General features: G+C 36.4%; 5 protein-coding genes and 1 non-coding gene across 11 annotated transcripts; 2 read left to right on the top strand and 4 right to left on the bottom strand.

Moving 5' to 3' along the window:
• Positions 1–13,929: 13,929 nt before the first annotated feature.
• Positions 13,930–16,307, bottom strand: LOC131607081 (uncharacterized). The gene is made up of 4 exons (XM_058879123.1): positions 16,172–16,307; positions 16,037–16,096; positions 15,335–15,874; positions 13,930–15,100 (listed from the first exon to the last, which is right to left on the bottom strand). The coding sequence occupies exons 1-4, from the start codon at positions 16,235–16,237 to the stop codon at positions 14,078–14,080; spliced, it is 1,689 nt and encodes a 562-aa protein (XP_058735106.1). The 5' UTR covers positions 16,238–16,307; the 3' UTR covers positions 13,930–14,077.
• A 2,463-nt stretch (positions 16,308–18,770) lies between these two features.
• On the bottom strand, positions 18,771–18,877 carry LOC131608337 (small nucleolar RNA R71). The gene has a single exon (XR_009285603.1). It is a non-coding gene; the product is annotated as a small nucleolar RNA R71 (small nucleolar RNA).
• A 12,877-nt stretch (positions 18,878–31,754) lies between these two features.
• On the top strand, positions 31,755–33,410 carry LOC131602081 (uncharacterized protein At5g64816-like). Of its 3 annotated transcripts, none has more exons than XM_058874086.1 (2): positions 31,755–31,909; positions 32,877–33,410. In XM_058874086.1, exon 2 carries the CDS (start codon positions 32,891–32,893, stop codon positions 33,266–33,268), a length of 378 nt encoding a protein of 125 aa, XP_058730069.1. In that variant the 5' UTR covers positions 31,755–31,909; positions 32,877–32,890; the 3' UTR covers positions 33,269–33,410. The 3 variants fall into 3 exon arrangements, with proteins under 3 accessions (XP_058730069.1, XP_058730067.1, XP_058730068.1); XM_058874084.1 differs by having other exon boundaries at positions 32,837–33,410; XM_058874085.1 differs by having other exon boundaries at positions 31,757–31,909; positions 32,828–33,410.
• Positions 33,411–43,364: 9,954 nt separating this feature from the next.
• On the bottom strand, positions 43,365–51,567 carry LOC131602080 (membrane-associated 30 kDa protein, chloroplastic). 4 transcript variants are annotated; one of them, XR_009283920.1, is made up of 13 exons: positions 51,337–51,567; positions 51,128–51,234; positions 50,927–51,037; positions 50,042–50,106; positions 49,878–49,959; positions 49,171–49,245; positions 47,678–47,748; positions 47,498–47,580; positions 45,731–45,795; positions 44,558–44,632; positions 44,180–44,300; positions 43,844–43,894; positions 43,365–43,650 (listed from the first exon to the last, which is right to left on the bottom strand). XR_009283920.1 is itself a non-coding variant. In XM_058874081.1 (12 exons), exons 1-11 carry the CDS (start codon positions 51,443–51,445, stop codon positions 44,181–44,183), a joined length of 963 nt encoding a protein of 320 aa, XP_058730064.1. In that variant the 5' UTR covers positions 51,446–51,567; the 3' UTR covers positions 43,743–43,894; position 44,180. The 4 variants fall into 4 exon arrangements, 3 of the variants coding, with proteins under 3 accessions (XP_058730064.1, XP_058730066.1, XP_058730065.1); XM_058874081.1 differs by lacking the exon at positions 43,365–43,650 and having other exon boundaries at positions 43,743–43,894; XM_058874083.1 differs by lacking the exons at positions 43,365–43,650; positions 51,337–51,567 and having other exon boundaries at positions 43,743–43,894; positions 50,927–51,045.
• Positions 51,568–56,485: 4,918 nt separating this feature from the next.
• Positions 56,486–58,173, top strand: LOC131602079 (peptidyl-prolyl cis-trans isomerase FKBP16-3, chloroplastic). Its single transcript, XM_058874080.1, has 7 exons — positions 56,486–56,643; positions 56,727–57,010; positions 57,155–57,238; positions 57,379–57,428; positions 57,516–57,564; positions 57,664–57,738; positions 57,815–58,173. The coding sequence occupies exons 1-7, from the start codon at positions 56,607–56,609 to the stop codon at positions 57,932–57,934; spliced, it is 699 nt and encodes a 232-aa protein (XP_058730063.1). The 5' UTR covers positions 56,486–56,606; the 3' UTR covers positions 57,935–58,173.
• Positions 58,174–58,333: 160 nt separating this feature from the next.
• Positions 58,334–63,289, bottom strand: LOC131602078 (GTPase-activating protein GYP1-like). The gene is made up of 10 exons (XM_058874079.1): positions 63,042–63,289; positions 62,606–62,762; positions 62,315–62,504; positions 61,691–61,761; positions 61,167–61,304; positions 60,989–61,080; positions 60,557–60,828; positions 59,737–59,822; positions 59,211–59,312; positions 58,334–58,767 (listed from the first exon to the last, which is right to left on the bottom strand). Exons 1-10 carry the CDS (start codon positions 63,128–63,130, stop codon positions 58,606–58,608), a joined length of 1,359 nt encoding a protein of 452 aa, XP_058730062.1. The 5' UTR covers positions 63,131–63,289; the 3' UTR covers positions 58,334–58,605.
• Positions 63,290–71,543: the final 8,254 nt, after the last annotated feature.

Below are 71,543 nucleotides of genomic sequence, written 5' to 3'. Positions count from 1 at the left end.
GACCCCCTAGTCCTTGGATGTTCTCGTTGTGTTTGGGTAGTTGGGCCTCGGATTAGCCCCTCCATGCGCTTGTTCAACATGTAGTCTTCAATCTTATCGTCAAAGAGTCGGGTCCCCATGCCCTACAAGTTTTGTCGTGGTGGTGGGGTCGCCTCATATGGTTGGTAAAACCCATCGCTTGAGTTGCCTTGGAAAAAAGGCATTGTTTGTTGGGGTGTGGTGTAGCCATATTGTTGTTGTTGTGATTGTTGGGAGCTATGGTAAAGTGATGATTATGGGATCATTGGCTCGTTTGGGCTGTATTCGTCATCTAAGCCCATGTCGGGGTTGGGTTGCCTAGTGGAGGGACCCGCGTAGTGGTGCTGTTGGGTGAAGCCCCATGAGTGATATTGGCTAGGTTGCCTAGTGGAGGGGCCCGCGTCGTGGTGCTGTTGGGTGAAGCCCCAGGACTATTGTTGGCTGGATTGATTTTTGGTAGGGCGCTTGATACTTTTCATGGTAAGGGTGTTCGGAGGTCTGATGGTGTTGGTATTGTGTGTGGTGAAAGAAATGTTGGTTTGGTTGGCTTGGTTGACGTTGTTGGCGTTATTGGCATTGTTGACTCTGTTGGCGTTGATGGGGTGGTTGTTGGTTGTATTGTTGTTGGCGGGGTCGTGTAAGTAGTAAGTGTTACGCCCCAAATTTGATTAATTATTTAATTAAATTAATTAAGGATTTAATTTTTGGAATTTGTCTAAGTTGGGATTTATCGGAGAAATTGAAATTTTATTGTATTGGAGTAAGTTGCATTGTTAATTATGGATTTAAGTTGTGGAAATAATATAATAATAATAATAATATGGGAATAATATTGGAATATTATTATAATTATTATTATTATTATGAAATTATTAGAATAAGAATGAGTTTGTTGTTTGGGCTTGTTTTGTGATGGTGATAGTAATTGGGAGGTGTATGGACTTGAGCCCAATGAGAAAAGTTGTTATAATAATAATAATAATGATATTATTGTTATTACTATTATTATTTGGATATAAGAAATTATAAGGGAATTAGGTTTATGTGGAAACAGGGTTTGGAGGAGAGGTGAAGAAGAGAGTCATGGCGGAAGAGAAAAGCTAGAGGAAGTCCAATTTTCGCAGCAAGTTTCTGCATGGAGACACCTTAGCAAATCAGATGTTTCTCCCAATCCAACCGTTGGATCGTCGCGGTTCTTGGACACAATGTTCCAGACTCGTAGAGGTAACTTTTGACCGGAGCGATTTTCGTTTTGATGGTTTTAAGTCCGTCTGACAAAGCAATTTTCGAACAGGTTTTTGGTACGTCTCTGCACGTTGTTAGAAAAGATTTTCGGAGTAAACTTGGAAGCGGCGGCATAAGCTATGGCAACCAGGAGAGTAGAGCAATCTCATATCCAATGTAAGGGTGGGGTTCTAGCTCTATAAACGGGATTATGATGAATGGTATGTGGGGGTTATGATTATGTGAATTGCCTCTGTTTTGTGTGTTGTGATTGTATTGATGAAGTTGAAATTGATTGATGCCTATGAATAAGTTATAAAAGTTCAATCAATGCTAATGGTTGTGGGGAATTAACCAAGGGTTTATAATTATTATCGAGGAACTAAGTGCAAGAAATTGATATCTATTGATGTTAATTGTTAGATGTTGTTATTACTAAGTTGAGAGTTTCTGATGAGATCGCGGTGCCAAGGATGGTTCGCGACGCGTGTTGTACGAGTTTTCGAAATATATTTTGATTTTGGTTGTTTGTTGTGTTGCATAGTTGTTGGGACCAAACCTCATTAGGATTCCCTTGAGTAAGAATTATAATTATTATTGGTGTAGGAATTGGGTGGGTTTAATTAATTGAATTAGTATATCGTTGGAATTGATTAATTTAAGAGGTAGAAATTATAGTGATGATTATTGGTGAAGTGATACTATAATTTAGGGTGTTCAATTAAGTTGAATTGTTTCAGTTGGATTTATGTAGGTTATGTGTATAATGGCTGTAGTAGAACAGTAGCAATGATGATGGCTTATGTAGCAGTAACCCAAGTAATGAGGATATTGATATTTAACAAGAGTTGATAATAATTAGTAATAGAAGTTAACAAATAGTAGAGTTGGAATTAGAATGGTAGGCATTGTTTAATAGCGGATTAATTAATAAATTGCGGAATTAGTACCTAGAAGTTTAGGGGTTGTTTTGTGATGATTATCTATTGTTATTATGTTGTTGTTTCTACGTTGTTGTGGAATATGTTTTTGTTGTTGAACAAGTTATTATTACTATGTTGATGTTGATACATTGTTGTTAAATTGTGTTGATTAAGTTATAGGTTTTATGACCAACGTTGTTATGTTGTTGTCTATACGCTGTTGTTGGAATACCACGTCTAAGTTGTTGTTGACTAAGTTGTAGGTCGAACGACCAATGTTGGATTAAGTTGATGTTATTGATGCATGTTTGAGTTGTTGTTATCGCTGTTGTTGTTGTTGCGTTGATGTTGTTGTGACGTTGTAGTAGTTGTTGTTGTTGCATGCATACATTTGCATTGTTTAAGTCGGCCTTGATGGCATTGATTAAGTTGGCCTGAATGGCACCTGATTAAGTTGAAATGCCTCGATAACCTGTCATTGTTTAAGTTGGGAGCTATGCTCCAATGGTACCCCATGCATGTGCATAGTTGTGTCACATTTTGAGTCGATGTGAAGTTGTTGTTGTTATTGTGTCATTGTTGTTTTGAAGTTGTTGTTGTTGTGAAGTTACTGTTGTTATAAGTTGCTGCTATGTTGTTATAAGTGTTGCTGTGTTGTTATAAGTTGTTATTGTTATGAGTTATTATTGTTATAAATTATTATTGCTATAAGTTGCTGCTCGATACAAGTTGTTGTTATGAGTTGCTATTTGTTATAAGTGCGGTTGCTATTAAGTGGTTTATTAGTAGTTGTTGTATGACTATTGTCTGGAAGCGGTGGAATAGTTATTATAACTATTATTATAATTGTTGTTACTAATTGTTGTTATACTTGTTGTTGATAATTGCTGTTATAACTGTTGTTGATAAATTATTGTTATAACTGTTGTTTAAAAATTATGAAGTAGTGAAATTGTATGATATAATCCTAGTATATTATTTATCATACGTTTGTTTATATTGTTGGATATGTCACCCCTTCTGAATGATGTTTCCCTTACCGTAGGAAACGGACAGGTACTCAAGATAGCGGTGGAAGTTTTGAAGTGATTTTATGAAGTCTTTAGTTGCTGTTAGTCGAGTTGGTGTCTTGCTCTTATACGTAGCACTCAGGGGGATAAAATGATTGTTTTAATTATTATTTCTTTTGCTGAATTTTTATATGGTTTTGGTTTAAATTGTAACTTAAAGTTACCGTGCAATGATGCTATGACTTGAATTGAATATTTATGAAGTTTGTTGATTCTGTTGCGAGTTAATTATTGAATTTAAACAAAGTGATTTTTAGTAATGATTTGATTATCGTTTTAAATTTATGTGCTATGTATTTATGTGAAGGAAAATAAGCCATAACTGTTTTTGAAATGACGAATATGTGATACCTCAAATGAACTTGTTTGGAATTTATACTCTGATTTTCCGTATAATTTATCGGGTAGATTTGGGGTGTTACATTAGTGGTATCAGAGCCAGGTCGATCTGTCCGGCTACTGTTGTCTAATGTTGATTATTCCTTAGTACTCGGCATGTGTGTGAAACACTGACGGTACTTGTTTGTTAGTTTCTAGGCATTGTCTGTAGGTGTTGGTTTGAAATAAGTAGGGGAGAGGCTTGTCTCCCGAACGTATTGTTAGTATGTAGAAGTTGGTTCAAGGTGATGTTGATTGTGGGAGTGCAAATGTTATTGAAGCAATGTTGTTGCAAACTGGCGAGAGTATGTACTCATGAATTCGTATCAGTCGAGTTTGAGATGTGCGTAGATTATGGATGGTGAATTGATTGAGAATGAGTAATTATTCCAATGGAAATGATAGTTTATGGATTAATTAGGTAGATGGTATGTCTTGAGTATAGTTGGATTAAAGTCGGATGATTTACGTAGTTGGATAAAAAGAAAGGATGTTGGTAGATCTTGGAAGCAAGAGAGCGAGATGGAACTTATGTTCATCAATCTCAAATTCTGATTTTTGCAATTATGGAGCAGCTGTCAAAAAAAGGGGCATAACTTTTTACTCGTGACTATGATTGAAGCGATTCTGGACTTTTTGGAAAGATTACAAAATTCCCCTACAGTTTGCATATAATATTTGTCTTCAGGAAGTTTGTGAAGAGGGAGAAAAGTGCGTTTTAATATTCGGGTCTGATGCTGACTTTTTGGAAATTTTTGCATACGGAAATTCTGAACCAGTCTCATTGCAAGGATGATAACTTTTTACTCGTGACTCGGATTTGGGCGATTCTTGAAGTTCTAGAATCTACACGAAATTCCCTTCATTTTGGAATATATATTTGTGCTTGGGAGGTCTGTATTGGAAGAGATAATTGTGTTTGAAGTTGGGTGATTCTTGCTGAAAATTAAAAATGTGAAGAAGAATGTAAAATATTTGATAAGGAATGAAACGTTGGCATTTGTAAGAATGCGACGATATCGAAAAATGCATGGAGATGCAATTTATGTTGAATGAGAATGGTTATCGTGACGGTTTATGGTAGACTTCATTGTGGAATATTGGTGAGTAATTATAATGAGTTGCTGAAGTTGTTGGAAATGTGAAGAATGAGATTTCAGGGATAGGAAGTGTTGGTAATGACATAAATGAATTTGTTCTGATGTTATCACAAGGTGTGTAGTAGTATGTAGCTGCAAGACATCGATGTTAGCATGTTCAACTGACTTTGGGAATTGTTGAGGTATGGTGCTTTTGGTGGCGTAAGTATAAGTTGGAAAGGAACACTATTGTAGTTAGTAACGATGGTTTATGCTCCAATACGGTTGTCTGATATCTATTGACAAATTGAGGACTTTATCACCTTTAATCTATTGTTGATAATAGACGAAATCGTGTTGGATGTTATAGGCGTGTCTTGCTATCTTGATAGTGGGTAATGGGATGGATACTATATCGAGAATGTTGCTGAGACGAGGATCGGAAAGTTGGAAGCAAAGTTGAGGATGATGGTGTCAGATGAATTTTCGAGGACGAAAATATCCAAGTGGGGGAGAGTTGTAACGCCCCAAATTTGATTAATTATTTAATTAAATTAATTAAGGATTTAATTTTTGGAATTTGTCTAAGTTGGGATTCATCGGAGAAATTGGAATTTTATTGTATTGGAGTAAGTTGCATTGTTAATTATGGATTTAAGTTGTGGAAATAATATAATAATAATAATATGGGAATAATATTGGAATATTATTATAATTAATATTATTATGAAATTATTGGAATAAGAATGAGTTTGTTGTTTGGGCTTGTTTTGTGATGGTGATAGTAATTGGGAGGTGTATGGAGTTGAGCCCAATGAGAAAAGTTGTTATAATAATAATAATAATAATAATAATAATAATAATAATAATAATAATAATAATAATAATAATAATAATAATAATAATAATAATATTATTATTTGTTATTACTATTATTATTTGGATATAAGAAATTATAAGGGAATTAGGTTTATGTGGAAACAGGGTTTGGAGGAGAGGTGAAGAAGAGAGCCATGGCGGAACAGAAAAGCTAGAGGAAGTCCAATTTTTGCAGCAAGTTTCTGCATGGAGACACCTTAGCAAATCAGATGTTTCTCCCAATCCAACCGTTGGATCGTCGCGGTTCTTGGACACAATGTTCCAGACTCGTAGAGGTAACTTCTGACCGGAGCGATTTTCATTTTGATGGTTTTAAGTCCGTCTGACAAAGCAATTTCTGAACAGGTTTTTGGTGCGTCTTTGCACGTTGTTAGAAAAGACTTTCGGAGTAAAGTTGGAAGCGGCGGCATAAGCTATGGCAACCGGGAGAGTAGAGAAATCTCATATCCAATGTAAGGGTGGAGTTCTAGCTCTATAAACGGGATTATGATGAATGGTATGTGGGGGGTTATGATTATGTGAATTGCCTCTATTTTGTGTGTTGTGATTGTATTGATGAAGTTGAAATTGATTGATGCCTATGAATAAGTTATAAAAGTTCAATCAATGCTAATGGTTGTGGGGAATTAACCTAGGGTTTATAATTATTATTGAGGAACTAAGTGCAAGAAATTGATATCTATTGATGTTAATTATTAGATGTTGTTATTACTAAGTTGAGAGTTTCTGATGAGATTGTGGCGCCAAAGATGGTTCGCAACGCGTGTTGTACGAGTTTTCGAAATATATTCTGATTTTGGTTGTTGGTTGTGTTGCATAGATGTTGGGACCAAACCTCATTAGGATTCCCTTGAGTAAGAATTATAATTATTATTGGTGTAGAAATTGGGTTTAATTAATTGAATTAGTATATCGTTGGAATTGATTAATTTAAGAAGTAGAAATTATAGTGATGATTATTGGTGAAGTGATAGTATAATTTATGGTGTTCAATTAAGTTGAATTGTTTCAGTTGGATTTATGTAGGTTATGTGTATAATGGCTGTAGCATAACAGTAGCAATGATGATGGCTTATGTAGCAGTAACCCAAGTAATGAGGATGTTGATATTTAACAAGAGTTGATAATAATTAGTAATAGAAGTTAACAAATAGTAGAGTTGGAATTAGAACGGTAGGAATTGTTTAATAGTGGATTAATTAACAAATTGCGAAATTAGTACCTAGAAGTTTAGGGGCTGTTTTGTGATGATTATCTGTTGTTGTTATGTTGTTGTTTCTACGTTGTTGTGGAATATGTTGTTGTTGTTGTTGAACAAGTTATTATTACTATGTTGATATTGATACATTGTTGTTAAATTGCGTTGATTAAGTTATAGGTTTTATGACCAACGTTGTTATGTTGTTCTCTATACGTTGTTGTTGGAATACCACGTTTAAGTTGTTGTTGACTAAGTTGTAGGTCGAACGACCAATGTTGGATTAAGTTGATGCTATTGATGCATGTTTGAGTTGTTGTTATCGTTGTTGTTGTTGTTGCGTTGATATTGTTGTGACGTTGTAGTAGTTGTTGTTGTTGCATGCATACATTTGCATTGTTTAAGTTGGCCTTGATGGCATTGATTAAGTTGGCCTGAATGGCACCTGATTAAGTTGAAATGCCTCGATAACCTGGCATATGTTTAAGTTGGGAGCTCTGCTCCAATGGTACCACATGCATGTGCATAGTTGTGTCACATTTTGAGTCGATGTGAAGTTGTTGTTGTTATTGTGTCGTTGTTGTTGTGAAGTTATTGTTGTTGTGAAGTTGTTGTTGTTGTGAAGTTACTATTGTTATAAGTTGCTGCTATGTTGTTATAAGTGTTGCTGTGTTGTTATAAGTTGTTATTGTTATGAGTTATTGTTGTTATAAATTGTTATTGCTATAAGTTGTTGCTCGATATAAGTTGTTGTTATGAGTTGTTGTTTGCTATAAGTGTGGTTGCTATTAAACGGTTTATTAGTAGTTGTTGTATGACTATTGTCTGGAAGCGGTAGAATAGTTATTATAACTATTATTATAATTGTTGTTATACTTGTTGTTGATAATTGCCGTTATAACTGTTGTTGATAAATTATTGTCATAACAGTTGTTTAAAAATTATGAAGTAGTGAAATTGTATGATATAATCCTAGTATATTATTTCATACGTTTGTTTATATTGTTGGATATCTCACCCCTTCAAAATGATGTTTCCCTTACCGTGGGAAACGGACAGGTAGTCAAGATAGTGGTGGAAGTTTTGAAGTGATTTTATGAAGTCTTTAGTTGTTGTAAGTCGAGTTGGTGTCTTGCTCTGATACGTAGCACTCGGGGGATAAAATGATTGTTTTAATTATTATTTCTTTTGCTTAATTTTTATATGGTTTTGGTTTAAATTGTAACTTAAAGTTACCGTGCAATGATGCTACGACTTGAATTGAATATTTATGAAGTTTGTTGATTCCGCTGCGAGTTAATTATTGAATTTAAACAAAGTGATTTTTAGTAATGATTTGATTATCGTTTTAAATATATGTGCTATGTATTTATGTGAAGGCAAATAAGTCGTAACTATTTTTGAAATGACGAATATGTGATACCTCAAATGAACTTGTTTGGAATTTATACTCTGATTTTCCGTATAATTTATCGGGTAGATTTGGGGTTTTACAGTAAGGGTCGGACACATACATTTCAGGGGTTGTGACTGATCTATACCAATTCACGTATTCTTCAGTTGGATACATCGGGAGTTTGGCAACGGGGAATTATAGCAGAGAGCGGCGACGCTACTTCCATATCTCACAACATTCAAGTGCGAATGATTTCCAATCTTGGTGATCTCATTGGTGATTCACTCTTTTCAGATGCCAACAACCCAAATAAGTGGGGGGATTCGGGGTCGGTTGATGCATGCCAGATTGAAGTCTCACACGGTCAGCATGGTGCATCTCCACAACGTTGAATATTATGATAGGTGTCACCACAGTCCAAACTTCTTGGTTACGGGCGTTGGGTTCATGTTCGAGCCCCAAGTATGGTCTCCAATTAAACTGGATAGGAAAAAAGAATATAATATATTATTTGGAAGATGGTTTGTAATACATATATACGCATCATAAAAAAGTTTAGTGGTAATACATCTTGAGCTCGGAGGTGATCCAATAGTTGTCGATACAATATAATATTCCCCCTCGGATTCTTGTTGTAATTCAACCGAGGACCACAAAACCTAAAACAAAAAAGAGCAAACATGTTATTTCATATTTTTTTCTAAAAGAGAGTTAGCAAATTGAAAAAGACTTACCTTGTTGAATAAGGGAACGTGTAGTTGTCCCTGCCTGCAGGGGATAGTGTTGGCATTCTCCACCAACCACATACTTGTAGAAGGAACGCGCATCCATAGAATGTGCAAGTGTCGTCGTATGCATTCTTACAGAGAGATTGATATAACATGGCCAAAACAGCAGACCCCAACTATACTTTTTGATTTTACTGATGCTATCAAATAGACTTAAATAAAAAAAAAAGTTGACAGTGTTACCTGTCGACTCTGGAAATAAGAGGTTACCAAACATAAACATGATATAAACCTTAGTTTTAAGGAAAATTTGCTCCTCAGTAGAGTTGTCGTCCAACTTCAGTTCGCCATAATAATCTCTAAGGGAAGCTAGACTGATACCCTGGCCTCTTGAACCTTGATCCATCACAATCAGGTCCTTTCTCAACACCTTCTCACATAGTTCATTTGCATGTTGAACACTTCCATTAACAGCCTTCCCATCAATGGGCAGAACAAGCAACATATAGACATCCCCCAGAGTTATTGTACACTCACCTGTTGGAAGATGAAACGTGTGGGTTTCAGGCCTCCATCGCTCTTGTTACGCAAGTATGAATTTTTGGTTGATGGTGTTGTTGTCAATTTTGATAACATGTCCGAAGCCACATGCTTTTAGATACGGAACAATCCTCTCGTCAGGTTCAACATAGGTGTGAGAACGACAACGGAATCGCTGGACATCCTAAAAAGCACGTATAAATAGATTAATATGGAGATCATATAAGTATAGATGTTTAGAAGAAAATAAGTATGAACTTACAATTTTCTTCAGGTTCGCTCTAGTTCCTCTGTGCTTTTCACCCAAGGTTAGAAGTTGAGCCATTTTTAAGAACTCTGAAACTTGATGCGAAATTGAAAAATATAAGTGTTTGTGAAGATGATAGATGAAATGTTAATGAAAAATGAGTTTTCTATGAGAGTATTTATAGAGGGGATGGTTGATGCTGATGTCTATTGCATGACAACCAAGTGGCGAGCATGCATGTGATACATATACTAAAGTGATAAAATAGGGTTCACATGCATTCAGATGTATAAAGTTATAAAATAGGGGTCACATGCAATATACTAGGCGTGCATGCATACAGTGTTTTGTGCAGAGCTAAGTATAGTCTGCAGAATAGACTAGGCACATGCATAAAGTTATAAAATAGGGGTGCATGCGTGTCAGGATAATCTGCATGGTGCAGGTATAGGGTCGCATGCATGTATGATAGACTGCATGTTGCAGGTAGGTCACATGCATAAGAATAGGCCAAATTAGGGTTTTCACGTGGGGACCACATATTTGTACATATGCGCAGGTGGCGCCTTCCAGTAAAAATTAGGGCAAAGTTTGTCATATGCGCCACCCCAGGTGGCGCCTTCCTGTTAAATTCTAGGGCAAAATTACACTTATGCGCCACCCCAGGTGGCGCCTTCTTGGGGAGGTTTTTTTTTGTTTTTTCTCTCCTAGAGTTTGCTGTTTAAATACGTAACTCAGTATGACCCAAAATGCATGTGTGCAGTATACGCAACTCAGTATGGCTGTGTCTGGTCAAATCAACAGTACACGTCTGTGACGATACAGACATGCATCTAATCAACTTTTTCCACATGTGAGTGTACAGTAAGCAGATTTCAAAAATATTGTTTTAGGGTTCACCTCCTGTTCGTCTACAGAAGGAAACCACTTATGTGAAAATTTCACATCTCATTACACACTCAACAATGGTCTCTCCACAATACATTATCAACGCTCATGTTTTTGGTGAGACTCATGTTTGCGAAGATGTTGGTTTTCTGTTTAGAAACACTGAGGTTACACGGTTTTCTTTAAACAGAAAAGAAAATTTTAGTTACTTCAAAAAGAGATTAGAGACGAAGCTTGCACAGGGTGATGTTTTCATCGAGAGTGCGTACAACAATCCAGCAACGGTTGGCAAAACCCACCTTCAATGCATGTTTATTGTATTCGATATATCGCACAAAATTCATGCGAGAGATAAAGGATAAGGTTCTTCAGAAGACTCTTGTCAATTTTGGATATGCATTAACTCAACCGACGTTCCAATATTATCGACATGAAATCGTATTGTCAAATCTACATGCAGCCAGATGGATAGATAATCTAGCTAGAGCGAAATGGACCAGATCCTACGACAACGGGCAGCGATGGGGGCACATGACTACAAATCTTGTGGAGTCTATGAACGGAGTATTTAAGGGCATCAGACACCTTCTGATTACTCCCTTAGCACTTTTATCTCCTATTTACAAGGCGGAGACCTTTCTCAGAGTGTACAACAATGTATTTCAAGTGATGGCAAAGGAGGATTATTGGCCTGCGTATGAGGGGGGCGTGATTTGGCATAATGACAACATACGGCGAAAGAAAAGAGGTCGACCCAACAGCACACGCATCAGAACCGAAATGGATGATCAAGAGAAAATGGTAAGAAAGTGTGGCATATATCGTCAAGTCGGGCTCAATAAAAATACATGTCCTAATCATGGAGCAACCTCCACCAACAATTAATTGTATGTCATGTGTTTGTACTACTTATGTATTTGTAGTTGTATTTGTACTACTTATGTATTTATATTTGTATTTGTACTACTTATGTATTTATATTATCTTTTATTAAATCAACTAGTATTTCATGTATTTGTATTATCTTTTATTAAATCAACTAGTTATGTATTTGTACTATCTTTAATTAAATCAACCACTCATGTATTTGTCTTGTAGTGAAGCTTTCTTCATGTCCCGTATTATCAGTCTGTAGTTTGGACAGTCAAATACGCATGCTTTCGTCTAGTCCTATCAAGTCAGGCGTTGATCAGTGTGCTTGCATTTATCATACAAGTTAGGCGTGCTTGTAAACAGTACGCAACAGTACTCCTTTTCTACCCACTACTATTATAAATTAGGGATTCCTAGGGTTGAATGCATACACAGAAACACAAACACCAAACACCAAACACAGACACAACAATGAAAGTTCGCATTAGGCCAGACGAATCGTACCGAAAATCAGAGCCCCCGCCACCAAAGAAGCGTCTTGACTATGAACCAGAGTACCCCAGAAGGAACGGGCATGTCATATACTCTCCCGACAAACCTTCCATACCGGTAATATTTTGGAATATCAATTCTGTGGCCCAACTCAAGAGGACTCTTTTGAGGTTTTTGGAAGGGGTGTACCAACCCGCCGAAGAGATAAGAAGTATCAAGAGGCTTAGAACAAGGGGTGGTATTGTAATCGGAGAAAGGGAACGTTGGTGGGAGAATAAGGAATACGACGTGGATTGCACTCGAATGATGCATGGAACAGATGACATTGTTTTAACCGTTGTAATTTCTTAGATGTTTTAGTTTTCTTATTTTCTGTTAGTGACTTTCAATGTACCTTTTAATTAATAAATGAATGTTTTCTATCAATATCCTTTTTTCCGTGACAACAACCCGGTTAAGTTCATGGAGTGAATGTTCCAAAATTTCATTTTAATCGGTGGTTTCACTGCAGAGAAAAACACATGACCATCTCTCTTAAAAATCGGCAAGTCAGCCATGGCAGCAAAAATGAAAGAAAATGTGAGAAACGGCTAAGAAAATGTGTGGAAAAATACCCTAACACATAGGAGCCACCCCATATGGCTCCTACGTACAAAGTTTGTACATAGGCGCCACTCAAAGCAAACCCTAATTTCCTCATGCACTATGGTGCCACCTGGGGTGGCACATGCATGCAAGTTTTTGAACTATGGCGCCATGAGAGGTGGCTCCTATGTGTAGGACACCTCCCAAACCTGGTTACCCAGGTAATTTTTTCCAAAATCTGGTTTTTTTGGTTTTTTTTTAAGTTGGTTATTTCAATTTTTTTCCGGATTGTAGAGTTCCATCAATATAGATGTCCATCAGTCCATGAGTTACACTTAGCGATTGGTGATATATTTTACTTACTTAATTTCTTAAGATAGATATTATCAATATGGATGTCAATGAGTTACATATAACGAGAACTTTGAACCACAGTCGTAAATGTGATTGCTAGTGAATAATTTGACTTTTATAATACATATAACTCTATACTTTTCGAAAAACACTTTTGAAGTTTACACTTTACAGACTACAATGTTCTTTTATCGTTAGTTTCTTTTCCATCTCACAAGTTGTGTAACTGTAATTTTTATTTGACTTAAAACTTTTAGTTTTTAAATTATTTTAAAGTTTTATTTTAGTCTCTTAATTAATAACTGTATTGTCCCTTAACAACATTTTCGATAACCAACTTAATTATTGTGACAGTCCATATGATATTGTGATGTTTGGTTTATGAAAAGTATAATTGATTATGTCTCTAGAATTGATTCCACTTTAAGTTAAAATTTGTAGTTTTTCTGTCTACATAATAGATTTTGAGTAATTTTTACACTGAAATCTATTGTTCAACTCAATTTTACATAAATGTATTCAAATATAAATCAATTTTGCTAAACTCAATATCGTTACAATCAATTCTATCAAACTCAATTATGTTATAATCAATTTTGTCCACCGCCAATTCAAACATACCCGAAGAGAAACTCTACTCCAGAAACTCAATTATGCTACTTTGTTTGTAGTTGTATCTTCATTCTCTGTTCATGGTTTCCAAAAGCCTAAAGTGTATATTTTAGGTGATGGATTCAATGGTTTATATACTGCTTTAAGAATGGAATCACTCTAGAGTATTTTAGAGTTTAATGGTTACAGTAACTCAAATATCTATTTCTATTGCTTTTTATGATGGTAGCAATTTTTATATCAAGTGCTAATTTGTTATAATAATCTACTGACTACATGATTAATAGAAATATTCTACAATTGGATACCTTTACTCAATCTTAAGCTTAAGCTGTCATGCAGCAGTATCAAGTTTTCAGTTTCTACCTTATATGCTAGATTCACGTGAAATTCATATGGAATCTCAGGTTTTAGATTTTGAGGTGGATTTACCATTACTAAAACATACACGTAAAATTAGTAACGATTTGGAAAAATAGAAGTGAACGAATGTAACTACATGTACTAATGTTGAGTTGGTGTAAGATGCAGATACATGTGAAACACCAGACACAACTTCAATATGAGGTGGCGGTGCTTCTCACAAGCTGTTTTTACAGTACATCGCAGACAACTATAGAAGAGAGTAAGGGATCAGAAGCTCCACTAATATCAGCACCTTTACTTCTTACATGGAGTAGATAATCGACAGCTCTCTCTGTAATAACCTCACCAGGGATCAATACCGGTATACCTGGAGGGTATGGACATATAAGCTCACCCGAAACCTTACCAAGACTCTCCTTGACTGTTACTTTTCTTTTACTTGCGAAAAATGCATCTCTAGGGATCAACTTCATGATTATGTCATCAAAGGGTGCATGCTCAATAAGCAGTCTGTTTTTAGGTTGCTGATTGGAAGAACATGTTGAAGCTAGATGCTTTATTCCTGATAAAAGCCTCTGGACGTGATCCCTACAAGTTCCAAGATTAAGGGCACAAGTGATAGACTTATTCCCAACGAGTTCACAGACGATTCCAAAATCTTTGTATAAGATTTCATCTGCTTCGTAACCTGATAAACCAAGCTCCCAAAAACCTACAGTAAGCCTCAATGGATCAACAGCGGGAAAGTTAGGAAAGCTTGAATTCTCAAGCACTGAGATGCCAGGGATTCGTTTTAACAGGCATTTTGCTTCATTTGCTAATTCAATCGTTTTGTTGAATATAATATCAGGGCTTTCACTAAGTTGAGCTCTAGCAGCATCTAGGGATGCCAAAAGCAGGTAACTAGGACTAGTGGTTTGGAGAGCTTGGAGACACCTAGATATTCTATCTTTATCTACAATGTTACCTGACATGTGTAGCATTGAAGATTGAGTAAGAGAGCAAAGAACCTTGTGGGTAGACTGTACGGTTAGATCAGCACCTTGCTGGAGGGCTGACCTAGGCAGTTCAGAATGAAATCCTAGATGTGCACCGTGAGCTTCATCAACAATTAAAGGAATTTTCCGAGAATGACACAACTCGGAAATGTCACTCAAGTTACTGCAAATACCATGATAAGTAGGTGAAGTGATGAAAACTGCGGCTGCTTTTTTCCCTTCCAACTCTAGTTCCTGGATAGCATTCAAAACCTGCAACACCAACCAAAGAAGAACAGCATTAGATCGAATCTGAAAAGAATATATAATTCAATTTCGAGTGCAGTAAAAATTCATTTAATCAAGAAATCAGAAGAAAAAAAACTTATCTGTGTTAGAAAAATTAATTAAATTGGTTTTTTAATGAATAAGATACCAACTATATGCTAGCATGCCAATTTTTCGTGAATGTAGCCATGATGTGATAGTGTATAATATCTGAATTACCTGTAATGGAGTGACACCGCCTGCGATGTCCCAATCATTTTTATAATCAGGAACAATGTATTTAGGAACTGCACCAGATAAAACCATTCCAGATATAGCAGATAAATGACAATTTCTAGGAAGAATCAGAAATTCCCCTGGCGAACAGGTTGCCATAATCGCTGCCTGGATCCCACAAGTAGTACCTCCGACAAGAAACCATGTTTGTGATGATCCAAACAATTTGGCTGCTTCTGTTTGCGCTTCTAATATAGGTCCTTGAGGACAAAAGAGGTTATCAAGTTCTGGAAGCTCGGGCAAATCGTGAACATATGGTCTAATTCCAATGAGTTGAGTCAACGAAGCTGGAGCGGCATGGCCTCTATTATGTCCAGGAAAGTGAAAAGAAGCAGCGTTTTGTTCGGCCGAGGCTTTCAATGCACTCACTAGAGGAGGTAGACCTCTCTGCTGGAGCTCTGGTGAATTGCTGCATTCATTGGGGTTGCTTGCCATGCCAATGTTGTCATTTTGCCTGCATTCCGGAAATGCAATGCTTCTTTCCTGTAAAATAGTTTAAATTGCTTATCCAAACCTAATTGAAATACTACTGTATGATGGTAAAATAGAATAGTCCAATATGATTGAGAGATATAAAGACAGGATTAAATTGGAAAGATATGAAGCAAGAGTAAACAAATCATAAGAATGGAATATGAAGGGAACCTGAAAGCAATAAGATAGAATGGTTGGCGAAGGTCTGAAATTCAATTTGCTGGGAAATTCCTACAAACGGAAAAAGGAAAATTAAAATGAGAAGTGAAAAGTTAGAAGCAGAATAATAATGAGAAAAGCGCTTACGGAAAAATGGGAAGGTGATAAGCATTTTGTGGGCGAGAATGGAAGTGAGAGTGAAGCGTACACCATTTTCTTCCAATTTTCCCACTACGGCCTGTTACAGTTGCAGGTATTACCATTAGATTAGATTAGATAAAGGAAGGACAAATAATATAATTAAGGTTTGTTGCTACGATAAAATATTCATAATTGTGGTATTTTAAAGAAAACATTTATTGCTTTAATCAGATAAAATCAAAACCTCATTGTTATTACTTTAATTAATCTTACATAATTACTTTGTTAAATTATAATTTTTGTTTAGAGGATCGATTTAATTATTACTTTTACATTATCGGTACATTTGTCGGTACATTTGTCGAAAGGCCATTAAATTTTTGGCGTCGTTAAATTCAACAAGAAAATTTAATACGACACTTTTAGTTTTAATTTTTTGCAATTTATTTTATTTTTAATTTTAATTTTTTGCAATTTACTTTTAATTTAATACGACACTTTTAGTTTTAATTTTTTTAATTTTTGACGCACGTCTCTGCCACCTCAGCAAAGGGGAGACGCACGTCTCCACCTCCCTAAAGAATCTCCACTTGAGACGCACGTCTCAAGTCAGTCAGCTGCCTCCCTGAAGAATCGGAGACGCACGTCTCCAAGTCCCAGTCAGAAAAAGGTCCCTCAATTCACGGATTCCAACTGCAAATCCCCTCCTATAAATAGGACCTGCTATCTCACTTCAAGCTGTCTGATTTCCTGCCAACGAAGTGCTGCCGAAATTGTACCGCGAACCGCTTTTCATTATTCTGTTTTCATTCAACCGTTTATTTTCTCACAACGATTTCTACACTGGAAATTGTTGTGAACTTTTCGTAGATCTAGCCTTACGTTGGATTTATCGTTTTAATTCCTTGTTTTTATTTTCCGCCATTTAAATTCCGAAGAACGATCCAGCCAAGCTGTGGTGGAGGTTCGATACTTGAAGAATTATTTGCCATTTATTTAATTCAGGTTTTTATTTACCGCCTTTATTTATATTACTATTGCATGATATATTATATGCTATTTAATATGCTTATTATTATGAACAAAACTGATTTATGCATGTTTAACCATATTAATATGTCTGGCTAAATTACTAAAGGTGTCGGTATGTAAAGTAAGTTAACCGTAGGGATCCGAAATAAATTGGCTTAATTATGTTTTATTAATTATCACTTATTTTTGGTTTATATGTCTAGTTTAATTAGTAAGTCTTAAAACCAATAGAGCGAAAGTTTGAGGGCTTAAGACGGTCAAAGGTTAAAACCAATAGAGCGAAAGTTTGAGGTCTTTAACTGGATAGTAGACATAGGACATTAGTTTTAAGGATGGCGAAAGCGTATTAAAACTAATTGGGACTTATTTATTTCCAAAAATTGTTTTTACACTCGAGCGGGATGGCGAAAGCGTACGTTAGGGATATTAGCTTGCTCCGAGTCAACAGAGCGAAAGTTTGAGATTAGGAGATTTAAATAGATAACAACCTCATAAAATAGGCATTTTATTAATTACATTGTTTCCAAAAAGCTCTTCTAAAATCTAATGGGATGGCGAAAGCGTACATTAGGATTAGGATAGTAGTCTGACTCAACAGAGCGAAAGTTTGAGACGAGGATTTTTTAATCAATTGAATTAGTAAAGATTTTTAATTTGATTATGCAAAAGCCAATGGACCTTCGGATTTCCTGTAGTTAAACGAAATACATACTGATACCTGTCTTTTATTATTATTCTTTTTTATTCTCTCACAATCACTTTCCCTTAGGAACAATCGAAATTTTAGTACTCCTAGCTTTACATAGTAACCTTAGATAACGGTAGATCGATTCATAGTCCCTGTGGATTCGATATCTTTTAAAACTACACGACACGACTGTGCACTTGCAGTTATCAGATTTATAGACACGTAAAGTCGCGATCAAGTTTTTGGCGCCGTTGCCGGGGACTATTTAAGTCGATATCGTAACTCATTGTTACACCGTAGAGACTAGGACAATTCTTCCCTTTCTTTTTGAACGATTGTATGCCAAATACTCGTTCAGAAGGAGGAGACTTAATACAACGAATTAACGAGATCGAACGTTTCATTAACGTCAAACGTCGAGCTCGCAATCTTCCCAAAGTAGCAGAAATTCCGATTAATCAGGAATTGATTTTTACTGATCAAATCAATCAAATTACCCCGAAGTTAGAGATGGCTGCTATTCGTCCTCTTAGAGACTATGCCGCTCCTTCGCGCGCTGAACCGCATTCAAGCATCGCACCACCTACGATTGAAGCGAACAATTTCGAACTAAAACCTTCACTGGTCCAAGCTGTTCAACAGAATCAATTCTCTGGAAGCCCTGTAGACGACCCCAATCTCCATTTATCCGTGTTCGTGCAATACGCCGACACTATCAAAGCCAACAACGTTAGTTCCGAAGCTATTCGATTACGCCTTTTCCCTTTCTCCTTGAGAGATAGAGCGAGAGCGTGGCTTCAATCCCTGCCTTCCAATTCCATAACTACGTGGGACGAATTGAAGAGAGTATTCTTAGCGAGATATTTTTCGCCTAGCAAAACTGCTATGCTTAGAGGTCAAATCAACGGATTTACCCAGAAAGATAACGAATCACTCTTCGAAGCTTGGGAACGTTACAAGGACATGCTTAGAATATGCCCTCATCATGGACTCGAACCATGGCTGATCATCCATACTTTCTATGGTGGTCTCCTATATAACACTAAAATGACTATAGATGCCGCTGCTGGCGGAGCATTAATGGACAAACCCCATGATGAAGCATACAAACTCATAGAGAACATGGCACAAAACCATTACCAATGGGGTGGAGAACGAGCTGCTCTAGAGAAAGCACAAACCAAAGGAGGAATGTACGAAATAAGTGGTATAGACCGCGTTAACGCTAAAGTAGATGCTTTAACTCAAAAGATCGAGAATTTAACCATCACTCCTTCAGCCACCGCTGCCGCTGTAGCACCTAACTGCGAGATTTGTGGATTGACTGGGCATGTAGTTGCTGAATGCCAACTCTTGACTGGAGTCCCATCTGATCAAGTAAATTACGCTCAAGGAAACCCTTATTCTAACACGTACAACCCTGGATGGAAAAACCACCCGAACTTTTCTTATAAGAACAACAATGCGTTGTACGCGCCTGGACAAGCACCTTCTGTACCACCTGGCTACCAAAAAGCGCCTGTAGCTGCTCAAAACACCCCTAGGAAGTCGAACCTAGAAATCATGATGGAGAACTTCATAGCTTCCCAACAACAAACCAATAAAGACTTCCTGAATCAAAACATCCACAATAGCGAGCAACTAAAACAACTATCGAACAAAGTAGATGCTTTAGCTACGCATAACAAAATGTTAGAAACTCAAATCTCACAAGTGGCTCAACAACAAGCACCTACTGCTGCCCCTGCTGGCACGTTTCCTGCTCAACCACAACCTAATCCTAAAGGACATGCGAACGCGATAACACTACGAAGTGGAACGAATTACGATGGACCCATAGATCCTAGAACCCAAAACGTACCCATGTCACAACAAGAGCCAAAGGAAACCCAAAAGAAAACAACTGACGAACAAACTACTAAGACTGATGAGAACAATAACGAAGTGGAACCCGAAAAGGAGAAACCTTATGTTCCACCACCACCTTATAAGCCACCAATTCCTTACCCTCAGAGATTAGCTAAATCAAAAACCGAAGCGCAATTTAAAAGATTTGTAGAACTTCTGAAGCAATTAAACATAACCATACCATTCACAGAAGCCATAACTGAAATGCCTTCGTACGCTAAGTTCTTAAAAGAAATCTTATCAAACAAAAAGAAACTCGAGGATAACGAAACTATAACGCTTACCGCTGAATGTAGCGCTATCATCCAAAACAATATGCCTCCAAAGCTGAAAGACCCTGGTAGTTTCTCTATACCCTGCGTAATAGGTAAAACCATTATAGAGAAAGCCTTGTGCGATTTAGGAGCTAGTGTTAGTTTGATGCCTCTCTCAACCTGTAAGAAACTAAATCTAGGCGAGCTTAAAGCAACGAGAATGTCTCTTCAACTAGCAGACCGTTCAGTAAAATATCCTGTAGGAATGTTAGAGAATATCCCTGTTCGTGTAGGTCAATTCTACATCCCGACTGATTTCATCATTATGGATATCCAAGAAGATTCTAACATCCCAATCATATTAGGAAGACCATTCTTAGCAACCGCTGGTGCAATTATAGATGTAAAGCGAGGAAAGCTTACTTTTGAAGTAGGAGAAGAGAAAATAGAATTTATACTTTCCCAATTCCTAAAAGCACCTTCTATAATTGACACATGCTGTTCTGCTGACATAATCGACGAGTGTGTTCAGGAAATAAAATCCGAACCAAATAAGGAAACCGACATCCTAAGAATTCCTATGCCGCCAATTTTTGAAGATGACAACTGGCGTGAGGAATATCAAGATAACCACCTGAGTGAATGCTTAGCTTTAACTCCTGATCCTATACCTGGACCTAAGAAACCTGCTATAGAGCTGAAGACACTTCCTACCGATCTTAGATATGAGTTTCTAGACGAAGAACTAAACCGACCAGTTATAGTGAACGCCAACTTAGGACGAAGCGAGACTGAAAAATTACTTAATGTCCTAAGAAAATACCCTACCGCTTTAGGATACAACATATCAGATCTGAAAGGTATAAGCCCTTCTCTGTGTATGCACCGCATTATGCTCGAAGACGATAGTAAAACCTCTAGGGAACATCAAAGGCGAATAAATCCTATTATGAGCGATGTGGTTAAAAAGGAAATCCAAAAACTGCTAGAAGCCGGAATAATATATCCTATATCCGATAGTAAATGGGTTAGTCCTGTTCACGTCGTACCAAAGAAAGGAGGAGTCGCTGTAATCACTAATGCAAAAGGAGAATCTATAGCAAAACGTACCCAAATTGGATGGAGAATGTGCATTGACTATAGGAAGTTAAACAAAGCTACCCGAAAAGACCATTTCCCTTTACCTTTCATAGATCAAATGCTTGAACGCCTAGCTAAACACTCACATTTTTGTTATCTGGATGGATACTCCGGATTTTTCCAAATTCCTATCCACCCTGACGACCAAGAGAAGACCACATTTACCTGTCCTTATGGTACATTCGCCTATAGACGAATGCCTTTTGGACTCTGCAATGCACCCGCGACCTTCCAAAGATGCATGATGGCAATATTTGCCGACTTCCTAGATGGAATAATGGAGGTCTTTATGGACGACTTCTCTGTCTGTGGAGGAAGTTTTGAAACATGTTTAGCGAACCTTGAGCTGGTACTTAAACGATGCGTAAGCGTAAACCTAGTCCTTAATTGGGAAAAATGCCATTTCATGGTTCGACAAGGCATTGTACTTGGACACATCGTATCTGATAGAGGAATCGAAGTTGATAAAGCAAAAATCGAAATTATCGAAAACCTTCAACCTCCCAAAACCGTTAGAGAAATAAGAAGTTTTCTAGGACACGCTGGTTTTTACCGACGTTTCATTAAGGATTTCTCTAAAATAACCAAACCCTTAACTGAATTACTCATGAAAGACGCCGAATTTATTTTCACCGATAAATGCACTGAAGCATTTCAAACACTTAAACGAGCATTAATCTCTGCGCCAATTATGCAACCTCCCGACTGGAATGAGCCTTTCGAAATAATGTGTGACGCAAGTGATTATGCTGTAGGAGCTGTTCTAGGACAAAGAAAGGATAAGAAACTACATGTCATATATTATGCAAGTAGAACCCTAGACGAAGCTCAAATGAATTATGCCACGACAGAAAAAGAATTATTAGCTGTCGTATTCGCATTAGACAAGTTCCGTTCTTACCTGGTAGGAGCCAAAATAATCATATACACTGACCACGCCGCCATTAGGTACCTCCTAACCAAAAAGGACGCCAAACCAAGACTTTTGAGATGGATCTTGTTACTACAAGAGTTCGACCTGGAAATTAAAGATAAAAAGGGCACTGAAAACGTCGTAGCAGATCATCTCTCTCGATTGGAAAATCTAAAACCCGAAGAAGTACCAATTGACGACGATTTCCCTTATGAAAGACTCATCGCTCAATTTGAAGCAAATGAATTTGAACCATACCATCCAAACACCGAAACCAACATATTAGCTGAAATAGCTGTAGCCCGATCTAACACACCTTGGTATGCAGATTTCGTAAACTACCTAGCTGCTGGTGTGCTGCCTCCTGATTTAAGTTATCAACAGAAGAAGAAATTCTTCCATGACCTAAAACATTACTATTGGGACGACCCACTCTTGTTCAAAAGAGGCCCCGATGGAATCTTTAGACGTTGTGTACCCGAAGAAGAAATAGGAAGCATAATCACACACTGCCATTCTGCACCGTGTGGAGGACACCATAGCACATCTAGAACCTGCGCAAAAATCCTTCAATCTGGACTTTTCTGGCCTAACCTGTGGAAAGACGTTTACTTTGCTGTAATAAACTGTGACAGATGCCAACGAACCGGAAATATTTCGAGACGTGATGAAATGCCTCAAAAAGGCATTCTTGAAGTAGAAATATTTGACGTCTGGGGGATAGACTTTATGGGTCCATTTCCATCGTCGTTTGGAAATCAATATATACTCGTAGCCGTCGACTATGTTTCAAAATGGATAGAAGCTATCGCCTCTCCTACAAACGATACACGAGTCGTCACTAAACTCTTTAAAAACGTCATCTTTCCTAGGTTCGGTGTACCAAGATTGGTAATTAGTGATGGTGGTTCCCATTTCATTTCAAGAATACTTGAGAAACTCCTTCGAAAATATGGAGTAAATCATCGAATAGCCACACCATACCATCCACAAACAAGCGGTCAAGTAGAAGTATCTAACCGCGAAATAAAACAAATATTGGAGAAAACTGTTGCTATATCGAGGAAAGATTGGTCAACCAAGCTAAACGAAGCTTTATGGGCTTATAGGACAGCTTTCAAAACTCCAATAGGAACTACCCCATTCAAACTCGTTTATGGAAAATCATGCCACCTACCGGTAGAGTTAGAACATAAAGCCTACTGGGCTATTAAGAACTTAAACCTAAACTACACTGCCGCTGGCGAGAAACGACTTCTAGACATAAACGAATTAGAAGAACTTAGACAAGAAGCTTACGAAAACGCCAAAATCTATAAAGAGCGAACGAAAAAATGGCACGACAAGCGTATATCTAGGAAAAATTTTAGCATAGGCGATAAAGTGCTTTTATTTAATTCTAGACTAAAATTATTTCCTGGCAAGTTACGATCTAGATGGTCTGGCCCTTTCGAAATAACTAACATATTTCCGAGTGGAGCGATAGAAATCAAAGGAGAAACCGTCAAACCTTTTGTCGTAAATGGGCAACGTCTTAAGTATTACCATCATCTCGAATACGATGAAAACATCGAAATTTTTAAACTTGACGAACTGCCCACTCTTTCGAAAAAATAGTTTTCTATTTTAAAATCGTCGAGCTTACGACATTAAACAAAGCGCTTGGTGGGAGACAACCCACATTTATTTATTTCTTTTTATTTTTATTTTATTTTAATTTTAAAATTTTAATTTTTAATTTTCATTTAACTATTCTATTTTTAATTATTCTAGATTTTAATTTTCTTATTATTTTTCATACATCTTATAATAACTATTATAATTATAGCCGCTTTCTTCATTCGAGAAAATACTTCCTTTTTATAATTATAATTATTATTATAACTTGTTTTATTTAATTTTATTTTTAAAATTAACACTAGCCTAGTTCTAACTTAATCTCAATATTTTCAACTTCTAGGTTTTTCATTTAACTACTAACTACGATGCAAGAAGTTGACAATATGGAAGTTGTGTTTCGTGGTAGAGGACAAGAAGCAAGATTTAACAAGCTGGCTGAAAGACACATGGAGTTGACTTGCTATCCTCACCAACCAACTATGGTGAAGCTTGGTATCGAAGAAAGCATCCTACACCTGCTTAACCAAATCGGTTGGACTGGTTCTCACTTGTTCCGCAAGTTTAGCACTTATCGGAAGCTCACCCTGGAATTCTTGAGCTCCCTGACCTATCTTCCAAACTGTGGACAAGGGCTGAAAAAAGGAGTTATTCTCTTTAGACTCTTTGGTATGGAGTTTAATTTCTGCATCCGAGACTTTGCTGAAATGTTAGAACTACCTCATGGACCTGATGCATACGCCCAAGTAGCTGAAGAAAATCTTCCATACTGGGAGTTGGAAAAATACTGGGGCAAGATCACTGGAAACGACAACCCTGAAGAGAATGAATTTCAATCTGAGAACATCCACAATCCTGCTTTCCGTTACTTTCACAAGATCCTCGCTCACTATATTTTTGGCAAGCCTGATAATGTCACTGAAGTTACTAGAGAAGAGTTGTTCATCATGTTTTGTACATCTCAGAATCGCCCGGTCAATGCCATCGCATTCATGCTAACAAACTTCGAACGCATCACGCAAGACGAAGTTTCACCCATTAGGATCGGCGGATTCGTCACTATGATTGCTAATGCCATAGGAATGAGAGTGCCTTTGCTTAGATTGACACCTTTTGGTACCCATACCTCTATGGACATCAATTTCTGCTTTAATCGAGGTATCATCGGTAACCTTGGACCTGATCGTTTTGAATTGCTCATTGACAACAAAGTTTGGTATCAGTTCACCTTACCGAATCCTAGGACGAGTGTGCACAACCCTACCAACTGGCTTTACTATGGTCAGATTCCTGAGAGAGAGCCATCACCTGAAACTCCTCAAGCTTATGAACATTTTGATGAGGAAATGCCTGCATCTGAATCTGAACCTGAAACACCTCCTGGTTATTATGAACCTCTTCCTGTTGATGAACCCATTCCTGATTACGAACCTCTTCCTATTGATGAACCTATATCTGAGTACGAGCCTGAAACTCGTTCTGAAAATTCTGTTGATGACTACACTGTTGATATGACTGATGTCGAGGTCGAGCAACAACAACCCGCTACATCTACCGCATCGGTGAATCAAAGAATGCCTACTCTGAATACGCACGAGCAAGCCATCACTGCGCTACAACAAGATGTACAACATGTGCGCAACGAGCTACACACTTTGCAAATGCATTTCTTCGATTTTATCGACACCGTAAATGCTCAGTTCGACGAAGTTTTCAAACACATTCAGTCTAATCAGAACAACAATAGACGTGGCTAGATGTTACCGTATTAGACTATTAGATTTTATTTCTAGTTTTAGCAATTTCTTTTCCTAGTTTAGATTTTCATTTTTCTGCACTTTTACATTCTGCTTATGTTAACACTCAGTACTGGTTTAATATTCAATGCAAATTTCTTTTGATTACTGTTACTGTGTTATGTTACACTGCTATTGACTGCTATATATATACTTCCCTATAATTTTTTGCTGTTAATAGTATTAAAATCCGACACTGTTATGAACTGATGGACAATATTAATGGTATCTGTCAGCACTGTCTGGTCACTTGCATGCGTGACCCACCTGCCTACAACAGGAGACGCACGTCTCCATCTGTGTGGGGCCAGCTGACACGAACCAAAGGAACAGGAGACGCACGTCTCCATGCTCTGCCCCAGCAGACTGGCTGCCTGAGACGCACGTCTCCCAAGGCCAGCAGTCTGTTTGACCACGCAGACCACTCTCTTTCCCTCTTGAATTTTGAATTTGAATTTCAAAATTCATCTTTCAATCTTCTTCATTCTTCCCCTATTTATTCCATTTAAACTCCATTAACCTCATTCATCCTCCATCATTCACCTCTTAAACTCCATTCATTTCCCACTTTTCTATTCTATTCAAACTTCAAACACCACCATTAATCCATTTTAATTCTCCATTAACCACCCCATTTTCAAACCTCACTATAAAACCACACCACCACCACTCTTCTTCTTCACAACTTTCATACCATTCTCTATTTCTCCTACACTTCATCTCTATTTTTCATTTCCACACTCACCATGCCTCCACGTTCATTAATCCGTAGTGAGCGTCCCGAGAGACCACCTCCCGACCTTTCAAACATTATCTTCCGAGATGATGACAACGATGCTCAACGAACAAAATATGTCGCCTTCTACGAACGTTCGGTTGTTCCCACAAAATTTGTGAACACCGAGTGTCTAGAAACTTTGGGTCTCATTGATGGTGTCACCCGTTTGCTCACTAAATCTAGCCTCCACCATCTTTGCACCGAACCCGTACCTACTTATGATCCGCTCGTCTTAGAATTTTTGAGTTCCTTCAACTACGACACTCCCTCTAATCAACCACTCTCAACTGGTAGCATCCAATTTCGGATGTTCAACCGTGAATATGCTCTAGATCAAGATGTCGTAGCTTCATATTTGCATTTTAATCATGCACCAATTGCTCACCGCTCAATCTTTCAAGAACTCAACGGTCGATCCTGGGAGGATCTCGCTTTTGAATTTTGGTTCCATCTCACTGGAGAAAACCCTACCGGTTGGAGAGCTCTCCATGCTTCTCACATTCAAAACCCCGCTATACGTTATTTTCAACGTGTTTTGGGGCATATTATTTTTGCAAGATCTAACAACCACAAGGTAAACCAAAATGAATTATTTTTCCTTTACTGTGCGCTTAACAATATCCGTTTCAATGTCGCACCGTTTATGTTCCAACACATCCAAGGCTTAGTCAACGCCCCCGCTACGAACCCATTCTTGCTTGGCGGCATTATTACTACCTTGGCCTGTGCTTTAGGTCTTGGTGACGAGCTCCTCTCACTCTCACATCTCATGAAACCTGCTCAGTCACTCGATCTCACCTACTGCCGTGACTCCCACTTGGTTTCCCCCCGCCATGATGGCCGATACACTTTGGTCGTCAACAAAGTTCCTATTCCTTATGTCATCCTTCCATGTCCTGAGAGAATCAACATCCGTTATGTTCAACGTTGGAGGCTTATTGAAGACAACCCTCAAGATGACCAACAAGAACATCCAAATGAACCTATGGATGCAAATGAAGAAGAACTCAACCAAGGGCAAGCTGATGTCAACCAACCTCCTCCAAACAACCCTCCGCCTATCACTCTTGAAGCCATGTATGCTGCTATTCAACGCCAAGATCAACTCGTTCAAGCTATGCAGACAAACCAAACTGAAACAATTAGGCTCATCCGAGAGATGCAACAGGAGCACCGTGACTATGCTATTAGGAACGAAAGTCAATACGCTGAAATTGCTACATATTTGCATGATCTTGACATTCGTGTGAATGACTCTCCTGATAGACGTCGCCGTGTTCGTACAAGAGGCGCGAGCAGTTCTCGCAACCGCAACAATGAGGAGTAGTTCTTATGCACTGAGGACATTGCATCATTTCAGTCTGGGGGAGTCATATTATTTATATTTCCGTTTTATTTTTCCCTTCAGTTATTTCCCTTCCTTGTAATGTTTTTCAATTTCAATAAAGAATATTTATGGAATTTAAGTCTTATATGTATAATTCCGTAGTTATTTCAATTTCTTCCATTTTCTTGAGCCATAACAAAAATTTTGCTCCTAAACGATAAACGCAAACCCCACACGTTCGAGAAATACAAAGCTACTCAAACACTCAACGCACTAAAATTGATTCAAGTTAATATCCTTATAGTCCCTACACTTTAAAACCCCCGAGTATGCGTAACCGATTTGAATACCCTTTATACCAAAACCACCGACTTTAATTTTTGAAGTAACCTTTAGTAGTTTATTCTAGCAGTCGGCACCGTCTTAGACACCAACTACGCAGAGAGTCGATGAATATAAGTGTATGATCCTCATACTAAAAATTATGTGCTTAACCATAATAAGAAATGTGCCTACTAAGTAAGGTGGTCCTCACAAGATCATTTAACCTAACGGTCGCAATTCTCAAATACAAAGAATTTAAAAACTCATTGTTGATTGGTTCAGAAGTCATCTGGTACTGAACTTGGTAGGAAGGACTATTGTCCTATTCCCCGCAATCCTCAAATGAGCGCTAAGGAGTATACCACTTATTGTGCCAGAACTCCATGAGAAGGATCATAGTCACTAACCGACTACTCTGCTATGTGCGTGTCAAGATAATGGGCTTAATGTGATTGCGCGCGAATGAAAAGGGTGAAACATGATGACAAGCCAAAAAGGTCGAGCTATAATGGCATGATTCGGATTGGTATGCATACTGGGAGTTGTTTAGTGTTGTTACTATAAGTTTATTGCTAGATTCATTATCATTATTTCCGAATAAGAACACTATGTAGCTGAGTATGACTGAACGACGTGGTGGAAGTGTGTTTCATTTTTCTTTATCTTATTTTGCTTGAGGACAAGCAAAGGTTCAAGTCTGGGGGAATTTGATAACACGATTTTATATCGTATATTTAGCCTAAAATCCATAGATATTTATAGCATTTTCCGTTTATTATGTTAATTTATTATGATATTACGCGTGTATTTGTTTTGTTTCAGGTTTTACACTTCAATTACGTCTATTTGCGAAAAGGAAAGAAAATCGAGCTTAAATGACCAATATTTATGCTTAAAAGACGAAAAGGAGTGCTGAAATGAAAGAAGGGTGCAATTAGGACCCAAAAGGCCCAAAAGAGCAATCCAGCCCACGAAGGAAAGCAACCCAGGCCACTCTAGCAAGCAGAGACACACGTCTCTGCCACCTCAGCAAAGGGGAGACGCACGTCTCCACCTCCCTAAAGAATCTCCACTTGAGACGCACGTCTCAAGTCAGTCAGCTGCCTCCCTGAAGAATCGGAGACGCACGTCTCTAAGTCCCAGTCAGAAAAAGGTCCCTCAATTCACGGATTCCAACTGCAAATCCCCTCCTATAAATAGGACCTGCTATCTCACTTCAAGCTGTCCGATTTCCTGCCAACGAAGTGCTGCCGAAATTGTACCGCGAACCGCTTTTCATTATTCTGTTTTCATTCAACCGTTTATTTTCTCACAACGATTTCTACACTGGAAATTGTTGTGAACTTTTCGTAGATCTAGCCTTACGTTGGATTTATCGTTTTAATTCCTTGTTTTTATTTTCCGCCATTTAAATTCCGAAGAACGATCCAGCCAAGCTGTGGTGGAGGTTCGATACTTGAAGAATTATTTGCCATTTATTTAATTCAGGTTTTTATTTACCGCCTTTATTTATATTACTATTGCATGATATATTATATGCTATTTAATATGCTTATTATTATGAACAAAACTGATTTATGCATGTTTAACCATATTAATATGTCTGGCTAAATTACTAAAGGTGTCGGTATGTAAAGTAAGTTAACCGTAGGGATCCGAAATAAATTGGCTTAATTATGTTTTATTAATTATCACTTATTTTTGGTTTATATGTCTAGTTTAATTAGTAAGTCTTAAAACCAATAGAGCGAAAGTTTGAGGGCTTAAGACGGTCAAAGGTTAAAACCAATAGAGCGAAAGTTTGAGGTCTTTAACTGGATAGTAGACATAGGACATTAGTTTTAAGGATGGCGAAAGCGTATTAAAACTAATTGGGACTTATTTATTTCCAAAAATTGTTTTTACACTCGAGCGGGATGGCGAAAGCGTACGTTAGGGATATTAGCTTGCTCCGAGTCAACAGAGCGAAAGTTTGAGATTAGGAGATTTAAATAGATAACAACCTCATAAAATAGGCATTTTATTAATTACATTGTTTCCAAAAAGCTCTTCTAAAATCTAATGGGATGGCGAAAGCGTACATTAGGATTAGGATAGTAGTCTGACTCAACAGAGCGAAAGTTTGAGACGAGGATTTTTTAATCAATTGAATTAGTAAAGATTTTTAATTTGATTATGCAAAAGCCAATGGACCTTCGGATTTCCTGTAGTTAAACGAAATACATACTGATACCTGTCTTTTATTATTATTCTTTTTTATTCTCTCACAATCACTTTCCCTTAGGAACAATCGAAATTTTAGTACTCCTAGCTTTACATAGTAACCTTAGATAACGGTAGATCGATTCATAGTCCCTGTGGATTCGATATCTTTTAAAACTACACGACACGATTGTGCACTTGCAGTTATCAGATTTATAGACACGTAAAGTCGCGATCAGCACAAAGCTAAGACATATGAAAATGAGCACCCCTGTTAAACCTACCCTATTAAACCTAAACTCATATCTCATATGCGCCTTAGTAACCCCAAGTCATGTATAGCAGTAATACATGCAAGCTCTTGGTTAATGAGAGGAGCACTGAAGAAATTACTTGGTATGGGGAGATGGAACATGGATGAGACATCATCCAAAGTAATCGTCATCTCACCAAGTGTAAGATTAAATAAAAAAACAAGATGAATGATTCTACAATGATAAAATTTTATTTAAAGAACAAAATAAATAAAAAAATGATGTTATGTGTTGAATAGATTCTCAAGATAATATATATTTAGAGATGGCAATTTGGCTCATATTCTATGGGTATCCGCAAAAACACCCATAACAGATAGGGTAAAAACTCGCAAATTGGATACGAGTACGGGCACAGATAATTACTCATTAAAATAAGCGGGTATGGGTGCGGGCACAAGTACCCTACTACCCACCCCGACCCATACCAGCACTACATATTTATATAATGTCATTTATATTAATATATGAAAATCCATATTTACCAATTTTTTTAAAAAATATCGCTATTAAACTATTACACATTTTAATAAAAGTGTTTATTTATTTTTTAATTCAACAATAACATCAATGATTTTTTTAATACTGTTAAGAAAACTTGAATTATATGATATTTTGTAATTAACTGATTTAATTTTATTACAAACGTGGATAAGCGGGCTCGGGTACAAGTATTGAGGTATCCATGGGGTACAGGTACGAATATAAACATTGGTGCCCACACGAGTTCGGCTTCAATACGGAGATTTTTTTAAACCGCTGGTATGGGACAAGTACTATAGTATCCTGTCTAAATCTTGCCCTTTACCATACCGTAAAATTATAATAAATGTATTATTAATTAATAGAGATTAATTACTATGTATTAATGTAAAAAGTTTTACGGTGTCAATTTATCACTATCATTCATTTACATTATTTTATAGATAATTAAAATTCTCCCAACATCCGCCGTTTATGGTTAACTTTGTAAAAAAAAAGTACTTTTCAATATACTTCAATTAAATTCTAATAAAATAACAATAATAGTTTAAAGGAATGGTATAAATTAACTTTACATATACAACCAATCAAAATTCCTATATTTGTCATGTTCTATTAATTTTTTAAGTTAAAATTATGTTTTAATTGGAAAATGATATTTATAATTTAAAAAGCATATTGCTTTTTCTCTTACAATAAGATAATTATAATTTTAAGTTTGTTCATCGCACAAAAAAATCTCTAGTCTATTAAATATTCTATTTTGAGAATATTACCCAATTTTTTATAAAGTTTTATTCTATTCAATTTAGATCCTTTTTAGATTTTATTACTAAATAATAATATTTTAATTTCATCTTGTTCCTTTGCAAAGTTTGAGTTCTTCCATCTCCTTTTAACCTAGCTAATTTGCAACGGCAACAGAATCCAAGCGCGCCACCACCGTAATTCAAGCACGCCGCCGATTGGTATTGTGATTTTCAGTTTCTTCCTTCTACTTGAACCTTCTCTCTCCATAATTTTATATTATTTTTCAAAATATCTTCATTACACGCGCCGTGTTGTTCTCGGGAAATGAACGAGGCAGCCGCGACAGTGATGACTGTAGCGGCCAGCGGCCACTCCCCTCCGCGCCGATTTTGGCCGCAATTAACTAGTTAGAATTTACATTACATGAATATTTGTTGCATTTTTATGCTTCATTCATGCTCTAGTTAGTTATACATTTATCGGCACGTGCAATTCACTGGTGAAGAACGTTTCTAATGTTTTATTTAAGATGTAGAGTGTGATTCTTTTATTAAGTAAAGTGAACTCTCTTTCTTATTTTATAAGGTCAAACTCTTGTCAATTTACCACTAAAATGGTGTGTACTTTGGGTAAATAGTGGGATAGTGGAGCAGAGCGGTTTCTGATCCGCTATCCTTTTCCCTCTAAAAAACCAAAATTACCCCTTAAATTTTACGATGTTTTAAGGGTAATTTTGAGTTTTTCAATCAAATTTGAGTTGAGACTCAACCTTAACCTTCCTTCGTAGTCGCTTATGCGTCATGTGTGTTTTGATTTATGAGTTGACTTATTTGTTTATTTTTCATTCAATATATGTTTATACTTACTATATGTAACTTGTCTGAAAAAAGATCAAATAGAGTGGTCATTCCGCTATACGCTATCCCGGTATCCTACTTTTGGGGTTGACCGCTATCCGGGAAAGACTATTTTGTACGATACGGTACTCGTAAGTCGTACCTATGCATCATTTTCTATACTGACACCTAAGGGATTTGAATTTGGTAGATTTTAGAAATTTCTTTGTGTACTGTCTAGCTAGTATTTGTTAACAACTCAATGTTGAAATTTTGCTATTGGTTGTTTCTTTTGTTGAGAATGTGCAGCAGCGTCTAAGTTACAAGAAGAGCGGCTGAATTTGTGTAGGTTTTATCAGAGATATGGGTGAAATTTGGTGGTCACTTATAGGAGCAGCAATCCCTGTAGTTATTGCAGGACAAGCTTTTCGAGTGAAGAAAAAGAATGCGGAAGAGCAGAAGTTGAAGAGTGTAAGAGGAAGAGAAAGGAGTTCTGATGAAATTTTTGTCTGTGAAAGGGTCTGCACCTCAAAGAGGATGTTGAAAAAGGTTGGCTCTTTCTCAAAAGATCCCATTCCTGATACTTGTGTGACTGTTTGCGGCGTATCCGATCTTGATGCATGTGCTGATGCTTGTGCTCGCACTGTCTGTGTAAACCAACATCAAGTACCTAATTGGAATGACATATGCCTGAGGAGATGCCAGAGTGAATGTCTTAAACTTTCTTCTCAATCCTCTTAGCAGGTTAGTTGCAGTTAGGCAATGAAATATGTACTTTATGTATTGAGTTTTGTTATAGTTGTCAATGATTCGGCTCATCACGCCAACTCCTGAATCCAAATTTATTATAAATTCTATTGAAATGCATCTTTTGTTTCTTGAATCCGGCCTTGTTGGTGTACTAATACAGCACACATAAAGATTAGATACTTGTAAAACAAAATTTGACATATATAAATTACATGTATCTTATATTTCAAACACACATGGATCTCAATATATCAACAACAAAAAATTACACATGGATTTCTGAATTTGATGGATCTGCACTATCCTTATACAATATTTCTATCTTATATCTATAGACCTGTAATACTATCTTGAACAGAAAAAGAGAAAGCAATAAAATAATCAAGGGTACGTGTTTATTTTTGTGTTTGGGCAAGAATTTGAATGAAGAAATGGATATAAATCAATGACCGGGGCCTTTAGGACTTGGTCCAGAAGGCAAACGCTGAAGCCAAATTGACATTGTGTTCTTGGCTTGTTCGTAAGCTGACGAGGTTTGTGTTTGGAGGTTATTAGCTTTTGCAAATGAAAACTCTTGTGAATTCCTTAAAACCCTGCTTGCTTCCACTTTACTCTGACTTTCACTCATCAAAATAGCCAAACAGATCATTACAATTGTGATCAAATTCAAAAGGGTACATGCCTTTACATAACTCATTTTTGAAAACTTTTAGTGGTACTATGTAGCTTAGAGAAAGAGAATCAGTAGGTGTTTGCTATGGAAGCTTGTTGTTATTCTGTGGCTTGGTGGTGGAGTAAGGGAGCAGAGTTTGGTACCAATTTATAGTGTGACAAAGATAACAGATGTGTTAAATTTGTGCTTTTCTTTTTGGACTTAACCTGCTTTTTCTATGGACATTGGTTTGAACTTGAAGCAATTATGTGCTGACCAAGGACTTGGGAAGCTGCCACGCAGCTCCAAATAATAATATTTTTGTTTACTTTTTAATCCAAGCTTTAAAAAACTTATCAAACTGGATGGGGTTCAACTCATTGAATTGAGTTTGTTTGATATATTATAGCGGGATTCGAACCTGATATTTTGAGAGGAACACATTTTCAGGACCAAAATCTTCACCTCTAAGTCAATTCCTAGGATTGTTTATCGAACCAATTAAACTATGATGCGAACATGTTCTATTTATTACCGTATCTAATTTTTTAAGATCTTGGTTTAATGTAACTACTCTATTGTTATTTAATGTTTAAATAAAAATGATATATACAACTTGATTACAAATGATATAAAATGTGATGCACATTAACCTGGTAATGAGATCAACGCATGGTTTTCATGTTTGAAAATGTCAAAGGTTGCTAAATTAAGTTGAATATGTTGATATTACGAATGTGTCCTTGTTCTGGAGGGTAATTTTGGCTAAATAATGCTGACGGTGTAATGGTGGAAATTAAAGTATGTCTGATTTTATGTAGTGGTATATATTTTAGTCAAGTTTCTAAGTCAGAAAAAAAAAAGTCAGAAAAATTGTGTTGACTAACTACTCTCTTTTCATATTTGACTTTGTTTGAGAAAGTGAAAATGATAGGTTACCTAACCTAAAAACTGGAGTAATGGCAATTTATTTGACACTCTAGCTTTCTGTTGATTCTATTATGAAATTATTTAGGAATATTTGTAGCTACACCTAACACATTTGTAATTTAGTTTGAGGAGCTCAATAACAACTTTGTCTTTGATTTGAAATTTTCTTCCATGTTTTAAATTCAACTAAATTACCCACTTTTACTTTTGAAAACAAGAGGGACAAAAGAAGACAAAATCATTTACATCCAAAGAAATCACTTTGATTTTTTAAATGGATCTCGTTAAAGATTTTTTTTAAATGGATCTCGTTAAAGATTTTAAATTATTTTGTAATTTCAAATAATTAAAATAATTTATCAATATTTTTTAAATATTCATACAATTTTTCAAAAACTTTAAAATGGATCGCACTAAACTCTATATTATACTTCACATATTAAATATCTATGTGTTAAATTAGAGTAGAAACGTTTTCACGTTTTCATATAGAGAAACGTTAGCAAATGTGACAACGCATTTTATTTATAAAATATCAATTTATTGATAAAATATCAATTTATCACTAACACAGTGTGTGTTATTGGGATCAGTTAAGAAATGTATTAATACATCTCGTGTATTACTCACTCTGGCAAAATTTAAATCCCTCTTAAAATCCAGAAATTAGAATCTGGACGTACTCCAACCACACCAAATACAAATAATAAATACTTTCGAATATTGAAATCTGAATTCACCCTTAGCTATCACGTAAACAAAGCACTGAATAAACAACCAATTTAGTCTAGGGGTGTGTTTGGATATTGAAATTTGGATTCACCCCTATTATCATGAACATCACACAAACAACAATTTAACAATTTGGTCCAGATGTTTGCCCGGATATTGAAATTCGGATTCTCACCTATTATCACAAACACAAAACGTACCAGCAATGTTAGACAGAGAATATAAAATATCATAACTTAACATTGATATTTGTTATCACACACAAAATACATACCATAACATAGATATATGCTAACTTAAATCTAATGTGACATTTATCACTAACAGATGGTTCAGGACGTTTCATTAACTTAAGAATATATGTGGTTGATCTCATAAGTGTCACATCACCTCGATTGGACTCTTAGTTTTGTAGTGATGAAATGTACCCCACATAATACTTATAGTTGCATCTGTCTTTAGTTCAAATTTACTGAACTTAATTTTCCCTTCAATATCAAGTGTTGGTGTGATGCTAACTACTCATGTTGTTGAAGTAAACAAATGCAATATATCAATATTGATATATTTTTAAGTGTTTGTGTTAACAACATACGAGGCAAAATTACAGAATTTTAGATCATTATGGATCTTACAAATGTAATCCTACCCTATAGGTTGGTCTGAATATTGAAATAGGGAGTCACCCTCATTTTTATCATATATGAATTAATACATTTGGTATATTTCTGGAAATTGAAATCCAGATTCACCACTGTTAACATCAAATATACACATAATATAGGGTTTGTTTGGATATTAATATTTGAAATCTCTATTGTTAGTATCACACCAGACCAATTGATATTAATTGTTATATTGACTTGTTTTATGGGATGCAAATACATTAAAATATTATTTTCAATATTTCTACAAGTAATGTTAGATATACATTAAAGCACATTAAAATGTATCCGGATTACATCCATGTAAATAATTAACTAACATTACCTTCAAAAAAATGTGTCATCACCTAAATGAGTTGAAAGATAAAAACTAAAATGAATAAAAAAAATGTGTCACCACCTAAATCTATGAGTGGTTCATCCTTTAAATTTTCTTGATTTGATTGTTTTTCAATATCACCCAACTTAGAAAACTCTGTTGAAAAAGAATTACAAGTGTGAGTAGTGTGGTGGGAAAGTACCACATTGATTAGAAATATGGAGACTTGAGCATTTATAAGTGGGAAAACCCACACACCTATCACCTTAAGGTTTTAGGAGAGTATGTGGTGTGTCTCTCACAAAGGTGTGTTGTTCAAAACGAAATGCCCCAAAGTAAACATGTTCCCTCGTATTAACCCCTATGAATTTCCCCAACAAATGACATCATGAACCTTTGGTTCGAGTGAAGGGACCGACTTACTTATATCAAAATGTCCGTAGGAGGTGTCCTGTTAAAAAGTGTCAATGGCGGTATAAGTGTATGTGGATAAAAGAGCTTCTAATTGAGGGGGAGCATTGTGGGTAAACTTTCACTTGAGGGGGAGTGTTGAAAAAGGACTACAAGTTTTAGTAGTGTGGAAAATTCCCATATTGGTTTGGAATATGTAGACTTGAGCATTTATAAGTGGGAAAACTCACACACCTATCACCTTAAGATTTTGGGTCAGTATGTAGTGTGTCTCTCACAAAGGTTTGCTGCTCTAAAGGGAATGCCGCAAATTTAAAAAATTCCCCACGTGTTGACCCCCTAAATTTCCCCAAAAAACTCGTCCATCTTATCGAAAAAAGTACTCAGTCAAGTTTCAGCTTCTTTTATGGAATGAAGTGTCCACTCAAGGAATGTTTGTGGTATAGAACATCCTAGTTTCAAATAAACTTGAATAAGATGTTGTGATTTTGAAAGTTATCCAATACACATAATGCATCCTGTTGGATTTTGAGGTGGGCCACTTTGAAGTGGAAAAAATGTTTCGAAGAAACCATATCTTGTCAAATCGATACAAACTATATTATATGTACTTGATATAAGATGACTCGTTTCAAAGAAACATGTCCATTTTTTCATCGATGATGAACCATTCAGACAAGGAATAAAATCATAGTAAATTTCATCATATTGTTCTTATTTTTTTCATACAAACTTGTGTATGATTATTTGTGTGTCTTTACCTCTTTGGTGAGATCTTATCAAACAAGTGTATGGTTCTTCTCTTTCTCTTACCTAGTAAAGTTGAAACAACACAATAAACGCAATTACCATCACCTTTAACACTTATAATTCGATCAATGTGTTTGTAAATAAAAACATGTATCTCTTCAATTTGTATCATTTTAGGAAAATGTGATGAATGTGATGGTTTTCTTATGTGAGCATCTTTAATAGAACTTTTATAGATTCTGAAACTGGAGAATTCAGATAAAGAGAGTTGACAAGTTTGAAATAGGATGGAGATCACTTGGTTGAATTTTCACATATGGATCGATCAATTTTCATCGTCTTCAAAATTAAACAAGTACACAAAAGGTCACATGTTCTTTTAAGTGTACAACCACACTTGGATCTATTTGGACCTGTTTTTTCTACTCGCACAACTTCCTGATAAATAAATTTCAATTTCGCTCGAGATATTTGTCAACCTACTATGAATACAAATTAATCTCTTTGAGTTTATATTCTAATATAGTGAAGTTGCAACCAAATGTTATTTATATCTTACGATGCTGATTCTAAATCATTTGATTCACTTATTCCCAACCCTTGCACAAATCCCTTTTTCTATTTTCAACCAGTTATATAGTGTAGCATGAGAAGATTCAACTCTATCAATTGTAGTATTTCTAAGATGTCTAACTTGGTCGGTCCTTGCACAAACAATTCTCTCATTCACCCTGTCAAATATAGTGCTTTTAACATATTGCAAGAAATTTGGATATTTCACACAATACCTTATGAATTGTATGATTGATTCCATATATAACTCCTCATCAATATTGAACGACTATGTATTCTAATTTCAGGGTAGAGATAGAAAAAAACGTATTATATGTATCATGATCAATATAATGATATAAGTGTACATTAACTGTAATTCCAGCTAATATTGCCCTTTTTATATAAATACAATTTAATCTTTTGAATTTAAAAAATAATACATATATAAAAGAAATGACATCAAAAATAAGTTTACAAATAAAATTTTGAAATAAAATCTTGAATCAAACTAGTGCAAGTGAAAAAGATATAGGGCATTATTTTATTTTATTGTTACATTTTTTTCTTAAAGCACTATCAAATTTCATAAAACCATTTAAATCATTACAATTGTATGAGTCATGCCTTAAAAAACGGCTGGTAAAAGTGAGAGTGTTACTCTGTATAAACTATTTCTAGGTTTTAATTCAGTTCCATTGCGGCACCAGAAATATGTGAAATCATAGAAGATACAACGGAGGAGAGCTTCCTATGCGACGAAGCGGAGGGTGTACCTACAAGGTTAGCACTCCAACGCTTAAGCCAGTATGTGAATGATGAGAGAGTATTCAAATTGTGTTTAAACCCTGTTACATGAAAAGGAGCCATCCTCATATATAGGGGAGCGGGATAACTAACTTGCTAACTTTTTGATGTAGAATGCGAAGGATTGTTTGATGCGTTAGAGAGATGGATCTCCTACTTCTAGATTATGAAAGGTTATGTGGTAAGGAGAAAGTTCCAAAAACTTTAGTATATATTTGAGTCGGATCTGGGATGTTACGCCTTGTGGTATCCGGCTCAGAAAAGGAACGTGCATGGATCGGATCAATATGGGTAGTAATTTCCTTATGGTGGCTGGATCAACGAAAGTGGGGCCGAATTGCGGAGAATATGATTGGCCCATAATAGTTACCCCTCGAGCCCTCGCGCTAAAGGAATATGTGTGGGGGTTTGAAGGATTCCCATACATCGGTTATCGGACACACTTTCTTTGCTTCAACTACCCTATAACTTCAAATGCCTTTGGATGAGTTATTATGATCTTCCTAGAAAATTTAAATACTTAAGTATTACGTGCAACAGAAGTTATTGTTTGATAAGTCGTCTTTCATTTTGTAAGGTCAGTTCATAAATGTGGGAAGAACTAGAGTCACTTCTTTATTATAAGTTTTTCTTTCCACTTGTTTTAAATTGTTTGTCTCTTCTTCTTCTCTAAATCATTTATTTATTTTTCATGAATTTGCTATCGTGATATGACGAAGAGACCTCAAAAACTGTGAAAAATAATACAGTGAGCCCTTCTTCTCCATGGGAAGGTTCCATTTTTTCTTCAACTGTCTCAATCTTCACCAAAGAGAGAAACTTAGATGGGACCCTTTCCAACGTTGGTGAACCGTCGCTTTGGGAGCTTACCATTCCTTGTGACAAAGATAAAATTGTTAATAAGTATGGTAATTGTATCATTCGTCTGTATGAATATCCTTTTTCGTCTCTGGGGGTTCATTTTCCTTTTACCGCTTTCGAAGTGGATGTTCATAACTATTTGATGGTGGCTCCATCTCAACTTCATCCCACTTGTTGGGTGTATGTTACAGCTTATCATCACTAGTATGAGTATCTGAAGGGAAAATCGATTGTTGTCATATTATTTCATCTCTTTCATTGTGACCGAAGCACTTCAGTGCAACCAAGATGACATGGTGTGGTTCTTTTGGTTCTGACGATACAAACTTTTGAAGCTTTCCATGAACCACCCTCTTTAATGGACTGGTTCTTTTTGGTCACCCACCTTCACCCTGAGGCTCATGTAACCGTCTGTATGGATGAGTCGGAGTGCTTCGGTCACAATAAAAGAGATGAAAGAATAAATGCAAGTTCTTGTTTCCCCATTGTTGGGCGGTGAAGCACTTCCTTTTGGAGAACGATTCCTATGATTATAGAGAAATTGACTTTATTGCAGAGAATTATTTTCAGTAGAAGAAGTTGTTAGAGTTTGTCAATTGTTTGGGTTATGTCGGGGTGTGGTCCCCTTGGACGAGGCTGAGAAGAAGCACCGAAAGTGTCTGATTGTTGTTTCCTTGTTGATGGAGTCTTGTTCTCATGAAGGTCGTCGGGATGCCTTAGGTAAGTATGGGGTCCTCTTTATTCTTCATTATTGACTTCCCATCATTGTGTTGGTCTTAGAATAACGATTGTATTTTTGTGCAGTTGTAATGGAGGATGAAGTAAGGGTCCAGATCTTAAAGCGGGGGACATAACCACCTAGCCTTGATGTAAATATTCTTCCTCTTCCGAGTTCACATGTGAATCCTGACTCTTGCCCCGACCCTTCTCATGATCATCGCGATTCTCCTTTGAAGATGACTGGGAATTTTTCTTCGATCTCTCCAAGCAGTCCTTATGGGAAGAGTTGTACGCTTTGGCTCGTTCTGCTAAATGAACTTCTGTTGTTTTGTCCTTGGCTGGATCAGGATGCTATTAAGCTTTTTGGTCTGACCGGACGCGTGAAGAAAAGTTTTGGCTGGAGAGGAGTGTGAACAGTTTGTTATCTTAATGGGATATACTTGTTTAAGGCAATTGCAGAAAGCTCGTGCTTCTTTCCAAGAGGTACATAAAGCTTTAGCTTCGTTCAACCTTTCTAGTATTGTTGGTTGTTAGGCAATATTTCCCCCCTTGATCTTGTTTGAACGTGTTGTGTATCTTTCTGGACACCTCAAGATCGGCGAGTGTTAGCTCTCCATGTAGATTATGGTACTTAAGTTTGATTTGCACAGGTGAGGCTATGACATCCAATGCTACAATGAAGGGTCTACCCAAGATGCAATTGTAAAAGCTTTTACACGGGATGACTAGGAATTGGGTGTGGATGGATCGGATATTTATGCCCTCTCCTACTAATACCATCAACTCTATAGAGCCCCAGGGGTGAGTAGTGGTCCCGTTAAATGCCTGTAAATCTGAACCATCATACGGTATCAAGCTTTCACGGTCCAAACATATCTTTTCGAAAGCTTCCTCCATCTATCAGAATTTCTGAGACGTCAAATTGTCACACAATAGCTGTGATTACCAAAGGAAACAGCTCGTTGGAGGATTCCTCCAACCTTTTCGGAGTCTCGAAACCCAACATGGGTCGGTTTGAGGTACTAGACAATGAATTACCTCCGCCCTTGTAAACAGACATCATCTCAACGATCTTTCTCTTGACCGTTCCTTTGAAAGATGGATTTGCACAAGGTGTTCCACCATTGATGGCGGCAATACACATGTGTTTGCCCTTGTTAGTTTCTCTTTTTTCAATGCCAGGATCAGACTCTGGAACTCCTGCGGGGGATTTATTTTTGGAAGATGCTTATCGATCCCCTTTGCTGCCTGGGACATATCCGGATAACCGTCCTCTCTTGATCAAAGATTCAATCATGTCCTTAAGTTGAATGCAATCGTCCGTCCGGGTGGATTCTTGCACGGTGTTATAGGGTCGGTCCTACTTTTCTAAACTCGGAATTTGCACATTCTTAGTAAATATTTCCCGAAATAGTGTTTAGAGGAGTATACCTATTGTATCGGTTGTATGTCCCTTTATTGGTATGCTTTCTTTGCCTACGGGGATCCTTCTCTGATGGACGCTCAAAACGAATATCAATGGATGGGGCCGAATTATCGAAGCGGGTGTTCGGTTTATCCTCTAATGTTATATAGGATTGAGCCAGGTTTAACATCTCTTGAGTTGTCCACTCCTTTTTCTTTCCCAATTTGGTGTAGAAAGGATGGTCACGAATGAGCCCATTCTCGAAGATCTAGCATTGAAGATATTTTGCAGTTCCTTCAACTTCTATTGCGACCTGAAAGAATCGATTGATGTATGATCGCAAGCTCTCTTTCGCTCCTTGCATGATGCAGCTAAGAGCAGCTATACGAATTGGGTATCTTTTTGGCGCGGTAAAATGTGTGATAAGTCGATCACAAAAATTTATCCATTTTCAATAAAACCGTCAAAAGGGATGTTGAACCATAGTCGTGTCGGTCCTACCAACGTGAATGCCAATTTCTTGCATTTGGAAGCAATTTCATTTTTTTACTTTTAAATCTCATTTAAAATTTCTTAAATTTAACTTAAACAATATTCTATAGATTATCATTATTTTAACAAATTTTCATATTTTTAATCAAAATAATAAAATTTTGATCAAATCATTTAAAATTTCTTCAAAATATTATTGTCTCAAATAAAATGCATCATCCAAACAAACTCTAAGAAAATATTTATATAAAAGAATCATTTAATTAGAATAAGTTTGTTGTTAAACAAAACGAACACTCTTAAAATAATACATCGTCAGGCAACTAGCTAACCTACTTTGAATATATGGAGTCTATAATAAAATTGTGATATATTGCTTTCTAAACTCTTCTTGTTGGGACTGAAATTTTTCAAGACTACTAAACAACATTGAAAGCCAGTAAAGATAGGGACGACATTGAAAGGGACTCAGATACGCGATTGACAAAGGACCCTAAAACCAAATATGACTAATTATTTTAGTGAAGGTGAGTTACTAAAATGAAAGTTTGACATGAAAAAATAACAATAAATTAAATAACCAACGTGAAATCCTTTGACAAGTCATAATTAAATGCTATCTTCCTTTTCTTTTTATTGATAGGTTAAAAGAAAAAGAATAGAATGCGTTTAAATATTTAATCAATTTCAAAAGACAAGAGTCTACTTTAATGTTAGTAGACCAAAATATGTTATAAAGTTATTTTTTTGGTCTTAAGAACTCAAAATGGCTTAGAATTGAAGAATTATTCATTTGAACTAGCATCCTATAATATCAATGACTCTACTACCTCTTATCATCTGAGTTATATTTACGGGAAAATGTTTATAGTTGCTCATTTTAGATCATGACATATTAATATCAGAGATGTCAATAAATGATTTGAGTGCGCCCATGTACTGATTTCATTAAAGAGTAACCACGGTGAAAAAATTTCCTATAATTTGAAATATGAAACATCGAACATTCAGCTTCACGCTATCAATGTATCTTTCTTGCTCCAAGTACTGCTTTTCCATATCCATGCAGCGTTACAACTTCAGGTAGCAAAATTTGAAAAATATGCACAACAGATAACCATTATTTGGATGGCAAAATATACTCTATTCTCCATATAAACCTTGCTATGAGGTCGGCATAGTTATTATGTGTATACAATGCAAGTACCATGGCTCACAAACATCAAAAGAGATACTCATATTATAAACATTTTATGATCGTGTTGCTAACCTTGCTCCTCGTTGGAGATGTTTACATCCAAAGTCAGGAGGCAACTAAAACCTGTAGTTCTGAGTCCGTTACTTAATGTGATATATCAAAGATTCTTGCAAAATGTGTTGGAAAATATGTATATAGGCCATGATTACATTATAAGATTGAAAGTGTTTGTGTAAGTGTAACACAAGTTACAGAACACACAGCTAATATGGTTCATTTTCAATCCAAACTTTGGCAACTAGTTAAATAATATTATCATTACTAGCTTTTAGCTGTACAATGTTGATATGTGAAAATAAAGAACTGAATTCAACCATAAAATATAAAAAGATGAAAAAGATCCCATACTTTAAAACTCCTTTGATCTTTTTCTCAGTTGCTCAAGTTCTATCTCAATGTCAGCATCTCGAAATGGGTTTCCAGTCTTGGTGCTAGTGGTGCTACTTCTTCCAGGAGGAAGCTCTCCTTTCTGCTCGAAGCAAGTAGCCCAACAATGAAATTAAAAATTATATATAGAACGTAGGTACATTGTATGACAATTCGTTTTCAAATTTACTATTTTGTAGCCTAATATAAATGCTTTTGGAAAAATATATTATTGACTTTCGCAGTTTTGCCAACTTCTGGATGCAAAACAGGGAAAGGAAAAAACTTGCAAGGAAATTATTTAACATAAATATTCGCATCCTATTTTTACATACACTTTATTTGCTGTTTGAAACATACCTTTGAACTACCAGCCAATTCTTTCTTCAAATTTGCAAGGTCATCATCAACTGATGAGCTCTCAAGCAATGCAAACTGCAAAAATCAACAATTCTCACCAATTATTAATCAAAACTGTAAAGTAGATGAGTGCAGCCCCGCAGGAGAAAGAAATCCAAGAACATCACATTCACATATAGTTATATAATAAAGGAACAAGTTTAATATTGCAACTCCAAATTCAAAAGATGCATGACAAAATTGATGGATGAGGTAAACGTAGATAAAACTGACTCCTAAAGAATATATTTTAATATGGATACGGATTGAATATATTTTACTAATACTATGAATATGGATTGACAGTAACATTTGGAAATTAGACATGTCATTGCAGTTTTTGTGGACTCCTCAAACCTTATTTATTTCCTAACTAGTTTCCCTTAAGAGTGTATTTGGATGGGGTAATCGAAAATTTTAGAGAAATTAAAATTCTAAGCAACTCAAATGCCTCAATTGGATTGCCATCATTAATAAATACTTATGTTGACTGAGTAACAAAATTCTCCATTCTAAAATTTTGTTGGGCTACTTGTATGAAATTTCAAACAAAAAAAAAATGAGGTGCCAATTTGAAGAAAAAAAAACTCAATTCCATAAATTTTGAAATTTTAACAAAATATATAGGAACCAATTTGCAGAAAAAGTAATATAGGGAGCAATTTGCATAATTTGAAAGAATTATGAGGACAATTTGAGATTCGGATTTGCAGGTCTTTAATTAAGAACCCGTTGAGAAACTTGGTAAATCTAGCTATGAAAAAATTACAATTTTACTTGTAATTACTTTTAATATCATCTTTAATTAAGGAGAAAAAATTAGGTTTGGGTACTTTGATCCCGTTTCTCATAAGAAAATAAGAAATAAAATTAACCAAGGCTATATTGGACTTATGAGGCAGTTTCACTTCAAAATATTACATTGCTTTCACTTCCTTGATTTTAAAGTTTTGCTTAAGAAATTATTTTTGTTTTCAATACTATACAGAAAATTGGAAACAAGAGATAGAGTGAAAAGCATCCCCCTGGGTTTTTTTTCTTTTCCATTTCTAGCATTTCAACTTCAAGCTCAAAATATAATTTATATAGAATATACTATATAGAGACTCAAATGTTTCGTAAATAATCACTTACCTTCCCATCAAGATCGTCAGTTGTCAACTGGCCCAGAGCTTCAGCTTGGGACTCCATTGTCATCACTATTTAAGAAAATAGGAACATAATTAGAAAGAAAACAATTTCAAATTGAATGATGACAGCAAATAAAAAGTTTGTGTACACAACTCTATACCATACATATAGAAAGAATGTAGTGATGCAAATGGTTTGCCTCCATTTTATTACATTAATTGGGCCGTAATTTTTTAAGCATGTGTCAATTTTTTTTGTTATGAAGTAATTACATTAATTAATAAAGGATCTTATGTAGTTATTATCAGGTTCAGCCTAATCAATATCTCTGAAAGATTAAGCAATAATATCGCCCTTGTCAGACTGCTAAAATACATTCAAAAAAATTGACAGCTATAAACTTCAAGATGTCAGATTTTTGTTAGACCTCTTTATTAAAAGATAGTATATGAGAAAGGGCCATAAGCTTCAAGATGTCAGATTTTCGTTAGACCTCATATTAAAAAATAGTACTCCCTCCGTCCCATAATATATGTCATAGTTGGTCATTTCACACAGATTAAGAAAATGTGATAAATGAAAGAGAGAATAGTGTTTTTACAAAACTATCCCTGTTTATTATTGGTGTATTTGAATGATCATAAATGTAAAGTGAGAGAATAATAAATTAAGAGTATTAATTAGAGGGCATAATTGGAAGATAAAAATTAAAATTGCATTGGAAACTTAAAACGACACTTATTTTGGGACAAATAATTTTATCAAATGCGACACTTATTTTGGGACGGAGGGAGTATATGCAAAAGGGACGAGAGTTACATGGAAAATCTCTTTGATCAGTTTTGTAGCAGTTGTGATTGTAAAGCAGTTATGTTTTTCAATTTAAATTAGTTATGTTTTTAAATTAATTATGTTGGTTAGCACATGTGTTTGTAATAAGAAAATAGGAACACCGTAAGAATGATTGGTTATCTAGAAGTTATCAAGGGTTATTAGAGAGAGATAGAACCAAGCCCTCGAATCTTGGAAGTAACATGTCTACGTAATTTTTTGTGTGCAATTCATTATTTGTCCGGTGCGTAAAAGTATATTATGATCATTGTAATGAATATTTTTTATTGAGTGATATATTAAATTGTTACTAGTTTCTTTCAATTGTGGGAACAGTTACCAATTGAATATATTATTGAATAAGAATTATCTATTATAGAATAATATGTGGAAAAAGTTTCACAACTACAACATACATTTATATACCAGACAAATACACAAGTCCCGCTACGTCAACTCAGTTGGTAGCTGTATAGGGACATCAGATGAAGGGGTGCGGGATAGAACCCGCGACTTCCCACTTATTCACCTTTAAAAAAGTGAAATAGCATAGACACTAAACATACTACTCTCTTCATCCTTTTATAAGCAAAAATTGACATTTAAAATTCATTGAATATATATAAGCAAAAATGGACAATGTATACTATAACTGTTTTAAAATCACAACAGTTACAAAACTGACCAAAGTCAGTTTGAAGGTAACTCTCAATCCTATCTTTTAATAAGGGGTTCCCAGATTTAAAATCTCATTTATATACTGATAGGCAATTGAATGAAAAAAATAAAATGAAAGCAAGACAAGAAGCATAGAACTTCAAATGCTTCTCAACATGCAAATGAAAGAGTATGCGTGTAGGCAAATATCAAGTGCAGATCAGGTTTATTTATAAGTATTATTTATGTATGAAGAGTGGACTCGATGAGTTTTCTTCTTACCTTTCTCTTCCATTTTTTCAAAAGCTGAAAGAGCACTGCTTGTATTGACATTTCCCAGCATCTCACTCACCTTGGTTGCAGTCCTATAGAAACGTCATCCAACAGACATTACTAATGCAACCAAAGAATACATAATGGAATAAGATGGAAGTCAATGGAAAAAACATTTGAAAGACAAACTTTGCAGATTGAGCTCGTGCTTTTAGAGTATCCTTCTTCGACCTCGCCTCCTGAATTTTACTTTCCAAAAGCTACAAAATGAACAACTTATTTCAGAACTGAGGTAAATAATAAATATGTTGCAGCAAAAATGCATGTATTAGAACGGTGAGCTAAAATAGTTAAGCCAATTCCATTTATTTCTAAAAGAATATACTTCCCCCATAATTTAGTGGACAGAAATATTATCGTATGCATTCTGTAGGTGGAAAATTTTGCACAAATAAAGGTGAAATAAAATGGGTAAATTAATGTATTTTACTATGAAAAAGAATACATGCATTGAAAATCAAGGTTTATGGATTTTAAGGATAACCCATAGAAGGATGTAATATACCTATCAATGGTTGATTATTCAATGATAGGGAAATGGGATTATTCGCCCGTGAGTTTATTGATTAAAAAGAAAGGTTACGCAGAGGAACTAATTTTCCCTTCCACTAGAACTTTCTCTAGTTCTCAAACCGAAAACAAATCCTCCTCTAGTCTTCTTAGCAGGTAGTCAATCCTATTTATAAGAGATAGGACTAATTGTTAAAATAGCAATACAAGAAACAGAAAACTATCTGACTTCTAAACAGAAACAAACTCTAACAATACGACGTGCAAATTAAATTAACTAATTACATTCTTCCCCTTGTTCTCCCTACGATAAACCCTTATGGGTTTATTTTGGTTCCTAACAAAGGAACTAAAAGACTTTGAAGTAGAAAATAAAGATCTGAAAGGCAAAGAAAAATAAGTTTTGGTTGATAGCTAGTACAAGTGAATTTTGAAAGAAGCAAAGTGGAGAAACAAAATGAAGTAAAATAGCCTAGGCTTTCACAAAAACTTATAGTTCCTTCCTTAGACATCATACCTAGAATTTGCATTTCACCTTGCAATCAAGAGAACAGCAACTTCTACATTTATTAGTAAAGATGATCATTCATCTAAAAGATTGCACTATAAAGTTGAAATAGATTTCAACGGGTTGGGAATGAACACCTAATTTTTTACACAATGCAGAATGATGCTTACTACTGCAACCAAAACTAAAAGGAAAACTTGAGTATCAAAAGAATGACCAACCATACATAAATCCAAACCTAACAATAGTTCATTATTAGGGGTGATTAAAATTAATAGGCAAGCCTAGTGGAGAATATAAGATGAGCACAGGTAAATGTGTATTCATATGGAGAACTGAAAATATGATTATGACCTAGTAAGGTTTTATTAATAGAACCACAACATAATAAAGTGTCAAAACTAATCCAAAATGTTGAGCTAAAGTGAAATTTAATCTTGTGCTTTCTTGATTCTACCGAGTCCAATGTCACCATTATGTGGCCCCATAAAAAGAGTTAGGTCAGCTATTCTGCCCAGGGTTTCAAAAACATTTTTTTGTGAAACATGACATTTGAGTGTTTTACGGTACTGACTTTGCTGAAGTATAAAAAGATTTAGCTTACGCGTGTATTTGAGACAAGATTGTCCACAACACTCTTTTGCTGATCAAGTTGAGCTTTCAAAGCACTGGCATTATCCTGCAAAATATTAAAAGCATATAGTGAGCTTTTCAATGATGCCGTATGTGTTATAAGGTACTGCTTAGAAGTTGGATTTTTTCCCTATATCGTCCAATGAAATGTCAAACTAAAGCAAATTCCAAATTTTTCAATCAACAATACTGACATAAGTATTAATGTATGCATCAAAGCACTTTAAAAAGTCAATCATTGTGAGGTCTGCCATTATCTAAGATGTCTGAACCGACTTCTGCTAATCAAAACATGTCATGACCCATGGATGTGCCAACCAGAATGGTCATTTCATTTCACAAACTTACATATTTATTATGTGGTTGAGGTTATATAAATTAGGAACACGGTGTAGAATCCCAAACAAGGTTCTACACAAGCTCGTAGCCCGTAGGAGTGAGAATAATGGCAAATGCAAACATCAAATGTTGATTCAAATATTGCTAAGCTATGTGAGGAGGACATCGACAAAGTACTGATCGTATAGAAAACATGTGAAAAGAATTGAAAGAGTCAACAATTTTATTGATTGATTGATATACTGAAAAAATAAAGTATCCTCTTTAAAATCTAAAGTGGAAATTTACAAATATGTTGACAAAACAAGCAAAAAAGGCTTGAAAATAATGCGAACGTACTGCAAAAGATTTACGCCGCTTAAGTGCTTCACGAGCAAGATCTTCTTCACCTTTCTGAAGAGCAAGTTGTGCTTTACGATACCTATATTAGATGTAAAATACAAGTGGTATTCAAATGCCAAATACTGCAAGCAAATCAAGACAATAATTCTTTCATACATTACCACTCTTCAGAAGCTTGTTGTGCGGCCTTGTATTTATTTTCCATTCGCTTTTGAGATGCTAATACCTTAAGAAAGGAAAAATAAATAAAATAAGATAATTTTATAATAAATAAAAATAACTCGCTATTTTGAAGTCTGCTTTCAACATGTCATCTATACTCATTTAATACTGGAACGAACAAAACATGATAATAATCGAAGAGCGATCTTATTTGAACATCTAAAAATCAACATAAGATGTAACCGGAAAATAGAACAAATAATAATAAATAGTATAACAATGTATATATTTTAATCTATGTTATCAATCTCAGATAGCTGCGCGGCCATACCAAAAAGAGAACGGATGGGAGTGGGGAGCGGAACGGATGATGCTTTAGTGACATAGACACTAATGCAGTTAATTAATACTAATGAACACATAGTTGTTAAAAACTAAAATAAATTAATCAAAATTCACAAAGTGTTGTATTTAAAAATTAAAATCATAAATCTCTAGCAAAACATGCTTCCAAATGCTAATAAAATAAATTTTCTATCCTTAAAATTTTAATGGTTATAACATATACGGCCACGTCAGAAAGGCGACTTTCGGAATCCAATCTCATTATAACTATTGTTCTAGCCGAGTCAACCATATGTGACGGAACGGAACGGCCTGACACCGTTTTCTTGATTTTGCAGTTCTGTGCCAAGATAACGGTCATAACTCGTAACGGCCAAGTTTAATTAAACATATTTTAACCGGTATTAGATGCCGAAAATTGTGTATACATAACATTTCTCTACTGTCTACTCCAATAAACACAAGGATAGAACAAAAACAAAACTCTTTCAAATCCATAAAAAAATGATTGGAAAAAGGAAGTAACAAAGGAAACTAACTTGTGCTGTAGCTTGCCGCATTTTAGTCAAATCATCATTCATTTCAAGCACAGCTTGATCCAAGATTTTCTCCGGATCTTCAAACGAACTCACAAGAGCATTTGCATAAGACTGCATTACTAAGATGACAAATGAGAAAAATTAAAATTAAACCTAAACCGAAAATCTCATAAACAGCTTCTCATAAAGTGATTTCTTCACCTTCACGACTCTCGCAAACCTATCAAATAGGTTCATGCTGGCACCGATCGCTCCTCCGCCTCGCACCCGTTTCGCAGTCCTCACTCCTCTAAATTTCAAAGTGTCCACTGCGAGAATTAATAATTACAAATTAAAATTAGTTAAACTAATCACGCGCTAGTTGTTGAGGTTAATTGAATTCGTTGAGAGAGTAACGATTGTGAGAAAACCTGGTCTGCCGAAGAAGGAAGTGACGAGAGGCTTCTTGAGGATGGAAGAGGAAGAAGGTTGAAGTGGCGCGGAGGGTATTCCGGTGAACATTTGAAATTTCGTCGTCATTTTTTTGTGATCGACGCAGTGAAGATTTTGGAGTTGGAGATAGAGTTGAAGATATTGCGATTTTCAGGACACTCAATTCTCAACCTTACTCCTCGTTGTTCGATGCTTGCAAACTGGAAGGGGTTTTGTTGTTCTATATGAATAATTGGGCCTTTATTTTTAAAGCCCGATCCATTTTCTTAGTCTTAGGTGCTTCTCAAGTGATTCAATACGAGGATTTCTAAATACACTCTTATGGATGAACTAAACTTCTGAAAATCTTAATTTGCTCTTTGAATAGGTATATTCGAATGTACCATAAAGTAATTTAAAACAATTGTTTCGGAGATGCATCTTCGAAAACACTTTAAAGACGTGAGAATAGGTGTTTCGGATATGCATATCTGAAACACTGGACAAAATGGTTGCCAAAAACACATATTTGTTTGTGGCATTTTTATAAAAAAAACATTAAATGCTGGTATGTCATAAACACTCAGATTTGAAACGTAATTCGGTTAAAACGTTAATAAACACGCAAACGGAAAATGATACGAACATAACAATGAATTGTTCGGAAATACCGAAAAATAATACATAAATTATTCAAAAATTACAGAATGTAAAATGATTACATTGGTAAATAAAAAAAAGGCATAGCCTACTGCGTATGTCTAATCCTAACCCCATGGTCCCTCATCCATTTTTTTGTATCACGCCGCACTCGATGCCTCCTTAACCATCCTCTCTACGATGACCACCGCCTCAGGACCGCCCTTATCAATGATCCCTAAGTTCAAAGCCTTTTGCCCAATTAAATGTATCCGCTAACACATTGGTCACACGGTACTTGACCCCGTCTTCGATCCCTAGTAGACTACTCAGTTTTCTCACGTCGAGCGGAGGCAATCTGGCTTAGACTGCCAAGTCTCGATCTGTTGTTTGGGTTCTCAGCCATTTTTTTGAAAAAAATAATCATTACTCAAAGGGAAGGAACAAGTTTGAAAAAAATTATTAAAAAAATACAACTCGGGCATAATTTCCGACGTGCTTATCTGAAACTACTCATAAGGGTTTTCGGATAAGCACATCAAAAAAACATCTGCAACTGCCATTTTTGAGGAGTTAAGGTTTCTTGCCCTAACACGGATAAATCCAAATATTGTCGATTTCACTAGAGTCATTGGCACACCACGGAAGATTGTATTCATCTTAAGGATGTCATTGAGATCCTGATCAGAGATGGTCACCTCAAGCAATACACCAAGAAGAGAGATGATGCTCGGCAAGAGGCCTAAGAGACAACGAGGGTCGAAGAGAAACCCTCCTTCGAGGATGTCTGCATGCCCGTGGCTATGAGCGTCACACGACCAGAGGACTTCTATGTCCCAAATGAATCAGCGTTCCCCACCTACCTAGCAATGTACAACCCATGGAAGAATTTCTCTTCCTCCCTAGTCATATCAGGCGGTGGGGCAGCAAGATGACAGTGGGTTCGGTGAAGAGAAAATTTGAGCAATTGATCACCGCGAGCTCCAATAAAAATGCCACCCTCGACACCATTCGGGGAAACTCTGCCCCGATCGCGTTCTACAAAGAGGAACTCCCATTTGGCTCCCCTAACTCAAGCATTCCTCTGCTCGTGAGGGCACAAATGATGTATTCCCAACTCTTCTCCACACTACAGCTAGATGAACTCGGTCGACATTATGTATTCCCAACTCTTTTCCACACTACAGCTAGATGAAACACATCTGACACCCAATGTAGGCTCCGATCTGCAGGGTTTCAACGGTGCAGTTACGAAACCTTGAGGCAACATAGAGTTGATCGTCACCTTTGGGGATGCAGAGACGGTTAGGTCTATCAAAGTACAATTCCTAGTGATAGACTGTTCATCGCTCTATCAGTGCATCCTCAAGAGGCCCACCATGGTCGAACTTATAGTCGTACCCTCTAGAGTGAACCTAAAGATGAAGTACTACACCTCCAAGGGACTCGTTGCCACCCTACACGGGGACATCGAGACTGCAAGGAGATGCTTCGAAGCAGCCTTAAAAGGGTTGAACTCTATCAACGCACCGGTCATAAACAAGCATGCTCTACCTAGCATCTTGGAAGAGTCTAAGCCACTACCCCGCGTCGACTTCATCGTCCTTAACAATTACTTCTATAGAGACGCCCTAAGAGATCAGAAGAAGAAGGAGAGGAAAGCTTCGTTGACCACAATGGACAACGACCAAGAGACCACAGATGACAGATCCTCTGCGACCCATCCTAAACGGAGAATTCGAAGTCATCCTCCTCGACGACGACCCCAGCAGAGGAGTCAAAACTGACACAAACATCCCCGACCTGGCAAGAAAGCAGCTAAAAGCCTGCCTTAGGGAGAACGCTGACATCTTCGAATGGAGCGCATCTGAGATGTCCGGACTGGACCCGGAGATCGTGTGTCACCAGTTGACCGTAGATCCAGCCATTAGGGTTGTAGCTCAATGTAGGCGCAAGTAGTCTCCCGAAAAAATGGAGGTTGTCGAGACAGTTGTAAATGACTTGTTAGAGGCAAAATTTATTTTGGAGGCCAAGTACACCACTTGGTTGTCCAATGTTGTACTTGTTAAAAAAACAAATGGAAAGTGGAGAATGTGTGTGTGGACTATACTGATCTTAATAGGGCTTGTCCCAAAGATGCTTATCCTCTGCCTAGCATAGATAAACTCGTTGAAAATTCTGCTGGTTTTGAACTTTTGTCCTTTATGGACGCATATTCTTGTTACAACCAGGTTCTCATGGCAAAAAGGGACAAGAAATACACGACCTTCATGACCGAGCCGGACAACTACTACTATAATGTAATGCCCTTCGATCTAAAGAACGCCGGAGCTACCTACCAAAGAATGATGAACAAAGTTTTTCGAGGAAAATCAGAGAAATGCTCGAGGTGTATATGGACAACATGATAGTGAAATCTCAAGAGGAATCCGACCATGTGGCCCGCCTTAAGAAAGTCTTCGACCAGGCCAGGAAGTGCAAGATGTGATTTAACCCGGAGAATTGCACCTTCAGGGTACGGGCAGGAAAGTTCCTTGGTTTCTACCTTACAGGGCGAGGGATCGAGGCCAACTTCGACAAGTGCAGAGCCTTCTCCGAACTCCTGATGTCGAGCTCGAAGAAATCAATCCAAACTCTGAACGAGGTGCTCACATCTCTATCTCGCTTTGTCTCCAAATCTACCCAACATGTTTTCCCCTTCTTCGAAGTCCTCCACAAAGAGGTAGCTTTCGAATGGACGGACGAGTGCGAACAAGCCCTCCTTCACCTCAAGTAAGCATTATCGAGACCATCGATCCTCTCTCGTCGGCGTAGGCATTCAAAAGTGGCAGAACCACCATCGAAAACCAACATGCCAGAGAACACCTAAAAACTACCTCCTCATTATCCTAACAATATGCATTCTAAGCAAAAACGCAAACTAAAACGAACAAAATCAAGGAAAAGGAAGGAACTTACGTGTTCGTATGAGGTTATACGGTGGTTGAGCAACTCACACGGCGAAATACGACTGCACGAGCAAGTTACGAGCAGAAAAAGTTGAGAAGAGAGAGAAGCGAAAGTAAAAATGAAATATGCTACCTCCTATTTATAGGAGACATTAGTATCGTGTGGGCGGGCACGTGCCTAGCCTAGCCTAGCCCAACTATTATTTCGCATCTATTACGACGAGTGGCTCGATGCACGCGTGCAACATTTCCCTTTCGGATCCAATAAAATGTTCAACTCCACGCGAGTCGGCCTACGCGACTCCCCCGTAAGCATCCCTCCTCGGGAAGTCCAAGAGACACTGCCACCTCTGGTAACGGGCATCGTTCGTGCACGTTCTTCCTTCACAAATCAAGAGTTGCTCTTAAGTCGTCACTCCCATGCTCGAAGCAACGACTTAGAGGACTCCTGTTATGGACTGGCCCAATAGCTAGACATGACCCAATCCACTTCTGCACCCATAACGGTCCAATAGCCTTGGCCTAACCAGCTGAAGGCAAATGGAAGTCCATTTCCCCTGCCCCTCCGTCAATGACGCATCTTAATCTGACCCAAGAACAACTAACCATCGTTGTCCTCGGCCAGATCTCCACCTACGCCAACACCAAGACATCCATTCTTCCTAGCAGTCGGGGCCAAATGGCCACCTGCTCGCTAGGCACCTTTGCGACCCAGAAGTACGTTTTTGCCCGTCTAACAGCTAGTTATGGGCAGCCGTCTAGAATTCCTACTTTTACACATAGATTCCTGACAATCACATATTTTTGGTGTGGCCCAAATATGGACCAATGGCCAAGCGCTGAGGGCTTTATATAAACCCTCTCACTAGAGAGGGTCGGATAATTCAAATTCAAACCCTAAAAACATTCAAACGTATTTGTGCTCTTACTTCATACTACATCGTCGGAGTGTCTTGCATGTATATCCTCTCCTCTTCATTACCAACATTTACCAAAATTGTGAACGAAGCCGCTAGTCCACCTTCTGGTTTTGATTAATCGCTAATATCAATATATATATATATATATATACACACACACACACACTTTAAATGTATAGTACTTTTTTTAATGTATTTTAATATATTTAAATTAATTTAATTCAATTATATTTTTATATAATATAAATGTGAAATATTTAAAACTTTTAATATTTTTATATAATATGGGTTCTGATGATAGATATTTTAAAACTTTTAATAAATTGTATGAATATTTAAAAAATATAAATTGTTTACATAATTAAAAAATATAAAACAATATAAAAAATTGAGTATGACTCATTTAAAAAATTCAAATGGATGTGATGGAATTAAGTGCTCTAAGACCTACATTAAGAAATCTTTTAATAAAATTTATGTGTTAAAAAAACAATTAAAAAAATAGGCAGCTTTTTTTTTCTCAATTTTCTTTTACTAGGAAGTGTATCAGAGAAATAGATGCGCGGATAGCAATTCTCCAGGCTCTAACTACATAGATTGATATGATATCTATCTGCCACGTGGAAGAGTATCTATGGTCCTGAAAAAACACACACCACAATCCAATGTTTCATGTTTATTGTTTCAAACTAGATTTGGTTTATCCATTTTGCAAACAATAACATCATCACCATCACATGACACAATATTTCATCCTTGGATATGCCTAGCATGGCTTCCTCTCTTCTTCTTCCCTTTTGTAAGTCATTTCTCACTTTCTATTTTGCTCACAACTCTTTAATTTCAATGTTAATTAATACTTGATTTGTTACTTTTTGGTAGATTCTACTTGTGGTAAAATTCATTCTCTTAATGCTGCTCCTCAAGGCATTTCTGTTAGAAGATTTGTTCTTAACGTGAAATCCTCAAAGACAAGAGAATCCACTTCTAATGCTAATGATAATGCCATGTTTAATACCAATTCACGTAGAGACTTTCTTGGATTAGCATTAGGAGGAGTCTCTACACTCCTCATCCATTCATTTGATGCTGCCAATGGAGCTGGTTTGCCACCAGAAGAAAAACCTAAACTATGTGACAATACTTGTGAGAAAGAGCTTGAAAATGTATGGTGAGATTACATTACATAGTCCTCTTTTTATGTCTTACCTGTGATTAATTTACTCTCTGTACATTGCTGAGAATGCATTCACATTTCACGCGGTTGGTTGTGTCGCGTTTAGTTTTTAATATCGATTTTATGCATGAAGGTACCTGTGGTAACTACTGAATCAGGTTTGCAATACAAGGATATTAAAGTTGGGCAAGGACCCAGTCCACCAGTTGGATTTCAGGTGTGTAAAATCTTCTGAATTGTTCCGTTTCTCTTGTATGCTCATGATCGTCTCCGCCGTTTCAAAGAGTCAGCCGATGCCAATTTCGGTTGAGATCAATAAAGCAAGACTGACTACATTTTCATATGCCTCTCTGACAGGTGGCTGCTAATTATGTTGCAATGGTTCCATCTGGACAAATATTTGATAGGTATTTTCCTTACTCCTTAGTTCTTAAACAGATAGTACTATTGAAATTTGTAGGTGTTTTAACTTGATCATTCCTTTCAATTTACAGTTCATTGGAGAAAGGCCAACTTTACATTTTTCGAGTTGGATCTGGTCAGGTAAACCCTAAATGTTGTTTGAAAAACAGTAGTTTTGAGGCCTAATTGTTTGACAGTCCTTTCAAAGACTAACTGACATTCGACCCGATGAGTTTACAGGTGATAAAAGGACTGGATGAAGGTCTTTTAAGCATGAAAGTAGGCGGGAAACGTCGGCTGTACATACCTGGATCAGTAAGCTTCACTCAAGATTAAATGAGTATTTAATTCTAACTGTTGGTTAAATATTTTTGTTTTTCTTGTTTTGCAGTTGGCATTTCCAAAAGGGATTAATTCTGCACCAGGAAGACCAAGGGTGGCTCCAAATAGTCCAGTTATATTTGATGTAAGTTTGGAATATGTACCCGGACTTGACGTCGACGAGGAATAAGATTAGGTTATCTGTTCCAACTTGATTATACGCGGTCAACCCGAAATCTATCAATCACCATCACATCACTATCTTATACAATTGTTAATTTTTTTGAGGAATGAGCTTAAAACTTATGGCTATGTAGAGTAATATTGTTTGAAGTTTACCATATCAAGTATATTGAACCTGAATCTTCTTTGCATATAATTTTCATACCTAAAATGGTATTGAACCTGTTATTGATAGTTTATTTCTGATTCTCTGGCCTCCAAGAGGGATATGAAATCTTTATTATACTTGAGATTTTGTTCAAACAGTGGAATTTTCAGCCATATTTATAACTGGAGATTGGTCTGTTAGCATATTCATCTCTCTCCAACCAAACACTGTATTAGCATATTTCTATAAGAATATATATGTGTGGCGGCAAACTGGCATACATTAGAAAAGAACACACTTGTTGACACAAACAGGTTATTTGTTGCTGTTCTGAAAAATATATAAATACAACAAAACTGAGACAATCATTTATTTGTCTCTGCTTTACAAAAATACTCAATCGGTTGAAAAAAAAATCATTCATTGACAATGAAGTACCATACACTAGGCCAGAGCAACACTGATGGAAATCAGAGAGAGGGAGGTAGAAATTGAAGGAGAACTAAATTGAGAAAACCACAACTGTATGCTCAGCTAGAGAAATGACTCGGAGAGTTGTTGAACATGCTGTGCCACATAAATGCCCGAGAAAGCACCATATCAAGGTCCTGGTGAGTCCAGTTCTGAGTTGGAAGGTGTTGAAGGAACATTACTAACTCCTGGAATTCCAAGCTCGGTAGCTTGTCTGACCACTAAAGAAAAAATATATATACATTTAGAAAAATCAGTTTCTAGTTTCTACATACTAATCATCGGTAAAAAGTAAGAAGAATGTGTTAATAATCTAAGCAACCGTGTGAAATACAACAAAAAGAAATGCCTAACAAGTGTGTGTGTGTGTGTGTGTGTGTGTGTCGAAGCAGATAGAGACAATTAGGAAATACAAGTATATCTGTGTTAAATGCATGGTGAAAACATCCAGATACAGAAGGTGGCGTGAAAGCAAATGACAAATTGGTTTTATAGCAAACAAAACTTGAATTCGGTTTTAGCATTATCAGCCGCACGTAGCAGAAGAGGTAAAAACTACATATTAACAAGACCAACAAATACCATTTATAATCAAGATGACTAATAGATGAATTCTAATTCAAATATATTATTTTAGTAAAAAGGCCAGAGTAAGCTAGCTCACCGTTAGAAGGAAACTGGCAAATATATACACGAGGAAGTCTGGTAAGGCATCTCCTTCAGCTAGATACGTGTCCCAAAGGCGTGTGATGAGCTCAAATGGTATCTAGTTATACATTCAGACATTAGCCTCAGTAAAAGCATAAATCAACCCATGTTTATCATAGTCCATTTTACCGTTCAGTCACTTTATCAATGACACATACAATGTTACTCTTGAGAAAGATACATTTTAAGTTATTTTTTAACTTAACGAGAGGTTCTCGTTTAAAATAATTTTATGGTTCATCATTTCCAAAAATAATCTTGTATATGTTTATTGACAAGTTAAAAGAGAAAACATCTGAAAAATTGAGCTGCAATTGAGCTGCATAACTAATTTCAGTTCATACGGTTATAAATGAAGCTACTATTTAAAAAACTGAGTTATTATAAGACATAATATTTCATTTTCCACAAGTGCTTCTGGAAACTTTGTCCAAAATGACTCAAATTATCCTACTTATAAGGGAAAAACGGCCAGGACAAACCTCGCGGATTAGAAGACAGTTGAACCAGCGGAAAGCAAATTGAAGAAACTCAAGTCCCTGATCCTCTATATGTTGTGAAACAGGCTCTGGTGCAGCTCAAAAGTTTCAACAGGGATCATCAGATCAGATTATATTTGAAGATATATGAATAATATTAATAATACAGCAAAAAAATAATGATCAAGTTTATTAATTCATAATAATGAGTTATGTATCTTTAACCAATGGATAATAAGATAAAGGCAAATATGATAGTAAAGTTTACGTTTAAAAAGATTGAGTGAAATATTTTATTGAACCTTTCAAGCCCTTGTGGCACCCAAACAGATTATACTCCTCTGTCCAGAAAAATTACTTCAAAATGAACACACAAACAAATTACTTCAAAAAGAACACCAGATAGGATACTTACTCACTAGTCATACATTAAAGAGTTTCAATCAGAATATAGAGTGGCAACAACAAATGCTTCAAACCTAGAATGCGAACAACAATTTTCCAGTATCTCTTTTACATTGCCTATGAGGGTTGAATAACAGTATTTCTTAGTCTGATAAGTTATATGTTCTCAGCTTCAAGAGCTCACATTCTTCTCTTTCTCCTAATCAACTGGCCATAATATTAGAGTACTTTTACTCGGAAAACTTAAACTAATTATTAATATTACTAGAATTTAGAATTAAGAACACTATTTGAAAATAGAAATGAGAACTGGAGAATATCAATGGTATGAAATCCATAAATAGGTGGTGAGGCATTTAAGTTCATGAAATTATTGTAATGCTTAAAGGAAAATAAAAGGCCTTGGAAAAAAGTGTACCATCAATCCTCCTGACCAATTCCTTTAATTTAAAAACAAGCCTTTGAATTCCAGGTTGTGCAAATGTGTAATGGTCTTGCATACCATCAAGCAACTTTGACAAACACCCGTAGCAGTCAGCCTCTATATTAGAGATTTTGTCGGAAGATAAATCAGACATGGACCAATCATCTATACCTCCTTCTAAGTATTCTGATATAAAAACAACTAAAAATGGTGTAACGAGATCATTTATCCCCTGAACATATCCACTTGCAGGATGTCGAATGGCCCTGACAATATTGGGAAATTATATAAGTAAAACCAAACCATTTCTAGAAGGAAATAAGTGACTATGCCCCTTCCAAGATTCACCAAGAGTATCACTCAGTACTATACACGGTTGCTGGAAGAATAGTGGGGCCAAGAGATGGGTAACAAAAAATATCTTACCATGCATAAAGAATACGTTCCAATGATTTCTGAACTTGCTGTTGCTGGAAGAAAGGAACATCAGGTACAGTTCTTGGACAATCAACGGCAATCTAACAAACATACAATGGAAGCTGTCAAAAAAAAATGCCATCTTCACAAAATAATCAACATAGGAATATATTAGCGCTGAGAATACCTGGCGAAGCATGGTGACCTCGTCATCCGAACGTTCTGAAGCAGGAATATCATAATACTGAGAAATACAGTCAAGATACTCTCCACGCTTCCTTCTCAGAACTCCCTCCTTTCTATCTGAATTAGGTGGTTCATATCCCTGTTGTCAGTTTATCTTTAAATTTCCAGGAAGACAAAATGTTGTCTGTAAGAAGGTGTGATGGGATGTCAATTAGTTTGACCCCTTAATGATTTTCTATATGACAAATACACTATATTCTTCTTTTCTAAAATTTCCCATATAATTTTGTTGCAAAACACGTATGTGGCCAGCATCAAGGTCTCTTATGAGAGAATAATTCCATAGCTCAGCCTCAATAAACAAAATTCTTATGCTAAGACATCATTAAATAAAATAAGAATCTACTTGTCTTATCAAGTTAAATGAGCTCAACAGTTCCTCATTAACATGTTTCATATGACAGAGAGCTATGATCAGAGCATAAACTAGTGCAAGCAAAATAGCTGAAAGTCCATGGAGCTTACCAAGAGGAGTCTCCACACTTTAGGACGCATATAATCTGGAACACCACTCCAAGCTAATTCTCGCAATTTGTCTATAATATGGATGTCAAATTGTCAAGGAAGAAATAGTTTTCATTGATAGACAAAAATAGGCTTCCAAAAACGAAATGGATAAAGTTCAAGCAATATCATATATCATAAGCAAGGCTTAAGTTCTGTAGCAAATATTTTGAACCTTACTGCTAAAAATGTCAATAGGCTAAGGCAACCATAATGCAGGTCGTTAATCTAAGAACACGGATTTACATGCAAGACAATACACATATTATAGTTATAAAGTTTTAGATAAAGGAGGGAAGAAAAATAAATAAATAAATAAATAAATAAATAAAGACGTTAAATTGCGTTTGTTAGGACAGGTCGATGATATGCAAAACTATATACTAAGATTTATTTAAGCTAATACTAATCCCCTAATTCAAACTATGAAAAAATTATAAAATATAAACAATTGTGAAAACTAATCCTAAGAAATAATTTGAGAGACTCTAAGATAAGATCAAGATATTATTATTCATACTGTCTAGCAACTACAATAAGTGGATCTGGCCATGTAGGAGTAATAAAGAATGAAAGTTAATATACCTAATATAACCACTGGTCCAGAAAGCACTTTAGTAAACTTTGTAACTCTCGCTGAGTCCGTAGCTCTAGCGCCCATCGTATATTTGCGAATATCTTCAGATAAGTTATCTCTTTCCACAAGGGAGGTTGATATTTTCAACTTACTAACATTAACAACACTAGCTGATTTGCTTGTACTCTGAACTTCCTCCTGTAATAAAATTATAAGTCCCCACTTGGTAAAGTGATTCACATCAATCTTATAGAGACACATAAGAAATGTTAGAATCAAATCAAGGATACTAAGATCACCTCTACTGCAGCAGATGGGTGATCGCTCGTGCCAGCATCATTCTGCGAGTAACTCCTTTTGTAAAACGTTGAGGATACCTTTGAGATAGCGTTATCTAATGGCTCTGACCTTTTGCTCAGCAATACTTTACCGGGCATGCTACGACCTTTGAGTAGCCTTAATGAAAAAAAGGGAACATACATTGCTATCAATAACTAAATCCAAAACCAATGCTACATGTAAAAATCACTTTTTTATCTACAAACTAATAAAGGGGGAAAACACAATTTTGATTAATTAATCAATCTAATAGAGGTAATTACATGTAATCGTAATTATTAATTAAGCGAATTGAATGCGAAGATGGTGAATTGAGGAATTGAAATTGATTTTAGCGAAGAGTGAATCGCGAGATCTATGTGAAAATGAGAAGGGAAAGGAAGAGAACGCACGCACCCTTGAACATTTCGTAGGGTTTGGCTGAATCTGGAGTCGAGAGAAGTAGGAGTGTTGTTGCGGTCATCTTCTCGGGGAGGCTTGTTCATGATGGTTCAGATCAATTCGCTCGCACTTGTTTGATTCGGACACACGCACGCACAGGCAACAGAATTTGTGTCTATTACCGCCAAAATAACATTCTTACTTCCATTTTTTGTTCTTCCCATTGTTTTTGTTGTTGTTGTTTTTTCTTTTTGATTATAATAATAATCATGTTTTTCTAGGAAAGTACTAATCATGTTTGCCAATCTTGTTGATTTTTAAAACCATGCTTATGCATTAAAGGGTCATTTGGATTGATGGAATGAATTGAAATGAGATGGAATGAAATGTAATAAACTTATGTTTTATTGTTTAGATTAACTAAAAAAAATGTTTGAATTGAGCGGAACCTGATGAAATGTATTTCATTATTTTTTGTATCTTTTGATTTGAGCGGAATGATAAAATTGTTTTGTTTCGTCACAAAGTACTCGGATAATATAATGAGATCTTTATTTCATTTCACTCTGCTCCACTTTATTTTACTTTGTTCCGCTTCATTTTGCTTCGTTCTTTTTAACGTATCTAAATATAGCCTAAGTTATGTTTGTATATTTTCAAATAAAATAAAATGGAACGAGTGGAATGGAAGAAACACATAAGAGACTCAATTTTGTTGTTTGCATATGTTACAAGTAGAATACACTTTTAATGTTATTAGTGTTTACGCATCTTAGGTTGGACTAGCAGAACACTTATATATCCCAAAGAGATAAGTTTTTTTAGGAGGAAATTTAAATGAACACGTAGGGAATGTAGCAAGAGGTTTTGAGAGTGTGTATGATGGTTGGGGTGGTCTATGGGAGGTGAATGTCAAGGGTGAATTCATCTTGGAGTTTTCGCCCGCTTTGGATCTTGTTGCAAATACTTGTTTTAGGAAAAGAGATGCGCATCTTATCACGTATAAAAGTGGGCGACATGTTATCAGATAGATTTCTTTTTTTATTAGAAGAGTAGATAAGAATACTTGCTTGGACCATAAAGTTATTTCGGGAGAGAGTTTGACTATCCAACATAGATTATTGGTTATAGATGTAAGAGTCAAAGAGAAAGCAAAGAGAAGAATTCACATGTGAGCGCCACAAATCAAGTGGTGGCATTTGAAGGGTGATAAGCAAGGAAGTATCCAACATAAGGTCTCTTAGGGAAGTGTCGCACAACTACAAGAAAATGCCAATGATATGTGAAATAAGATTGCCCAAAAAAATTAGAAAAAATAGTTAAAGAGACGTTGGAAGAATCAATATATTTTGCACCAAAGGGTAAAAAATCGTGGTGGTGGAATGAAAGTGTTAAGAGTAAAGTTAGATTAAAAAAAATAGTTTTAAAGAGTTGTCTAAGTATAAAAATGTCAAAACTTAAACAAAAATATTTTAAAAAAACCAAGAATGAGACCAAGAAGGCGGTGAGTGAAGCAAGAACTCGGGCTTTTGATAAATTATAACAATCTTTAGGAACCAAGAAGAGAGAAAATTTTATATACATGTTTGTTAAAGAAGTAGAAAGAAAGACAAGAGATTTGGATCGAGTGAAGTGTATTAAAGATGAAGAAAACAAAGTTTTGGTTCACGAAAAAGATATAAATGATATGTGGAAGACATATTTCTATAATTTATTTAATGGAGGGCATGATATCTCATCATACTCTAAGAGACTCGACATTAAAGAACAAAATCAAAACTATAATTATTATCACCAGATTCAGAACCGAGAAGTAAGGGAAGCGTTGAAAAAGATAAGTAATAGTAAGGCAAATGGGTCAGGCAACATACCTATTGAAGTGTGGAAAATTCTTGGAGATATAGGTATTGAGTGACTCACCAAACTCTTTAATGAAATTATGTGGTCAATAAAAAGTGTCAGATGAATGGAGAATAAGCACTTTAGTTAAACCTATAAGACCAATGAGGTATACAAAATTGTGCAAATTTGGGCAAACTTCATGAAGTTTCCACATACACCTCCCATTGTACCCCATCTTGTTAGACAAATTTTTCTTAAAAATGTACAAGTTCTTCAATTAATCCTATTTTTTCAAAATCTACATGTACCTACGTTTAGGGCTATTTTCGGTCCGGTTCGGTCCGGGTATTTGCTATCCCGAGAGCCGGACCGAAATAGTATCGGGTAAATCCGGACCGGACCGAAACAGTGATGGATCAATTTTTTGGACCGAACCGGACCATTACTTCGGATATCCGACAAAAGTATCCAATTAGTATCCAATATAGTATCCAATTTTGGTATTGGATAAAAAAATTACCCATTCCCGGACCGAGTAACATTTGGTCGGTCCAATGGACCGGTTCCACCGGTCCGATTTCCGGTCCGGTTCTCGGATCCTATGGACCAAATACAGCCCTACCTACGTTTCTACAGAAATGGCAGAGTAGTCCAAATGGCTTGTGTATATTCATTGTTAAGGTATTCATACATGACCCCCAAGCACAAACAATCTCATTTGATGGTGATGGAACTCGACTAGACTGACAATGTTACCGGTGATACCAATGTTTCCTTTACTTCGCACCCAAATGATACAACCACATTCGATAACCCTCAACATTCTCTCCATGACTTGGACATGGTTTGTCCATGCCCCGTCATGAGTGTCTATACGTTACATGACAAAAATACGCTTCAGAGTATGCTCCATATTAGAAGTATTCATTATTTCCTAGACCTTAATATTTCCAAGAAGTCGAGATGCAAGCTAGAAGCAAATTCTAATTTGTCAGTCACAAAACGAGGGACCATGGATTAGAAATATCATTCATTTGTTGGGGGGTTTTCATGGCATTTATATCAACACGTATTTACTGTTGATGTGATTGTTCTTCCCTTGGTTTGTTGCAACCTAATCCTGGGGTTCAATGGTTGATTTACTTAGGGCATATCCTTTGGGACTTTAATAGGATAAAAATGGATTTTTCACACTAATGCACAAATTTATCCTTCATGGGGATAATGTATCTTTTACTAAAACAACAAGTAACAAAACCTTAACCTATGCAATTAAACAAGGTGTTGAGTTGTGTTTCTTGTCCGTCACACCTAAATGTTCAGGGGTTTCTGGTTTCTTCCTGGCATTTGTTTTAGGCACATGACGCGGATCCTAATGTTTATATAAAACTATAGGTTTTGCTTCTCCTTCGTTCGGAAACTATAAATGGATGAAGGTGGAGAACTAATGAGCTTAAACGGTGGCTCCGATATCCTTTACAGTGACGCGAGGGTGGACCTGCATGATTAACACTCAAACACCCAAGTCAATTCAAGATCAGAGATGAGTGTGGTGAAAAATGAATATCAGAAATTGTACATTGCTCTTGCGTGTGAACTATTTTTATACTTTGACTCAAGTAGAGTGGACTAGAGATGGATTGGGCCTTGGTCAATTGGGCCATTGATTGGCCCAGAATAATTGCCCCAAGGCTTTTCCGGAAACTAAGGAGTCGGAGGAAACCTAGAGTATCTTTGTCTGACCTTGATGACTTGGTTTGATGTGAAATAAAACCGAAACACTTTGGATCAGTTTTTGAAAAAGTAATGGAGAACAAGCGCATTTAATGGGACTTCATCAATGAAACTCTTCATCGCCATTTTCAGACATGTGTAGTGATGTGACCAACTGAGGTATAATGCATTTTATATAGTACTTTAAGACACTCGAGTTGGCTTGTGTCCACGAGTGGAAATATAGTCGTTGGTCTTGCGATTTCTTTCCATATATGATTTCATCCTTTCATCTTTCCTTGCTTATAAATAGGGTGAGTTAAGTATTCAGAAGTTTTTCGCAACCTTTAGCACTCATAATTACAATCACCTTTCAAAAAAATGTTGTCGTTCCTTCTTCCCCTGAGAGTATCACTATAAGAGATTTAGTGTTTCACTTAAAGGTTTCTTCTTTTTCCATTCCTCCCGCTTCATAAATCCCATATGACCTTTCAAACTTAGGCTTTTATCTTTGACATTTCCTATTTTTTAGTCAGGATGAGTGATAATATGGTTGATTTATTTAGTGATTATGAAGTTGAAACTTCAGTTGCTTCTACAATGGGGACACTCCATTGTTCTCATCTCCCTTGTCTTGGATATCGATCACATAAGACTAGAATTCATACCCATATATGATGGTTCTGACTTTGATAGGTTATCTAGAGATTCCCTAGACAAATAAATTTTGACATATGGTTCACTAGATACCGACATATCAAATGTTGGTGGAGGAATAAATCAGGTCAAAGCCCCTTTGCCCCTTCGTGTCTTATCTGAAGAGGAGTTTCAAGCCAATTTTCAAAGGAGAAAACACGCTAAAGATTACATTCAACTTTGTCTACAAAATGTTAGTTATGAGCCTATCAAATGTGTTGGCCTACTTGTATGTTCGAAAAATCAGCCGGTTGTATCGGAGTATGACTAGGTAGATGTGAACATAGTGGGCACTTCATCGACCTCGAGCTCTAAGGTTTCCATAGATGTGGTTGGCGTTATGGTTAGTAACCCTTTGGAGTGGTTAGCTCTTTCAATGTTAGGGGGAAAAGGATATACAGTTCTTTTGATGACTGCATGGTCCCATTTCATGAGTGATTGTTTACAAGAATAAGACATTGACTGCCTTTTTCTGAATTTGAGGTAGTCGTCCTGAAAAATCTAAAAGTTTCTCCTTCCGAGTTTCATCCAAAGTCATGGGCATACATAAGGGTATTCCAATTTTATGCCGAGTACGAATTCTAGAAGCCCACACTTAACTTTTTTTTTTTATTTTTTTTTATCAAAGGCGTACTTCATTCGACAATTTCGTAATCATGGGCTTATCTACTTCCATTCAGTCAACTTTTTGTTTGACCCGTTTACTCGAGACTGAAGCAACTTCCTGGGACCCTTTTTTACCGGTGAAGGTTCTTACCCCCATAACTCACTCTCTGTTAATTCTCTTTACTTATGTCGGGTTCTGGATCCAAGGTATTGGTCCAATATCCATTGTAATCGTGGCGCTCACTTCGAATGTACCAAGTCATGTTCTCTTTCTCCGAATGAGGTGATCATGAAGGAGGAAGTAAGATATTGGTTTCAAGGGCTTGACTATGGGGAGGGGTTCAAACCGATTGAGGTGACTTCTATGATGTGAGAAAAAGGTAAATTGATACTCATGTTATTTTGAATGTAGTTAGCCAAGAGGAAAGGAGAAAGATTTTTAGTGAGGATGAAGTTTTTATGCTTTTTTGTCATGCGTTATTTCATTTTTCAAATAGCATGGATAAAGTAAGCAACTTGAAGTTGTTCCACATCCTTACTAGTGCTTAAGGTATTCAGACTGTGGTGAATACTGGAACTTCTACGTCTGCCTCCACTTCTCAGGCGAATAATGTTTCTATTATGTTACCTTCTCCTACCCCGATTATATGGGCTTGTGCTTATGCTCTTAAGGTGGATAAATGTGAAAACATTGGGGCCACTTTATTAGTAGGAGAATCAACTCCACCTTTAGTTTCAACAAAGAGGGGTCGGGATGAAGAACAACAAGTCCCCCTGAATAAATGGTTCTCCAGCAGACTCGTGTTGCTGAGGGCAGAGCTTTTGGGGAGATAAATCCTTACATAAAGATACCATATATTTTTTCTTTTCGACTTTCCTTCACTCTTGAGGAGGTGGTCATAACTGTTTCAATGTCAAATTTATCCTTCATTCAGAATCTCCCTAAGAGGGATACGATGGAACTGGCTCTTGAGCTTGCCAACAAAATGTTTAAAGTTGGTACTATTTTTGCTTTTAGCTCTCCTAGACAAGGGTGATGTTTTGGCCCCCGGTAATTAATTCCGAGAAAGGGATACTTGGAAATGGGAGATCAAAGTTATGGAACTGAGGTGTTCTAATCTCCTGAAGGAACTTATTGCATTGTATGAGTAAGTTAAAGTCACCGACTCTTTGAAAGAGGGTACGAGAATACATGGTCCTCTTTCTGTTATGGCAGTCCGTGTGAACGAGCTGGTTGATTTCCTCGAGGATGCGGAAAATGGTATAAGGCCACTTTTGATTATGTTGAGGAGAATACTCACCAGGTAGAGGAGCACCGAAAAACCTTTATTTAGGGGACTGAGGGCCATGTATAGGTGTTGAAAGCTCTTCAGGACGAGGCGGGTAATTCGAAATGAGTGCTTGGTGACTCTCTTGAGCAAACTATGTTGGATATGCTCGAAGTCTGCGAGCGAGTTCTAGAACATGCAAAGAGGTTCTGCCCCGATACCATAATTTGTGTCGAGACGCTGGACCTGTTTAGGTCTATTCCCGTGTCGACTCAAGGATGCGGTCCTGGTGCTTCGACTCCAAATGCTTAGGCTTGATTTTTATTTTCCTTGTACTGCTTTTATTTCATGCAAGGCTTCCTAGTATTTTGTGCCTTGGGTTTAATAATATTTAATATTTAAAGGAAATATTTTACCTCGATGATTCAAGTGTTATTCACTTTATAAATTTTTGCTTGTCTATGCTTTGTCATTATCGTTGCTAACAAATTGTTGTAACTTTGGGGTTTGTTCTTTTACCTTGCGAAGTTTATCTATTTAGGTCGAACCACTGAAGTTTATCGGTTATGGCGAGATATCTATTTTTTGCGTGAGAGTCTCAACTACTTGCTTTACAAAGAAAACAACGCCTTTGATTGTAATGAAATGGTAAATGTGCCTATGGAGTTTTCAAGTTTTGTGATTCACGACTTAATGCATCAAATGATGTTAGCTACCATTCTTGGTTGTTATACTTGTTCTTTGTATTTAGTACTTTTTGTAGTAGTGTATTGATTTGTATATCGCATTTGGCAAACTGTTTCTGTTCCCCCGGCGTGAGATATGGGATCAGCAAAGTGAACGTCATGTGGTTGTACTCTGTACTGTGCTCGACGTCATATAGGATCGTTCGTTGGCCAATGGTATGATCTTCATCCACCTCCGAGGCTTGGTCGAGTCGAGGTGGACGTATTTGAGCCCCACCACCCACGCTTTTTGATTGGCTAGATCTGAAGGAAGATGTGTCAGCTACGCAAAAAATGCGTTTAATATGCCTCAAATGAGGAGTTATGCGATGTGTGAGTTTGAGCTAGAGCTGTCAAAATGGGCTAACCCATATGGGTCGGCCCGCCAAGCCCGAAAAATCATAGGGCTTGAGCCTTAAAATTAGAGCCCATATTTTTCAGGGCCTTTTTAGCCCAGCCCTAAAAAGCCTGCTACCCATTAGGGGTAGCCCATATGGGCCGTGGGTAGCCCATCAAGCCCGCATAATTATAAATTTTAATAAAATAAATTAATACTTATATTATCTTACTCCAATATAACATATTGATTTTTCTTACTTCACTAAATTTTATCTCTATTTTATTCAATCTTTCTCTTTTAAATATTATACATTAATATAATCAACATTTTTTCATCATATTATATTAGTTTTCTCTTATAGTAAATATTCAAGTATTATTTTATACAATTTAAAAATATATTCTATTTAGAAACACATTATAGTATTTATAAGAGATAATATAGTACTTAAAAATGTATTATGTTTAAAATAACATAATTTTTAATTTTATTTATAATAAATATTATGGAGTTTTTATTTTAATTTTTTTTAAATAAAAAAGCCCATTTAGGGCCGGGTAGCCCGAAACCCACCTAGGGCCGGGCTCGGGTAGTAAATCTTGAGCCCATATTATACAGGGCCTTTTTGGCCCAGCCCTGAAATGCCCAGGGCCCTTTAGGGCCGGCCCGTTTAGGGCCGGGTAGCCTATATTGACAGCTCTAGTTTGAGCCATATCGGAATCACATAAATGTGTTTAGTGTGAATCAAGTACCTCGGTCATGGAATGTTTAAGCCGTGTAAGAATCACAAAAGTACGTTAAGCCTGTATCGGATATACATTCATGTAAGCAATGTGTTTAAGTCATATCATAATCGTAAAAATATGTTAAGTATATATCAGATACGCAATCAAGCACTAAATACACTTAAATCATATCAGAATCGCATAAATGTGTTTGGTATGTATCAAATACCTATCCATGATTTGAATTTGTTAATTAAATAAAATAAAATGACTATGTAGATAAATCTTCGACGGTGATCTGAGGCCTTTGGTCATTGTCCTTTATAGGGATTTCGAGTTGAATGTACTCCGCGCTTCAAAGTGTCCTCTTTGATTGGACTGGGTGTTGAGGCGTCCCGCCTTGCATTTGTCGGTTGATATATGGTTGGATGGTCGGTTTCTCTTGGGATATAGATTGAGACCAACTTTTGAAACTCTGGGCTTGTCCAATTGCTTTGTCCAATGCTTCATTGAGGTGCTTTTGATCACTGGGTCGAGATTCCTCAACTTTCTTTTTATTTCGAAGTGCGCATCCACCTCAATTAGATTTGAGGGGTCCGCAT

The sequence above is a fragment of the Vicia villosa genome, linkage group LG5, assembly GCF_029867415.1.
Source record: "Vicia villosa cultivar HV-30 ecotype Madison, WI linkage group LG5, Vvil1.0, whole genome shotgun sequence".
NCBI lineage: Eukaryota > Viridiplantae > Streptophyta > Magnoliopsida > Fabales > Fabaceae > Vicia > Vicia villosa.
Note: the sequence above shows the minus strand (reverse complement) of the source record. Positions and strands in the feature narration are given on the sequence as shown.

What these genes read in the sequence shown, in the direction of transcription:
- LOC131607081 (XM_058879123.1), bottom strand. Translation starts at nt 16,237, where the DNA reads ATGGTGTACGCTTCACTCTCACTTCCATTCTCGCCCACAAAATGCTTA. An exon ending in TATCACCTTCCCATTTTTCC is followed by an intron (nt 16,097 to 16,171) that starts GTAAGCGCTTTT and finishes TTCCGTTTGTAG; the next exon opens with GAATTTCCCAGCAAATTGAA. An exon ending in GCGGTGTCACTCCATTACAG is followed by an intron (nt 15,101 to 15,334) that starts GTAATTCAGATA and finishes TTGGTGTTGCAG; the next exon opens with GTTTTGAATGCTATCCAGGA.
- LOC131602081 (XM_058874086.1), top strand. Translation starts at nt 32,891, where the DNA reads ATGGGTGAAATTTGGTGGTCACTTATAGGAGCAGCAATCCCTGTAGTT.
- LOC131602080 (XM_058874081.1), bottom strand. Translation starts at nt 51,445, where the DNA reads ATGACGACGAAATTTCAAATGTTCACCGGAATACCCTCCGCGCCACTT. An exon ending in AGCGGCGTAAATCTTTTGCA is followed by an intron (nt 49,246 to 49,877) that starts GTACGTTCGCAT and finishes AATATTTTGCAG; the next exon opens with GATAATGCCAGTGCTTTGAA. An exon ending in AATTGGCTGGTAGTTCAAAG is followed by an intron (nt 44,301 to 44,557) that starts GTATGTTTCAAA and finishes TGCTTCGAGCAG; the next exon opens with AAAGGAGAGCTTCCTCCTGG.
- LOC131602079 (XM_058874080.1), top strand. Translation starts at nt 56,607, where the DNA reads ATGCCTAGCATGGCTTCCTCTCTTCTTCTTCCCTTTT. An exon ending in GTCCACCAGTTGGATTTCAG is followed by an intron (nt 57,239 to 57,378) that starts GTGTGTAAAATC and finishes CCTCTCTGACAG; the next exon opens with GTGGCTGCTAATTATGTTGC. An exon ending in GGCTGTACATACCTGGATCA is followed by an intron (nt 57,739 to 57,814) that starts GTAAGCTTCACT and finishes CTTGTTTTGCAG; the next exon opens with TTGGCATTTCCAAAAGGGAT.
- LOC131602078 (XM_058874079.1), bottom strand. Translation starts at nt 63,130, where the DNA reads ATGAACAAGCCTCCCCGAGAAGATGACCGCAACAACACTCCTACTTCT. An exon ending in ACCCATCTGCTGCAGTAGAG is followed by an intron (nt 62,505 to 62,605) that starts GTGATCTTAGTA and finishes ATTTTATTACAG; the next exon opens with GAGGAAGTTCAGAGTACAAG. An exon ending in AGGTCACCATGCTTCGCCAG is followed by an intron (nt 61,081 to 61,166) that starts GTATTCTCAGCG and finishes TATGTTTGTTAG; the next exon opens with ATTGCCGTTGATTGTCCAAG.